This window comes from Rutilus rutilus (genome assembly GCF_951802725.1).
Source record: "Rutilus rutilus genome assembly, chromosome: 23".
Classification (NCBI taxonomy): Eukaryota; Metazoa; Chordata; class Actinopteri; order Cypriniformes; family Leuciscidae; genus Rutilus; species Rutilus rutilus.
The window spans coordinates 5,015,001-5,075,000 of NC_140233.1; the positions used below are offsets into that span (position 1 = coordinate 5,015,001).

The 60,000-nt window shown below is 38.2% G+C and overlaps 5 protein-coding genes across 13 annotated transcripts in view; 2 read left to right on the top strand and 3 right to left on the bottom strand.

Moving 5' to 3' along the window:
• Positions 1-16,038: 16,038 nt before the first annotated feature.
• scamp2 (secretory carrier membrane protein 2) lies at positions 16,039-31,315 on the bottom strand. The gene is made up of 9 exons (XM_084396533.1): positions 31,131-31,315; positions 27,272-27,349; positions 26,969-27,043; positions 25,506-25,620; positions 24,186-24,314; positions 23,473-23,632; positions 18,632-18,733; positions 17,228-17,345; positions 16,039-17,150 (listed from the first exon to the last, which is right to left on the bottom strand). Exons 1-9 carry the CDS (start codon positions 31,185-31,187, stop codon positions 17,004-17,006), a joined length of 981 nt encoding a protein of 326 aa, XP_084252659.1. The 5' UTR covers positions 31,188-31,315; the 3' UTR covers positions 16,039-17,003.
• A 1,417-nt stretch (positions 31,316-32,732) lies between these two features.
• mpi (mannose phosphate isomerase) lies at positions 32,733-40,525 on the top strand. Of its 6 annotated transcripts, none has more exons than XR_014626017.1 (9): positions 32,733-32,797; positions 33,062-33,189; positions 34,321-34,521; positions 35,481-35,622; positions 36,057-36,236; positions 36,512-36,685; positions 37,554-37,762; positions 38,824-39,461; positions 39,529-39,763. XR_014626017.1 is itself a non-coding variant. In XM_084397313.1 (8 exons), the coding sequence occupies exons 1-8, from the start codon at positions 32,782-32,784 to the stop codon at positions 39,040-39,042; spliced, it is 1,269 nt and encodes a 422-aa protein (XP_084253439.1). In that variant the 5' UTR covers positions 32,733-32,781; the 3' UTR covers positions 39,043-40,525. The 6 variants fall into 6 exon arrangements, 2 of the variants coding, with proteins under 2 accessions (XP_084253439.1, XP_084253440.1); XR_014626018.1 differs by having other exon boundaries at positions 39,571-39,762; XR_014626019.1 differs by lacking the exon at positions 32,733-32,797 and adding an exon at positions 32,808-32,946.
• A 2,704-nt stretch (positions 40,526-43,229) lies between these two features.
• Positions 43,230-45,725, bottom strand: plex9.2 (PML-like exon 9.2). The gene is made up of 2 exons (XM_084397914.1): positions 45,627-45,725; positions 43,230-43,974 (listed from the first exon to the last, which is right to left on the bottom strand). Exons 1-2 carry the CDS (start codon positions 45,703-45,705, stop codon positions 43,418-43,420), a joined length of 636 nt encoding a protein of 211 aa, XP_084254040.1. The 5' UTR covers positions 45,706-45,725; the 3' UTR covers positions 43,230-43,417.
• A 425-nt stretch (positions 45,726-46,150) lies between these two features.
• fth1b (ferritin, heavy polypeptide 1b) lies at positions 46,151-50,142 on the top strand. The gene is made up of 5 exons (XM_084397119.1): positions 46,151-46,371; positions 46,750-46,855; positions 47,588-47,734; positions 47,830-47,955; positions 48,913-50,142. Exons 2-5 carry the CDS (start codon positions 46,754-46,756, stop codon positions 49,069-49,071), a joined length of 534 nt encoding a protein of 177 aa, XP_084253245.1. The 5' UTR covers positions 46,151-46,371; positions 46,750-46,753; the 3' UTR covers positions 49,072-50,142.
• Positions 50,143-55,647: 5,505 nt separating this feature from the next.
• Positions 55,648-60,000, bottom strand: part of best1 (bestrophin 1) — a 12,179-nt gene continuing 7,826 nt past the window's right edge. For 3 of the 4 annotated variants that reach the window (XM_084397317.1, XM_084397318.1, XM_084397315.1), the window contains 2 exons: positions 59,229-59,380; positions 55,654-57,722 (listed from right to left, as the gene is read on the bottom strand). In XM_084397317.1, the coding sequence (XP_084253443.1) occupies positions 56,822-57,722; positions 59,229-59,380 (1,053 nt within the window). In that variant the 3' untranslated portion in view covers positions 55,654-56,821. Of the gene's footprint in view, positions 57,723-59,228; positions 59,381-60,000 lie in introns of all 4 variants that reach the window. The other variant, XM_084397316.1, reaches the window with a different exon arrangement.

Here is a 60,000-nt window from a genome sequence, read left to right on the forward strand (position 1 = left end):
TTCTCCTACCACTGCTATGCTGATGACACACAGCTCTTCCTCTCATTTCAACCAGATGATCCCACAGTAGCTGCACGGATCTCAAGCTGTCTGGTGGACATCTCGACATGGATGAAGGAACATCACCTGCAGCTCAACCTGGCAAAGACTGAGTTTTTCGTCCTCCCTGCCAATCCGTCTCTACAGCACGACTTCACTATCCAGCTAGATTCAGCATCAATCACCCCATCAAGGTCGGTCAGAAATCTTGGAGTAATATTGGATGACCAGCTGATCTTCACAGATCACATTTCAAAGACAGCTGGATCATGCAGGTTTGCACTGCACAACATCAGGAAGATCAGGCCTTTCCTAACTGAGCATGCAACACAACTTCTCGTCCAGGCCCTGGTTATCTCTAGGCTTGACTACTGCAATGCTCTTCTGGCTGGACTTCCATCATGTGCAACTAAACCTCTACAATTAATTCAGACCGCTGCAGCTCGTCTTGTCTTCAACGAGCCCAAAAGGGCCCACGTCACTCCTCTGTTCATCTCTCTGCACTGGCTACCACTCGCTGCTCGCATCAAGTTCAAGGCATTGACGCTTGCTTACAGATCTATCACAGGCTCAGCTCCCTCCTACTTTCACTCACTCCTACGAGTCTACATCCCTACCAGAAGCCTACGATCGGTCTGTGAGTGAGTGAGCTAGAGAGAGAGAGAGTGTGTGTGTGTGTGTGTGTGTGTGTGAGTGAGTGAGTGAGCGTGAGTGAGTGAGTGCGTTTGTGTGAGTGAGTGAGCGAGCTAGAGAGAGAGATAGGGCTGTCGCGATAACCGCAATATTGCAGTACCGCGCTATGACAAGCCAACCACAGAGGAATTCAAGTTACCGCAGCAACCGCGATATTCGCGTTTTCTTTTTTCATAAGGCTATACCCTTCTTGTTTTGAACTTCGTGCATGTGTATTGAATGTTAAATAAGTTAATAATGATAAGACCATGGATTTATCATGGTGATTTGTACAGAGGCTACGTGGATTTGCACTTAAGCCTAAACAGACAGTGAATGAGAGAGATCGACTGAGCGCGTGCGATTACCTGCGTCTGTCTTTGAGGTCAAGTCATATTCGTGAAAAGGTTGCCTTGTCCAAGGAAAGTTAAATATTTGTCCTGTCATCCTTTTAACGTTTAAAATAAAGGGTATTTACCATGAATGGCATCAGCGACAGCGCCCGGTCAGGATCCACAGCGCGAGGAACTCGCTGTCACGGGAAACAAAACTCAGTGAGTCACGCATTGAATCAATGCCATTTGTCTCTATTAAGTGAAGCTTCAGCGTTACCCATGACGCATTGCTGGTCAGCTGAGCCTTGAAAAGTGGAGCTCAAAGTTAAAAATAATTTACCTTGTTTCATTACTATATTTTAATGAATCAATCAGCGTTTCTGAACGTGTTGTTGAATGAATGGTTTAATGACTCACTCAAAGACAGTCTGTTGCCGTAACAACTGCGCGCTGTGTGACAGGCTTTCAATGCGGAGAGACGCTGTTTAGTTTCAGTTTATTGGTTACTGAAAATGTACTCGTTTTTGTGCATGCTGACCACATCGTGACACTTATTTATATAGCAACAAATAAATATAAATAAATCAAAATAAATTAATAAATGCGGTAAAACCGCATATCGCGCTATTGAGCCACTCAAAATTACCGCAAGGGAAAATCCTTCACCGCGACAGCCCTAGAGAGAGAGAGAGTGTGTGTGTGTGTGTGTGTGTGTGTGTGTGTGTGTGTGTGTGTGTGTGTGTGTGTGTGTGTGAGTGAGCGAGTGTGTGTGTGTGCGCGAGTGAGTGTGTGTGTGCGCGAGTGAGTGAGAGTGAGTGTGCTTGTGTGTGTGTGTGTGAGTGAGTGAGCGTGAGTGAGTGCGTTTGTGTGAGTGAGTGAGCTAGAGAGAGAGAGAGTATGTGTGTGTGTCTGTGTGAGTGAGTGAGTGAGTGCATTTGTGAGAGTGAGTGAGCTAGAGAGAGAGAGAGAGATTGTGTGTGTGTGTGTGTGTGTGAGTGAGTGAGTAAGTGAGTGTGTCTTAGAAACGCTTAGAAACTTAGAAACGCATCTAAAGGCTGCGAACAGGTACTTGCATTGACTTTGGTTGCTGAACAAGTCCAGATGCAGGAGATTCTTGAGATTCTTGATTTTGTCAGGAGTGCGCTGAAGCGTTCGTTTGGCTTCTTGGGGTGGTCCGCATTGAATCCAAAGAAGTTAACTTGACGATGAAGTTGCCGGAAGAAAACAGGAGAATGTTGTCTCAAAGAGATTGAACAAAGATCTGACCTAATCAGATACTCTTACTCAGTTCACACCCATTTGTTGAGGTGACCAATCTTAGATGACCTGGAGAAAGTCTTTGTTCCATCTTATCCCCATTTGCATGTTCATGCTGGCATGGAGAATTTGTGCAGTCTTTACACAAAAGTATGGTACAAATATTTATGATGCAATTTATCAAAACATGCTGTACACCATTGATTATAAAATCAAAAGGGGATTATTTTGATATTAAGAAAGAGGGGATTTGAAGACATTAAAGCAGTGATACATCATCTTTGGATATCAACATTGGAAGTTACTCTAACATAACTAAAGAATCATAACTAGGCTAATAAAGCATAGGGACATGCATAAAACACAGGAGAAATACTATAAACATTTGGGAAAAGTTTGTGGATAAGAATGGAGTAAATGTCCTTTGTGTATTGGAGTTTGTCTCTATAGTCTTTAACCAAATGGCTAGTGTCTCCTGTGCTGTCTTTGAGGCTTGTAGACACAGTCTCTTGCTGAGATCGTTCAGTGGAGCCGAAGTGATAAAAGCCTTTGAAGAGAAACTGGTTTTAGGGCCGATGACAACAGGGGAGAGGGGGAAGGTTTTCTGATGTCTAGGTCATTCGTTACATATTTCCCCCCTTTCGAACGACGAGGTTCAGGTGGAGACATCGTCGGACGATGGTCAGTTGTATTGTGATGGGCAAGTGAATCAAGATGCTTGGGTCCCTAGTGGTTCCTAATTGACAGTCAGAGTTGCAGTGTTTTCACCAGTCTCACGGGTGTGGTAGTTAGAGACTGTGGCCACTGCAAGGTGTTGGTCCTCGGTCAGTTTCATCCTGTGCACCTGTTCTTGGCCCAGGCAGGATAGAAGTGATGGAGATGGTTTTCGAAGGATGCCATGAACACTGTGTTGTCTGAGCTTCTTTGGTCATCAACGGTGTGATGAAGTGTTGGGTCGTTCTGGATGTGGCGCTGTCACTTGGTGACACAATGGCTGTTTCTGTGTTCAAAGGCTGGTTAGCAGGGATATGGGTGAGGTCTTCAGTCAGAGGGCATTCTAGGTGGTCGTTGGCTTCAGGTCTCATGCCTAGTCATAGGAAGTCTGACTTGTCCCCCTCATCTTCCTGGCAGAGCCTATCCTGGAGGAATTCCTTTAGAATCCCCAAGATCTCTGCTGACTCAGACGTAACCGCATTGCTCTGCTCTGATGAGAGTTGTTTGGACTTGTGTTGTAGGGCATGTTGTGCACCACCTACCATCAGCTCGGAACAATGATCAGAGACAGGGTAGATGGTTGGATGTTTCACCATCTTGTCCGAAGCAGCTTTTTGCTTGGCATAGGCCTTAAGGGCTAAGTCCCTTAGCTGTTGAGTGGACATATTGCGTGGGCAGGCAAGGACCCCTAAATGGTGGCTCACTGCAGGATGCAGATTCCAGAAGAACAGAGTTCTGAAGTTGAAGTCCTCCTCCATTCCAGGCTCGTTCCGTGCTCTGAAGTAGGCCTGTCGAAGTCGTTGGTTCGCCTGTGGTGTTTCCTGTCGGCCCTGTTTGAGTTCCATGGCAGCGATCAGTCCTTGTTCTGACTCTGGGTCCTTGGATGCTGGCTGGTGACATCTCGAGCAATAGGCTTTCACCCCCCTTTCGGACTAGAAGCTCTTGGAAGGCAGGCCTGGGGCCACCGATCAGGGGAAATTCTGTCGACAGTTAGTGTAATGTAGGCCAGACACCTATTATCTTGGATCGTGGATGTCAAGGTGTGGCTACTCTGTGTGGGTGAGCACTGGAACAGTTCTAAACAAAGATTGTTAACAGAGTGGTCGCCTAATGGGTCGCCTAACGACTTTTGGCTACTTAGGTCGTCAATCTATTATTCAGCATTCCATGATGTTTCTCATAGGTTCGGTCTCTACGTGAACTAAAAACAAACAAAACAGAATAAAAATGGTAAACAAACAAAACCAACAATTTAAAAGAGAGAGGGGTAGGGAAGAAAAAAATTAAGCTAAGCTTATTACCACTGCTAGGGTTTAGGACTGGGCCTACAGAATGGGGTGCTGTTGGGTCGTAACGCCTAGGGAGATGGTATGGCTAGGAGAGGAAAGGTGTGAAAAACACTTAAAAGGCCAGGGAATGTCTAATCCTCTTTGGGCTTATAATAAGTGAGTGGGTCTGTGTCTACTTAAAGGTCCCATGACATGAAATTTCCACTTTCTGAGGTTTTGTAACATTAGCATGAGTTCCCCTAGCCTGTATATGGTCCCAAAGTTTCTAGAAATTTTAATCTGTGTAAATCGAGCTTTTGCTATTTTTCTCTGCCTTTGAGAAAATGGAAGCTCAACCGGGCTGATCTTGAATCTCCTCCTTATGACGTTATAAGGAGAAATGTTACCTCCCCTTTCTCTGCTTTGCCCGCCCAGAGAATATTTCTCGCCCATGAGAAAATGAGCTAGGAAGTAGAATGCGCGCGCGATTTTAGTTTGTCCACGAGAGATATCATGGCTTATGAGCGAGCGAAGCATAATAATTGCTCAATAATTGGATGTACAAATGAACATCGAATGGTCAATACAGAGCTGGGCTTGCTGAACGTCGGACAAGTAAGTCAACAAATGATATATAAGTGTGTTGCTTTACTGTTTATGGTTACCTAGCTTGTTACACGTAGAATGTGGCTGTCACATTAGCTATGCAGTTACTTGCGCTAATGTAAAGGTAGACAGTATCAAGTTACACACACTGTAACGCGAGTGTTGTACATTTCTTTGTTATTTGGATAACCGTTTTCCTGTTGGTTATATGGCGCGCGCGATATCCGCATTTCAAGATCGCAGAGCTTGATGTAATTGTAATAAGATAAATTACAGACGTTACAGATCTCTCATGAAAAGGCAACAGTAGGTTCGCGTTAGCTACATGATAATAACTGTAAACCATCCGAATAAAGTACCGTATCCAGTAGGGTTGGGTATCGTTTGAATTTGAACGATTCCGATTCTGATTCCGATTCCTTGTTTCGATTCCGGTTCCTAACGATTCTCGATTCCGATTCTTTTAAGAGGCAGGGTCAAAAAAGTTTAGATCAATTTTAATTCTATGAACTTTTTACTTTTTATGAACTTTACTATGAATTTCTCACAGGGCTGTTTTCAACTACAATATAAATATCAAATCTATTTAAAAAAAATTTTTTAGGACATTTTAAATGAGCTAGCTAACCAACGGTCTTTCTGAAGGAAATAGTCTGACCTTCTCCATCAATTGAAATATAAAAAAAATGTGCATCACAATACGTGTATTGTGATTGTCACTAACATTTTAGTAACTAAACTGAATTTTATTAGGTTTAGTGACAACATGTTACAATGTTTACATGGTACAATTTCTGGTAAGCCACGCTTTTTTATTATTTCAATTCAATTATTGTGATTTGATTTAATATTGACTAATTTGGATAAATATTAGGTACTCAAGATAGGCGTTAATTTTTCTCAAGAAAAAAACAACTCACCTAATGCTGTAAACATTACAGAGAGCCCTATCAGCTGGCAGTATTATTTAAGGTTAAAAATAACTCAAATTAAATATAATGCGTTTTTTATTATAATAACTTTATTTACTGATATAAGTAAAAATATAATAAATATGTAATATAGTAGCAAAACGTTTTAGCAAAATACTCTCTGTAGCTCTTTTTTTCTTGCCAACTATGTGCTATAGCCTATATGTTCATTAAATGACTTTCCTGAAGTAAATATGACATAATTGTTCTCCAGCTATGTTATTGACCTCTTCACGCTGATAAAAAAACACTGATTGATCGATATTATGTATGAGGAAATATACATTTGGTAAGTTGTAGCCTACTGATCTTTCAACAGTGTTCGTGTTTTTTTTACTATTAGCTAGAGATGATCGGTTCACGTGCGCTAGGGATCTGTCACGTCACATTTACAAGTGCCAAAACGGTATTTATTGTTTTAATCTCGTAATAAAATTGACAGAATCTGAGAGCTGAGATTTATTTTGTAGGCTATATCATAAAGTAACTGCTCTGTCTAGTCTGTCGGTCTCCGTGTCCTCTTTGCTTCGCGATTTTATTGTGCGTGAGAAAATGGATGTGTGGCGTGAGAGCGTGTGAAAATTGTCAATTGCGTGTGTCCCACAGTGAATGCGTGAGAGTTGGCAGCTCTGCATGTGTAAATGTGTTTTCATGATTTTTTTTCATGAAAACATCGCGCGCAGTTTTCAAACGGACGAGCAGAGGACGATAGAATACGGTTGCAACTTGCAAGATACCGAAGAATAAGAAAACATCATATAAGTACGTTTTTAAGGTTTAACGTCAGGGTTGTTTGCTCTGAATAAATTTTATGAGACGCTGTGTGAGTTAAGGCAACTCACACAGCGTCTCATAAAATGTATCGGTTCGCAGTTTAGCATAACAATCCATGATCTACGCTTACACCTGTGCTAGTAATACACGCATTTACCATGCCGTGTGTACGTTACTGTTTACAAATGTTTAACTAATGTGGGGAAGTAGGCTACAGCTGTCAGTGTTCAACGAGTTAACTTGGCAGTTTGAAATAGATTAGGTAGTTACTTTAGTTCAGAATAGGGCTAGAAATGATCAAATTGGTAACTTAGACAGCGGTTTCTTCTTCCGGTCGGCGGACTGTGAATCGAAACTAGGAATCGAAATTTAAACTTTTGAACGATTCCGGGAAAATCGCAAAGCTAGTCCCGGTTCCAATCGATACTCGATACTCGATACCCAAGCCTCCAGACATAATATTTTAAACTAACCATTCGGAAACGTCCTGCTGGAGCCGCTGAGTTGCAACTTCTTCATCCGTTGCTTCTCCATCTGGATCAGATTCTGGGTAACTGAAATGCTTGAACGACTGCGTGTCTTCGTGCCATTGCAATATATCCAACGTAAACAAACATGCCTGGTACCATTGCGCAAGGTGTTCAAGGCCACACCCACCCTCCACCTTGCGCCGCCTTTCTCCTACTCATTAGTATTTAAAGCTACAGACACCGAAACGGCCCGTCTGAAGGAAGCTCATTCTGGGACTGGCTTGTAGTGGCTATAATTCTGCACCGAGGCTGAATTTTTGGAAAGAGATTTCAGATACAGTAACAAGGACCACTAAGGACTATATTAAAGCCTACAAAAAGTAGCATGTCATGGGACCTTTAAATGGGCCTGGTGGTGAATTGGGTTGACTCTGGTGAGAACCAGTGGTGACATCAACCGTTTCTTCACCACCCCAGCACTAGGGGGAGTGCTACCTATAAATAAAACACAGTTGGCTGAACAAAAGGGAACTTAACTTAAATTTAAATTCAAACTTTGTTTAAACTAAATTTAAATTCAAACTTTGTTTAAACTAAATTTAAATTCAAACTTTGTTTAAACTAAATTTAAATTCAAACTTTGTTTAAACTAAATTTAAATAAGTGTGTAAAGAAAGGCAGGAAAGGGGTTAAATAATATCAAATAATAAGTGTAAAAAGGTAAGCAAAATGAACAAAATAAAATAATCAAAGGAGAAATAAAACAAAATAAAAGATAAAACAAAAACAGAGGTAGAGAGAGGAAAGCCGACCTAGCTGGGGATGGCCACAAGGTGGCGTAGTTGAGCCCACACAAAAGATGTCGGGAGGTCAAGAGAAGTGTTAGACACTTAAACAGACTGCCCTCTAGCGTTAGTCAGTGGTGTTGTGACCTAGACTAACTTCCGACGTGATTAAATCTGAACGCGTTTAGTGAGATTACTCTCTTCTTAACGGTTGATTTACTTTTTTTATCTCAGCGGATCCTTTTGTGCCAGTTTACTGCGCAAGAGTGTGAGGCAGGATTTTCTTCGCTACCGATACACAATAAAAATATACAAATTTTCACTTGATCAAGGTTTTAAGGACTCCCATTTACATATCAATCAGATACTGGCCTGCAGTGTTTTCTGATTAGATTTGCATAAGGTATGCATTAGTTAGCTAAGCTAATGTTTAACCTTAAGAGAGTGAGATCGCCTTAGTTGAATTGAAACTGGAGCACGCAGTAACTTCAATTTAGCGATACAAAAGATAGACCTTTCAAAAGATGAGAAGAGGAACATCGCTCAAATCAATCTTTTATCACATTGAAAGAAGATTGCTTTATTCTAACAGGCAATCTTGATAATATTAAAATGTGCTGTAAAGAGGTTTTTCTGTAAAGAGAAACTATTTTATTATTATGAACTGCAGTTTATATTTTAACAATTAACAAAGACTAAATGTTAGACAAATAGAAACTGTTAACGTACTGAACTGAAATCGGCTTTGAGATTTTCAGTTTTCACAGAAGTGAGTTTGCTTTGCAACTTGTCTCACTCTCAGCGTGCATCAAATAATAAACACATAAATTGACAATGTGTTTGCTCACAAAACAAAGTTTAAAACATGCCCACATTCTCCACCAATCTGTAATGAGTTACAGTTTAAAATATCTATTTATATTTATAATTAATTTTAACGGATTATAATGAATCAAATATTTTAGTTATTTTTAGAATTGACTGTAGCAGAATTAATAGTACAATTATTTAATCAGTTCATCCAATGAACAGAAAGCATAATCAATTATTAATTCTAGGAAATATATTATCTTCCTGGCCAAGAAAGGATAACCTTTTCCAACTAAAGTAAATAAAGTTCTAGCAGGGTAATAGCATAGGTATCGCTAGATCAAGATGTTTAAGTGACTTCGATATGTGGCAAACACAGGGACAATAAAGCGTCGATATAATGGTTTAATAAATGAAACTAGGGTAGGCTACACACACAACTAAACTAAGCAAAGATTGTATACAAAATCAAGAAAGTTAAGAAAAGTGAAGAAAGAGAGAGAGAAGAAAAGAGAATGGCAAGATTACAATCAGTTAACCACAACCAACGAGAAACATCATAGAATCAGGGTCACCTTGAAGGGCCACAATAACTTAGAAACTAAAGGCTGCGAACAGAATATTTTGATATTAAGAAAGAGGGGATTTGAAGACATTAAAGCAGTGATACATCATCTTTGGATATCAACATTGGAAGTTACTCTAACATAACTAAAGAATCATAACTAGGCTAATAAAGCATAGGGACATGCATAAAACACAGGAGAAATACTATAAACATTTGGGAAACGTTTGTGGGTAAGAATGGAGTAAATGTCCTTTGTGTATTGGAGTTTGTCTCTATAGTCTTTAACCAAATGGCTAGTGTCTCCTGTGCCGTCTTTGAGGCTTGTAGACACAGTCTCTTGCTGAGATCGTTCAGTGGAGCCGAAGTGATTACAGCCTTTGAAGAGAAACTGGTTTTAGGGCCGATGACAACAGGGGAGAGGGGGAAGGTTTTCTGATGTCTAGGTCATTCGTTACATATTTCCCCCCTTTCGAACGACGAGGTTCAGGTGGAGACATCGTCGGACGATGGTCAGTTGTATTGTGATGGGCAAGTGAATCAAGATGCTTGGGTCCCTAGTGGTTCCTAATTGACAGTCAGAGTTGCAGTGTTTTCACCAGTCTCTCACGGGTGTGGTAGTTAGAGACTGTGGCCACTGCAAGGTGTTGGTCCTCGGTCAGTTTCATCCTGTGCACCTGTTCTTGGCCCAGGCAGGACAGAAGTGATGGAGATGGTTTTCGAAGGATGCCATGAACACTGTGTTGTCTGAGCTTCTTTGGTCATCAACGGTGTGATGAAGTGTTGGCTCGTTCTGGATGTGGCGCTGTCACTTGGTGACACAATGGCTGTTTCTGTGTTCAAAGGCTGGTTAGCAGGGATATGGGTGAGGTCTTCAGTCAGAGGGCATTCTAGGTGGTCGTTGGCTTCAGGTCTCATGCCTAGTCATAGGAAGTCTGACTTGTCCCCTTCATCCTCAGCCGAAGTGATAACAGCCTTTGAAGAGAACTGGTTTTAGGGGCACTTTTATCTTATTTCCCCTTACTCAACATGTGCTTTTCAATACATTCCTGTTGTCTCTCGACAACGCTCTTTCATCATGCGCAGAAGGCAGTGCAATACTGCTAATCTGCGTCCCATTCGCTCATCCTCACACACTTTCTCTAACAACTTCTCTTCTACTCACACCAGTCTGGGAGGGGTGGGGGTGCAGGGCTTCTCATTTCTAACAACTGGAAATACTCAACTCTCTCTTTATGCAATAACAACTCGTTTGAATATCATGCTATTACACTTACAACTCCCAGTAAGATCCATATTGTAGTCATATATCGCCCCCGGGTCAGCTGGGAAGCTTTGTAGAGGAGCTGGATATGCTGATGTCCTCTTTCCCTGAGGACGGCTCCCCACTGGTAGTCTTGGGTGATTTCAGCATTCATCTAGAGAGGCCGTATGCGACAGACTTCATCTCTCTCCTAGCCTCTTTCGATCTCAAACGGCTCATCACCACAGGTACTCACACATCAGGCAACCAACTGGACCTGATTTACACACGCAACTGAATCGCAGACAACATTCTGGTGAGACCTCTCCATGTTTCAGATAATTTCCTCATTACTTTCAATCTACAACTCTCTACCCCTGCACCACCAACCCCCCTAACCCTCTCTCCTCCTTCTCTCCGCTAACCAATGAAGAAGTATCTAAACTTCTCTTCTCCAGTCATCCTACCACCTGCCCTCTAGACCCTATCCCCTCATACCTTCTACAAGCCATCTCTCCCACACTTCTAGCACTCACACACATCACCAACTCATCCCTCCATACTGGCATTTCCCCTACAGCATTCAAGCAGGCTCGGGTAACTCCACTGCTTAAAAAACCAACATTAAACACATCACTTGCAGAGAATTACAGACCTATCTCTGTCCTACCATTCATTGCGAAAACACTTGAACGAGTTTTTTTTTCAACCAAGTAACATCCTTCTTGTCTCTGAACAATCATCATCATTACAGCAAACCTATCTTTGCTGTTACTACTGTGTTGTCGCAGTCCTTCGGTCGGAATGAAAATAAATTATGTACCCAGCCGTTGGTGAAATGTCCGTGGGCTTTAAGAGATTTATAGTTTTTAAACTGTTCACTAGTATATGCGCTTATACAATGTCCAAGAATGAGGATGAGGAAAGCAATACGTGGTCAGCACTCCAGCTTATGGATCTATGTTTCACCACATAACGGTACCTGTCATATTTATTGAGTTTATTGCAGTACGCCATTTTCTCAGTTTTCTTGGGCTTCTCCAGTTTTGTGAGTTATTTACTTATCTCTACTCTTGTAATCTCTTTATAGTTAGTAGCTAGCGACACACAACAAACCCACGTGTCTTGACAAAGACCGATTGCTATATTATAAGGTGTGTTGGACATCGGCTGGATGTAACCGATCGGCGAGAGTAGCCGCGTGCCGGCGGGAGGAGCTGCAAATGGAGACGTGAAGTCGGACACTCTCTGCTTCCCGTAGTGACTGCTCATGTGGTGTTAGCATACTTTACCACAGCTGAAGTGAAATAAATGCAATATTTGGCAAATAATACGCAGATGTTTCAGAGACATTTTCATTCAATAGTTTATGTACTGCTTCATACAGCGTCTGTTTGAACAAGAATAAAGTTCAACATAAGCTACTATCAATGAAGTGGAGTCTACGTTTTTTAATCAGTTTTAATTTGATAAACATAACATCACAACTACATGAAAAGAGTGTTTACTGTTATAAAAAAACTGATTTGTGAGCTTTAGAGGAACTAAAGGTGTTCGAATAAACACGAAACACACGTGATCGTTGTCATGTGGTGAATCCGGCTAATCGTGGAACAGCTGTGTCGTCATCAGAGCTTGTGCAGCCGCTCTTGAGAAGCTGCGCTGGCTGAGTTCTCCGGCTACTCTCGAATCGCTCTCGCGGTACTTTGATGGCACACGTCACAGTCACGTGGCGTCGGTGCTGTATCAAGGCTGCGTTCCAGTCCACTTTTAGACACGCACTTGCGAACTTCCCTAAGCACTTCCCCTCGGGGGAATCCCTGCCGCCATTTTGAAGTGCGTTCCACTTCGTGAAGTGGACGAGGGAAGTTTATATGGACTGACCCTCGTTCCTTCGATTTTGACAGGGAGCGAGTCTACTTCATATGTACACTTCAGTTCATATGTCCCACAATGCAGTACGATTGTGACGTCACCACAGATCTCGTCTAATCACCACCACAACAAACAACTCTATGAAATATGATTTAAATTAATAATTTAAAACAACCCAAACACGCCTATATACATTTGGATACTGTATTAAACAAATTCTTAAAGGGGAAAAAATGTAAATAATAAATGAACTCCATAACTGATCCAAATGATCAAGGGCTTACTTAGGACGTTCCAATTCTATGGAAGGCCAAAACGTGTGAAACTGTCGTGTAAACACGTAATTACGTCGTGTTTTACTGACAGTTTCACACGTTCACAAGTCCAACAAGCCTATAATTTGTATACCGCACATGACAGCTTCACACACTCATTTGAAACGGATCTAGACTATGACGTCATCATATGACATGCAATTGAACTCAATAAAAAAATGTACACCACATGTATCTTATGATCATCACATATCTTATGAACGTAATCATTTTTAGGTTGTTTTTTTTTTTTACTTCTCTTTGAGTCTAACAGTAACTGTCAGTGACAGTGATCACTTGGTCACAGTGAAGTTGGACTTTTCAGTAAAAAAACACATTATATTTGAAAAGATACAAGTCAATTACATCACCAAATCGTCTACATGAGCCACTGATGCTTTAATATTTTATTTTATCAACAAGTATACAATGATTTGAGACACAGCTCGTCAGTAATCACACTCGGCTGTGATTGGTTCATCCCGACAGCGCCGAGAACAGTAACGAGTATCACGTGACAGTGGTGATGCTGTAGCTAGTATTTATTGCTCATGCTCCTTTATTTATGAATAATGGCAGTGTTGCGCTGGAAATGTATTTTGGATGATAAAAAAAACTATATATTATATGCAATCTATTTTCCTATGCCTTGACCAAAGCCAAGTAATCCTGTTTTTTGCATAAGGGTTTGCTGGGGAATGGAGAAGGCTATTCCTGCACAACCGGAGGCTGCAGTTCCAGGACCCCAGTGACAGCGCCACCTACCGAACAGTACGGGCTTTAGGGACTGTCAAAAAGAACAGATCCTGTGAACGCAGGTGACATGTCCCTGCAGACCTCGGGAGGATGTAAGTGTTCAGATAAGGAGGAAGAAGTCCTAATACTGCTTTATAATTAAAAAGGTGCCAGTGCATCCAACGCCGAATGGAGAGAGAGAACCACTCGACCCGAGAATACAGCAAACAGTGATGAGTGAGAGATTTTAAGTTTGTGATGAATCTTAAGGCTCCATGAAACACTGTGTCCAAAGCATGAAGACACTGGAAGGTTGAATGCATATATAAAATATCACCATAGTCCAAGACAGACAAAAATGTTGCATTTACAAGTTGTTTTTTAGCTTCAAAAGATAAACAAGACTTGAGTCTAAAGAAAAAAACTAACTTCGATTTCAGTTTTTTCACCAAATCTTGGACATGCAATGTAAAAGACAGTGATTGATCAATGGTAATGCCCAAGTATTTGTAATGTGACACTTCATTAGTGTCACATTACGACACATAACGAGCTCATCACAAAGGGCGTGGTGAGCTGGAACCTGCTTACGTCACGTGCCACCACTTACAGACACTGTCTGTACCACCGCAAACATCCAATAGGAAAATTCAACTGCAGTAGCCACCGTTCAACCTGAAGAGTGCAGCACTCAGCCGTTTTTACACCATATATTGTAGAATTAAAACACTTTATACCCAAATGTCAAAAAAGTTATTCGAATCAATGAGCAGCACTAATTAAGCCCCATTCTTACAGGTCATTAACTAAAAAAAGTTGGTTTAGGGTTTAGTTACCCTTTAAGATGGACGACATGGACACCAATCACGAGAATACTTTTTGTGCGCAAAAACAAACAAAAATAACGACTTTATTCCACTATTCATTTCCTTCTCTCTGGGCCTCGAGTGAGTTCACGTAGTGTTTTTGCGCAGCGCTTCTGTGTTGTACGTCACACGCATCACACACATGACCGGCGTCGGCCAATAGTGAGCCTACGTGGTGACGTGTAACACAGACGCGCTGCGCAAAAACACTACGTGAAAAGACTCGAGGCCCAGATAGAAGGAAATGAATAGTGGAATAAAGTCGTTATTTTTGTTGTTTTTTGCGCACAAAAAGTATTCTCGTCGCTTGATATACTTAAGATTGAGCCACTGTAGTCACTTGGACTATATTAACGATCTCTTTAATACATTTTCTGGGCCAGCAAGTTTCGGTCACCTAGAAGTCTATGGAGGAGTGAGCCAGCGCTCAGATTTCATCAAAAATATCTTAATTTGTGTTCCGAAGATGAACGAAGGTCTTATGGGGTTGGAACAACATGAGGGTGAGTAATTACTGACAGAATTTTCATTTTTGGGTGAACTAACCCTTTAAGTCCTATTGTACCGAATTTTGGTTGTAGTTCCACCAGAGTTCCACTGGGGGCGATCGCCCATGAGTGCAAAGTGAATGGGAGTCTATGGAGCTAGACGGCTAAATTTGTCTCTTTCACCCGATTGCCGTTGAGAAATCTCAGATTTGATTGTAGGTTTTGCAAGTTCAACATGGGTTATAGGCCGAAAGTTGAATGAACGAGTACTTACGTCCTTTCGATTTCTTACAGGTTGAGTTGTTGTTGCCCATAACATGCTAGCATTCTGCTAATGAACGCTGATTGGTCAGTGAAGGACTGATTACGACCAGAGATACCGCTCGATGGCATCGTGGTATCCGAAGCGGGACCAGAAACAAACAAAACAAAAACTCTTCTAGCACGTGTGTTTACCTGTGTCAGCTGTGTTGTCGATGCCTCAAGAGAAAAGAAAGTGCAGAGCGTGAAAGCACCAGAGTGACTGAAGGATTGCCGTAAAGCAGTATCTCTGGTCGTACGATGTGTATGACGTCATTGACATTTTAAAAGACTTTTTAAAGCAAATAAGTGACTCTAAAAAATCTAACACCCAGCAATGTGTAATTTCTTTGCATCTCCTTTCGAATACAACATTCAAATTACTAGACAAAAAATTATATCCTGAGAAAAGTGGATTTTGAGGGGTATAGCGCCATAGAACTCAATTCATTCTGCACTCGTCCTGTGAGCGCCCTCATGTGGAGCCAGAGTGAAACTGCAACCATTTCAGAAGCCGGAAGTTTACTGAGAGTGAAACTTCTCGCCTTATTAGACATTCTCTGCTACAACTGGGGTAATGTTTTTGATCAGTCGCTGAGCAGGACCGCTGCAGACCGGCGCATGCGCACTAGCGCCAGTGCGGTGTTGGGAACTACAGTTTCAGAAGTCAACAGCAAACCCGTTTTCTAGTGCTAGGTTCACATTCTCTACTCATTGTAATCTAGCAGATTGAATGTTATCAAGTTTAGAAGAGAAGCGCTATTTTGTTGTGTAGATCACAAATATCATGATTAAATCGGACAATCTGTTCTCCCTTCTTTCTTTTTTTTGCGACATGCATGTGCATGTGACATGCAGGGTTGGTTAACCAGGAATTCTGCTCAAAATGCAAACGATATAGACCGATTAATCATTTTTGCTTGATACCATATACAAATGACTCGGACAAAATTTGTTAATCAGAAAAAATTTATTTGCTCAAAAAACTTCCATAAACTGTTGAAAAAAAAAAATCTCATCTCATCTTGACAAAATTATATAACCCTTTCTGGTAATATTATCTGGCATTATTTTGAGTTGTTAACATGCATTTCAGGACCATTTTACTGCAAACCCTTTTACACGTTTGTTTCAAAAAGCTAGGACTTTCCGATGCTAAAAAAAAAAAAATCAACCATGTAAAATTTACCAGTACTAGTAAAACTATTTTGATTTGACCGTTTACAATCAGTAGCCTAAAAAGCCTGTACACATGAACAATGGTTATCAAACATTTATGCAGCGTTCAACAAACCTACATCACCTTCAGTCTTACGATTAAGACAATAATAGCAATGTTCTCCGTGTCCGTCAAGATTCCAAGGTCACGATTCTAATGCTTCCATGGAATTCTGGGTGCATGTCATTATTCTTTGGCACTAATAAAGAACGCAGAATAAAATAAAAAAATCTAATTATATTTTAGGAATGATGCTTTTGAAGTCTTCAGTAGAACTATAGAGGAATTGCATAAACCCTCACATGCATGTAAGGCATCATTGCTATGAGAAGGGTTTGAGTTCCTTTCATGATCGTTGTTTTATTGTAATTTAAGGACACTGATCGCTCCTGTATCACTCCGGATGACAGGGGAAACATTAAATTACTTTATATACAGCATAACCGAGGTCAAAAAGGATACAGGAAATGTTCTGCATACATACAAATATACAAACTCACTGATGAACATTTAAACTTCATACCTTCAAAAAAAAAAATAATAATAAACCACATAAAAGTAGTGCCTCTGCAGTCTAAAGACCAAACTGGGACCAAATGAAGATGCAGAACCAAAGCAGGTGATCGAGGGCAACGTTTGTGAGCGTGGCTGGGCTTTGGGTTCTGGATGAGCAGGAAGTGATGCGTGATTCCTGGCTCTAGTTCCTCTGAAACGAGCTCTGGGCGGCACTGGTGGCGGCGGTGGCGGCTGCGCTCTGGAAATTGCGGTTCGTGAGGACGCCCTGGGAGAACTCCTGCTGGGCCTTCTGGAAACTGGCACCAGTGCGACGGTAGTTGGAATGAACCTGGAAAACACCAGACACGTCAAGCCAAACCAAAGAGCCACAGATTTCCACTAAAAACCTCTGAGCTACTTACTCACCATTTTCAGTAAAAAGATGGACAGCGCGGCACTGGCCGTGAAGAAGGCCGCCACCACCATCATAATGATGCCGACCGCTCTATTAGAACTCATCGCCTCTATGGCAGTGATCCAGCCGCTGGAATCAAGAAGAACAGCGAGTAAATAATGTATGGTTGATCCGGCTAAATGATGCTTTGCTACTACAAATATGTCCATACAAATGAATATTTCAGATTTTCTATTGTGAGTAGATTTTTTGGGTTTTTTTTTTTGCATGCAATATATACTATTTGTTTTGTTTAGAATGAATGGAATAAAAAATAAAAATAAACATTTTAATGTTTACATTTAATTAAATTACATTCTGTTATTATAAAATTAAATTTTATATATATATATATATATAATTTTATATATTTTACTAATACTAAATGTATTATATAAAATATGTATATATACATTTTATTAAATTCATATACACAAATATATTTATTAAATAAATTCATAATAAATAAATTAAAACGATAACTATTCTAAAACATGTTAAATATTTCTCATTTTTACAATATATACTGTTTTATTTAGAATGATCTGAATTCTAAAAACTTATATATATTTTATATTATACATTTTTTTTATCTCTAATTGTATTCTATTAAATACATATATATATATACACATTTTATTACATTCATATACATCATCATACATATATATATATTAATAACATTTTAAATATATACAAATTTAAAAAGAAAACGATTCTAAAACAAATGTTATATATTTCTAGCTATATTCTACAATAGCCACATGTCTATTTTTCACATTACATGCACATGAAATACAGATTTCAGCAGTATTTATGAATATTTATGAAAACTAAACAAAATTGAATTTTTAGTTTATAAATCAAACTAGCACAGATATGCAGGAAATCCCCTGTATAACCAATTATACAGTTTAGCCTCATTATTCACAAATATTTAAATGTCAGAATGCTGCAACTGACCAATCAGAATGAAGAGAGTCTCATTTTAACATTATTCTACTGAGAATACTGAGTACTGAGAAATCAAGCACTTTTATTTCAGGGCAAACGCGCTGCTTTAAGAGGAAAGGATAAAGCAAGAAGTTTCAAGAGCAAGAGGACATACTTCAGATAGGAAGCAAGAGTTTTAAAGGAAGTCCAACAGCAGAAAACCGTTAGTTGAGGAAGAGACACTGGTCAAAGAGAAGAAGAGAAAGCTGAGTGTGAGAGAGACATCTGTCACAGAGGAGAACAGACAAACGGTGCAGCTCACAGGCGGTGAGCCTCACTTCTGCGCTCAAATATTCCTTTAACACTCGCAATAGTGGAACAACAACTACTAGTGAATGACTGTAGTCCAGAATGAAGCTGTGAAGAAATGAGTTTACTCATACCTGTTGCCCCAATTGGGAATGCCCACGCTCTGAATCACAGACACCACGATCTGAGCGAAGAAAATGAAGAAGAAGAAGAAGAAATTGAAGGAGCTGTCAGACCTGAAAGAGAAATAAATATACGAATTATCGAAGTGACAGAAATGTGCTGACAAAATCCTATAGGCATCACGTCATCAGGGGCCGGATTCACCAAGATCCTCACCAAACAGCCGCTGTGGCTCGAGGTTTTCCGAAGTTACTAGCCTCAATTTTGACATTGATAACATGGGGAGAAACTGCCATATAGATATTTTTTATATTATCTCATAATTTGACAGCAGGTTTGGTAGGGCTGGGTATCGATTCAGATGTTCCAATTCGATTCGATTTTGATTTGCAAGCTCTAAATTCGATTCGACTCAATGAATATATATTTAAAGGTGCATTGCGCAAGTCTCTGAGTTTTTGCAGAACTATGCCCCCTTCTGGCGACACGCGAAACTGCAACCAGAGTTGTGCACGCGGTTATGTGGAGTTTGCGTTGGGGTTTGGGATGAACTAGAAGCCGGTCTCTTTGAATCCATCTTCTACTTTTGCAAAAGTCGCTTGAGTTGTCTTCGCTGATGCGGATAATGGCGGCGAATACACAAACCTGCCAGACATAGCCAGGTGAGCGTGAACGCGCATGACGTCACGCCCAGTCGATTCCGTCCCGAATCCCTCTTATTTATTTTACTGTACAGGATTATAGAGGCAATCGCAGTGATCATAGAAGGGCTCATTCAGCCCATCAGGCAATTGTTTAAGCATGTATGGGTTAGAAAAATGGGTATTTTTAACATGAAAAGTTGCTTAATGCAAACCTGTATATTAAACTCTTTTTATTTTAGGTACACGTGGGTACATTAAAACAGAATCATATTTACCTGTGCCCTTCCTGTCTAACAGGTAGGACATATGCAGAAATTGAATAAAGTTATCAAACAGTCTGCGCTGCATTAATTATAAATTATACATAGACTAATCCTTATTAAAGTTACAAAAGTTCTTTAGTCAAGAGCAGTGAGTGTTTTTCTCTGTTCTTTGATTAAAGGGACACTTCACCCATTTGCATTAAGCTTTGTATTGTTAGAAACCCAGTCATATATTATAATAAATGTGGATTTTTCATCCATTTTTCCCTGAGATGGGAGAAATAAGGATTTAAGTGTTTTACTTCCTGCTTATTATGACGTAAAAATCATCATTTTGCGTCATAATAAGCAGGAAGTCACATTTCATTGAAAAGTGTAGAGACTACAGACACTCGTTCCTCATCTTTCCCAGGGGGCGGGAACCGCTCACGCTACAGGCCTATTACAGATCAGTGGGTGGGACTTGACTTTCTGAAAACTAAAAGCAATATCCTCCATCTTGTTTGGAAGCTAAGCTAACAGGCGCTGTGGAGACAGATGTAAAGTTATGACAATAGCGGAGGAGAGTGCTCAATATGATATAGAGGAAGAGGATTTCAGAAGTCTGATGCTTGAATCAGGTGTTTGTGGCTACCTTTACAAGCCGCATTATAGCGAAGAGCAGCCGAGGCAGAAGACCTGCCTGCCGCGGACGAGGAGCCCGGACTGGCTCGGGTTAGGGCGGACTGGTGGCGCCGGTGATCTCACTATGCAACTACGAACCGCTACGAACACAGAGATAGAGTCCGACTGTGGCAAAGAATTTCAACAATGACAACTTCTCCTGGATGAAATCTCTGAATCAGACGAGGACACGGACGTTTGTGTTGTGAATCAGACGAGGACACGGACGTTTGTGTTGTGAACTATCCTAGTTTCGCACCGCATCTGACTGAACATCCAGGTAACGTTACAATGCAATAATTCACCACTTCGAAAGAAATACAAATGAAGAGTAATTCACTAATGAGTTCGCCAACTAACTAGACATTTTGTGTGAAATTAATTTCAAGCTCTGGTGGTAGCTAGCCTTGTAGACGGAAGAGTTATTTCTCTTAGGCAGATATGCGCTTTCTGGATTAGTGGGAGTGGCTTGCGCAGCTGTGCAATGTGGTGCATTGTGGGAGTTGGTGTCTTTCATACAAATGCGTCCTGAAGTTACTTTCTTTATTTCCTCGGCCAAGAAGGCACCAAATTCAAAATTAATTTTACATTTCGACTACATATATGACCCACTTTCAATAAAGATCAATGTTCCCATGGGTGAAGTGTCCCTTTAACTTTAGCGACAGATATAATTAGTGGCTGCTGTGTACTGTCCCTTTAAGACCAGCCGCTGCTGACAGGGACGCGGATCTCACACGCGCCTCATTCTCTCACGAGTCACAACTCTTCACGTTCATCATAAGACTACTCTTATGTTATGAAGATACTCGACAAAAAGACATTTTGGCATAATTGTGTGTGTTATTGTTCGTTCAAGCTCGAAAGAGAACTGTTTTCTGGGCTGTCTTGTGCGCACGCACGATATCAGCGCGAGTCTTTCTGTGTGTCACAGTCAGGACATTCACAGGCAGCGAGCTCTTTTTTCGTCTTATCGCACATGAATGGTTTAAATTTGCATGAATTAGATTGGGATCATGTAACACTAGCCAAAGGATGGCAAAAATTAACAGATGCGTTAATAGCGTTAAAGCTACAATATGCAAGAATTTTTTGCCGCTAGAGGGCGCTACATTCCAAACAACAACAACGGCATAGCTTGATGACGATATGAAGGAGCGTGGAATGATGGGAACTGTCGTTTTAAACTCCACCGTGGATGTAAATCAGTCAGACGGGAATCGAAAAATCATGTTCATGGATGAGGCTAAGTTCTATTTTTATAATGACATGCTTTTTGTGGCGAGGGGGGCGTGGTTCAGCGCGGTCTGTAATGGGAGAGAGAAGAGACGAGCAAGTAGGTCAAGTGCAAATGACGAACACCTGTGTCTTATTGCTGTGATCCGCGTGGAGAGACCGCTTTTAAGCCGCGCTGGAACGAGAGAGACTGAAGAGAAAATTGGACGCAGAGAAAGAAAACCGGTGGATCCGAGCTCTCATTTTTGAACTGTTTTGTGCCGTCGCGGTTGCCACGGTGAATGCGCGTTGTGTGCGACTTTTGTTTGTTTTGCTTTATTTTAATAAAGTACGAGTCCCAGTCACGCCGACCCGTCTTCTTCCTTCCTGACTCTTAAACCTCATCACACTTTTATTTCATTAAAATGAATTAACCGCAAGAAAAGTAAGGTGTAATACTATATTGGTTATCATAGATGTTACTGTATGTCGAATTCATTGTTGTGATAACGCTGCGCAGTTTTACGTGTTCTAAACAATTGTTGTAAAAGTACATTCGAACATACCCACATCATTTGCCAAAATACTGATTAATCTTTATGTATAACACATGCTATATTTATTTACATGGCCATAAACACCAGACGTGATAAACAATGTCAATAAACTAAACACAAATCTAAAGCAATAATACTTCCCTTACATAAACATAACTATTACCGAATGCTACATTTGGAAAATATAAAATTAAGCATGCTTTGTCGACAGAACCAGCTGCAATCGGTAAAGAATAATTGTGTTCCATAACGACTGCACGAAACAAGCTAACGTTTGTTGCTTGATAGACGCTACAACTACAACTTCCGCATTTGTCCAGGACTCCACGCAGTACGAGCGGAAACCGAGGGTAACGCGGATATGACGCAATTGACTGGCGACTCCCAGCTCCCCCCTGCTCTAACGCCCCGTTTCCTTGGTTAAAATCGCAATTTTCTCACAATTTAAAAATAGTTGGAAACATTTGGAATATTGTAAGTAATCAACTTAACAAAATATATAACACTGGCCTTGAGATTATGGGATATTTTAATGCAAAATTCTTGCATATTGTACCTTTAACAGTCCAAATTTGTTTATTTCATAAAAAAATAAAATAAAATAAAAACGCAGCATTTTGCGTCATATAATTGCGTAGGCTTGACATCGCGATTGCGATATGATTAATCGTGCAGCACTAGTTTAGGTTATTTTAAAATCTCACTGCATTAGCTATAAAATGGAGTTTGCAAGCCTATGAACTGTGGAGGAAAACTAATACTGGCTTTTGGGTAATAGATAAATAAATAAGGAAAAAAATCAATTCGTGGCGTTTGAGAATCGATTTTGAATCGACCACATTTTAAAAAACGATTAATCGAAAAATCTATTTTTTTGCCCAGCCCTATTTATTAGGCTGCTGTCACTTTAAGAGCTGACGCACTGATCCATTATACTGTTACACATGCATTTTCTTTCTCAACCGTTTACATTAACTTAAGACATAACTGACTGTGTTTACGTGAAAACTCGCCAAGACCGGCATTTTGACATTATGTTGTGTGTATTTGAATGTTTAAGCGCAATAAGCAGCAAAAAAGGACTCAGTTTATTTCAGGTTTTTGGGAATACACAAAATTCTTATCTTTATTCTTAAGTTAGAAAATAAGAAGAAAACAGCAGTTAAAGGGATAGTTCACATAAAAATGAAAATTCTGTCATCATTTAGTCACCCTCAAGTTGTTTCAAACCTGTATGAGTTTCTTTCTTCTGTTGAACACAAAAGAAGATATTTTGAAGAATGTCGGACCCCTTTTTTTTTCCTACTATGGACCCCATCTTCCTTTGTGTTCAGCAGAAGAAAGAAACTCATACAGGTTTGAAAACACTTGAGGGTGAGTAAATGATGACAGAATTTTCATTTTTATGTGAACTATTCCTTTAAGAATCATTTTTTTACAAATATTTGGTGAATCCGGCCCCAGGTTGTGTCATTTGAACACATGAGTGTATATTAAAGGAGAGACTCACCGGAAGGCTTTATAGACGGGCCTGTACCAGCAGAGGAAGGAGCACGGGGCGAACAAGATGAACCAGAGGATGGAGAGGCCGAAGTCAACGCCTGCTCCTGAGTTAGTGGTGAAATACGCCAGACAGGCCAGGACGTTCAGAAACAGCGTCACACACTGCCCTGCACGGACACACACACACACACACACACACACACACACACACACATCAAACAAGAGCAATGCCTGACACAAGCTCAGCTCAATCTGATAGATCAAATTCATCCAGTCCTAAAGCTCAACACTGAAAGTCCAGTTTCCCTTCACAATACAGAAGTTACATGTATTACAGCGAGTTTGAAACGCATTTACTTCCTTCCTTTAAAAATTACGTCAATGGCGGGAACGAGTTAATCTGATGTATTTCTTTGTTTATTGGATATATACAATAGTGAATATGTTTATATCAGTTTATATCAGTTTTGTTATTAACTAAAACTAAATAGTAGTAAAATAGCAAAAAATATATTAGAGTATAATTAATAATAAAGTTATAAAACAGAAATAAAATATAAATATTACCTTGAAAATGAAAATTGAAATGGCAACTAACTGAAATAAAATAATAAATACTTAAAATTGTAAAGCTAAAACTGAAATAAAAGGAAATTAAAGCTAAATAGAAACTAATACACATGACAAAGGCACATAACTGAAATTAAAATGAAAACTCACACATCCACAGGTAATACATCATCTTGCAGAGTCTCTGATGCTCCTGCGGGATCTCCTCAGAGAAGTCCTGGTAGAAGCAAGGCTTGATGGGAAAGAATTTGGGGAGAGGAGGCCAGTTGTTCTGTTTGCCTGAGGAGAAACAGACGCCCATATCACACAAAACTCGCCAAACACTCACAACAAATAAAGGCATAGCTATGTCTGTTGATTTATGCAACTGTGTGCGTTCAGATGTGTGTGCAAACACACTCAGAAGGAAATACTAGTATACTGTGCACTAAACACTGCATACTATTATTTTTAAAAGTAGCATTTTGTAATCAGTGCCAGAGTTATCATTGATAACTTGTAACAAATTAGTGCTGTCAAACCGATTAATCGTGATTAATTGCATTATAAAAGTTTGTGTTTATATAATATATGTTTGCATTATATGTGTGTGTTTGTATATATACAGTATTTGTGTATATATATATATATATATATATATATATATATATACACACACACGATTAATTGATTTGACAGCCCTAGAACAAATAAAACTATAAAACCATAAAAACATTTTCATTACTTAAAATAAAATAGGTGAGTAAAAAAAATTTGTTTAAAATAAATTATTGATTTTAGTTAGTTCACAGTACATTAATTCATGTTAACAAAAATATTAACAAATATATAACAAATATATATTATTAAATGTTGAAATTAACATTAAGTAAATGCTGCATAAGTTTTGTTCATTATTAGTTCATGTTAACTAATGAAACCTTATTTTTAAAGTGCTACCATAAAAACTCAATATTGATTTTATTTCAGCCAAGGCAACATTTCTCATTTTTGTTCAGTTTAAGATGAAGTACTGCAATAACTAAAACTAAATCAACTAAAACTTATATAGACATATTTAACACAAAACAAAAATTAATAAAAATAGCAAAAACGCAAGAAAATTACCAAAAACTTAGAATTAAAATGAAACTGGAAAAACATAAAAATAGAATCTAATTCAAACCATTAACAAAAACTGTAATAGTATATAATATAACACTAATAAGAGCATAACATGCAGTGATAAATCTATTAAACATGCAACATGAGCCCAGATGACACCCAGTTCTCTCACACTTTAGTGTAGTTTTGTATATAAATGTCTTAACTCGTGGCAGTCTGATTAAATCATGTCTCAAGAGCATGAACACTGTGGCTGTAATTACAAGTAGTTTATTCATCACACACTGTGGGATCCTGCACCTCATGCAAACGCGATGGCGGATGATCGTGGTGTACACACTGCAGGATCAGAGAAGTGTGTGTTACCTGTAGTCGCTCCTTGGCTCTGAAGCTCTTGTTCCCGTCGATCGAGCTCGGCTGCTTTCCTCTCCAGCTCCTCCTGCTGTTTGAGCAGATTGACCTGCGCAGCTGCAGCCGTGGCCTGCGCACACCATTCAGTTCAGTTCACCTTTATTTGTATAGCGCTTTTCACAATACACATCATTTCAAAGTGGCTTTACAGAAAGTGCATGAGTCACATTACAATTTAAGAGTGATCTATAACTGTCTAAGTTTTGTATTTCAGAAATGTACATATAGAAATCACAGTTAGCTAAAAATGTATTAATTTAAACAATGTAATAATGTAATGTTGAAACAATGAGTTCATTGAAGTAATGAATACTGGTTTGTTAACAAATGATTATGACTTAGAAAATACAGACAGAGATAGACAGGGAACTCTTACAACCTTTGAAGACACGTGCGTGCGTGTGTGTGTGTGTGAGTGTGTACTATCTTTGTGAGGACCAGTTTGAGTTTTAGACCAGTGGAGTGAGGACAAAGAGAGTAAAGTGAGGACATTTTGGCTGGTCCTGAATTTCTGAGAGCCCTTTAAAGGCCTGTTTGTGGGTCAAGACTTGGTTTTAGGGATAAGGTTATGATGAGGTTAAGGGTCGGTTTAGGGTCAGGGGTCGGGTTAGGCACTTAGTTGTGATGGGTAAGGTTAGGGTAAGCGGCTAGAGATTGCATTGTGTCAATGAATGTCCTCATAAAGATAGAAGTACAAGAAAGTGTGCACGTGTGTGTGTGTGTGTGTGTGTGTGTGTGTGTGTGTGTGTGTGTGTGTGTACAATCTTTGTGAGGACCAGTTTGAGTTTTAGACCAGTGGAGTGAGGACAAAGAGAGTAAAGTGAGGACATTTTGGCCAGTCCTGAATTTCTGAGAGCCCTTTAAAGACCTGTTTGTGGGTCAAGACTTGGTTTTAGGGATAAGGTTATGATGAGGTTAAGGGTCGGTTTAGGGTCAGGGGTCGGGTTAGGCACTTAGTTGTGATGGGTAAGGTTAGGGTAAGCGGCTAGAGATTGCATTGTGTCAATGAATGTCCTCATAAAGATAGATGTACAAGAAAGTGTGCACGTGTGTGTGTGTGTGTGTGTGTGTGTGTGTGTGTGTACAATCTTTGTGAGGACCAGTTTGAGTTTTAGACCAGTGGAGTGAGGACAAAGAGAGAAAAGTGAGGACATTTTGGCCAGTCCTGAATTTCTGAGAGCCCTTTAAAGACCTGTTTGTGGGTCAAGACTTGGTTTTAGGGATAAGGTTATGATGAGGTTAAGGGTCGGTTTAGGGTCAGGGGTCGGGTTAGGCACTTAGTTGTGATGGGTAAGGTTAGGGTAAGCGGCTAGAGATTGCATTGTGTCAATGAATGTCCTCATAAAGATAGATGTACAAGAAAGTGTGCGCGTGCGTGTGTGTGTGTGTGTGTGTGTGTGTGTGTGTGAGACGCTGACCTTTGGCCCGGGATCCACTGACGGCTGCAGGACCGCAGGTTGAGACGGGACGCTGGAGGCCGGGATGGTGCTTCCCTGACACCAAAAAAACATCATTATTGGGTTTTTATTCATGAATAACAAAATGCAAAGCATTGGTGTTTTGTATCAAACTGCTGTTGCAGCTTGAACACATGCACACATTGTTAACCGTGGTAAAACCAGCTTATTGCTTTATTACATTAGAGTTCAGAGCACAATTACACAACTCTGATAAAGACACTGGTCTTACACACCCAGTGGAATAATGTTCGTTAGACTCACCGAGTTGCCATCAGGAAACGGACTGAAACTTTCTATGCCATCGATTGAAGAGTTCGTCACCTGAGTGACAGACGGATCCTGGAAGAGATGGACACAGTATTATTATTAGACAATAATTATAATTAATTATTATAATACTCACTATACCAATCAAATCATCATATTAGAATGATTTCTGAAGGATCATGTGACACTGAAGACTGGAGTAATGGTGCTGAACATTCAGCTTTGATCACAGGAATAAATTACAGTTTACCACATATTCACATAGAAAATAGTTATTTTAAATTGTAATAATATTTCACAATATTACTGTTTTTACAGTGTTTTTCATTAAATAAATGCAGCCTTGGTGACCAACTGTGTGTGTGTGTGTGTGTGTGTGTGTGTGTGTGTGTTTGTATAAATATGTATACATGAAATATTAAATAATAAATATTATATTAAATATTAAATAACTGAATAATATAATTTCACAATAATTTATATTATAAATATTATTAATATTATAATATGATAATGTTTAAATGGCATTAATTCAATTATTTAATAATTAATATATATATATATATATTTTTTATTATTATTATTTCATGGATCCAAAACAAATGAATCCAAATCAAATCTAAATTTATTTATAAAGCACCTTAAAAGCCACAGATTGAACCAAAGTGCTGTTTAAAATTAATGTAAATGCATCCAATCCAAAACTAACTGTCCTTACAAAGGCCTCATTAAACAAATACATCTTATGACGGGTCGTAAACATGTTTAGAGAGAGGTGGAGGATCCGAGACACTGGTAAACCAATCACAGCTCAGAAATCCCGATCTCCTTCCTGACCGAGGACTTCACGGAGCGGCTGGTTTTGCCGTCTTTTGAAACTGAATTGAAACCATGATGCAAGTGCGTCACAAGTTTTATTGAGTCACATGCCTCAATTACAATACAGTGACATCATCATCATCATCATCATCACAGCGAGGTGAACAGGTCACACTCATCCAATCATATTTCAGATATCTCTGTGGCCACAATGAGGAAGTCAAATCCTGATATCAGTTCTCATCCTTCCTTACACTAATTCACTGATACACTCCATCAGTTCACGACTGCAGACCACAGCAGCCACACACACACACACACACACACACACACACACACACGGATCGGACGGAAGCTTTTCATTATACTGAGGCATTTGAGATTCATTTCTGCATTTCTTGAGTGGAGTGTTGTTTGCTCATGTTATCCTCTGCTATAGGCAGATGAGAACAACATCATCTAAATCTGTGTGTGTGTCGACTCATCTAGAAGACTCTCGTTCACTGATTATTAATGTGGATCCCCAGCCAATCATTAATCACATCTGACGCTGCATCAGCCAGTCAGAGCAGGACTTTAAAGGAAGCAACTTAAATATTTACCCAGTGCGGGACACATTAAACACAATAGACATGGAGAACTTCCTTTGTCCTCAGGAGGATCTTAAAAGGCTTGAATCAGGAAAAATCGAATTCATTGTCCTATAAAATCACCTTTCAGAACATAAAACTTCCACCCCATCAAAGTATCTAAGCTACAAAAATTCTTCAGAAAGTTGCACAGAAAAAAAATGACAAAAACACTTTGAAATACAGAGTAAGTGCGTTTTGAGCGCGTCTCTGCCGTCTGTCCTGACAAACACACCTGTCAGAAATTCAGAAATTTTCAGAACAGAAACATTCAGAAATTTTCAGAAAAATTCAAAAATTTTCAGAAAAATTCAGAAATTGTCAGAAATTCAGAAATTTTCAGAAAAATTCAGAAATTGATATTCAGAAAAATATACACTGTATATATTTTTTTATATTAATCCATATTAAAGTTACTCAGAGAAAAGTAAATCACTCACTTATCTTGACTATGTTCTTTGACTAACAGCAATAACTCGGACGACAGCAGGAATATTAGGCTACTGTCACTTTAAGACCTGATGCACGGATCTAATATACTGTTACACGCGAGTTTTCTTTCTAAACTGTTTATGTTCACTTGACCGACTGTGTTTACGAGGATATTTTGACCTCATTTTGTGTGTATTTCTCAGTTCAAGCTCAAGAAGACGTGAAAGAGAACTCAATTCAGTGTTCTCGTGCCGAAATGAGTTTCTCTTTCGTGTCTTCTTACGCTTGAGCGGTTTAAAACTATAAAAGCGCACACAGGATTCGATAAGTGGAATCAATTATTAAGGTCTAAAATCTGAAAAAGAACAAAAACGTCCGTCACTATTCAATCAAACTGTGATGTTTTGACAGTACATCTCATGTGAGTGACAGGTTGACCCGCCGCCGTCATCAGAGAAGAGAAGTTACTGCAAGAATGAGGGGAAGTTATTCTGATTAAAAATTATATTTCAACACAAAAACAATGATGTGCACGGATACATAATTTCTTTATCAATGCTGCACTATTCTATTAAAAATAAAAATAAGTCAGATTTCTCGACAGCCGTTCTCTTCTGGCCATAACAATCAACAGGTAATATGATGCACATTATGAAACATGACATACAATGTGAAAATGGACACTTTCATGGATCAAAACCATCAAACTCAGCAGAAAGTCACTGCATGCATCACTAAACATCTGAATTATGATTCTACTCCAGCAGACAAGCGATCTGTGTTTCCCGTCGAGGGGGAGGAGGTGGAGCGCAGGAATGTTTGCTTTGTGCATAACTCAATATTCTGCTGCATTAAAGAAACAGATGGAAACTATATGAGACGCCAGACAATGAAGACACAACAAAGATGCCAGATGACAAACAGACTGTACAAATATCACTGTAAGCAATCTGTGCGCAGGTGGCACTTAAACTACACTTAATGTCAAATTAATTGAGAGATTACAACATATTTTTACTTTTATAATTGTGCATTTGTCACACAGCAAGACTATTGAATTAACTGCAAAAAAAATAAAAATCAAACATGTTAATAAATGCAACTAAAATATACACATTTTACATTCATATTTTAACCCAACATTTTAATGTGGATTAAAACGGCATGTTATTTGTCAAATATCTTGTCGAAATCCTGACCTGTTAAGTGCATGTAATGCATATAATGCATCATTATTATTTAATGTAGCATATATAATGTCTATTTCTTATTACAGAGCATGCCATATTTTATTTTGTATTTAAAAATTGTGCATTTGAATGCAATCTATATTCACATTACACATAGAAGCTAGAAAATCTAGAATCTCACCATAGATAAAAAGCTCATGATAGCAAACACACCATTGTGAGATCTGACTTTTTTGCAGTGTACAATGCATTATTATCAGTCACGTTTGTTGTTTTCATTCAATAATCAAAATGCATTAATGCAAATCATGTTGTGCAGAAAGCATAATGACAGCCCTGCATGTCTTGATCAGGACTCTTGAGTTTTGTCTGACGCATTACAGCTCGATGATGTGGCGCATTAGTGCTGATGAAGAGAAGAATAGTCGAGCACAGGTGATCAGAGCCTCACTCTCGCTGTGTGACTCACAGAGTTACATTCAGGCGGTTATGATGTTATTACAGCACTTTACAGTGTTGTGACATTAACAGGAGTGGCGCTCTGGCCTTCAGCGTGTCATCCAACCTGCGCGGATACACACACACACACACACCCTTCCCCAGCGACAACTAACAAACTAACAAACTAACACCCGCATCAGAGACCATGACACGTCAACGGCCGGGCCGGGCCGGGCCGAACCGAACCGAACTGACCCAAAACTCCCATCATCATCCTCATCAGCACAAACCCTATGAAACTCCCCTAAACACCCGTTTAAACGCGTCAGAAGCGCGTCTCACCTGGAATGGATTGACATCGACTGTCTCTTCAAACGGGTTTGAGTCAAATCCCGACATTGTGAGGGACTTTATCCGTCTTTAGAGTCCAAACTGAGCGGCACCGGAGAAACACTGCGAACTCTGCTGTTTCCTCTCCGCACTTCCGTAGTGAGTGCGTGACGCGCATGCGCAGCAGATCTGACTGTGACGTCATCATTTTTTTTAACGATTATTACGATTATTGGATGTCTTATTTGGATTTTATAACTCTTGACAAGAATCTAAAAGACAAGTACTTTCTTATAAATCTGTTTATTTTTCTAGCCAAGTGTTTTGTACACAAGTGTACATTTTTGTCTGTCTCTTTTTGTTAATTTTTTGCTAAGACCTGAAATGTTATTTGGGTACTATCTCTTCTTCCAACAATGCCAAAGCTTTAAAGTCTGTTACATTGTGCACAAAGTATAATATTTATGCTTTTTTTAAATGAAAAAAAAAAAAGGAACTCTCTCCCTGGGTCAGTTTATTATTATTTATTTTTATTTTTATTTTTATTTTTTGTCTGTTTATTTTACTTGCTTTTTATTTCACTTGCTTTCACTGGCTTTTTGTCTACTGTTTATAATTATATTATTGTTGGTTAATTCTGTTTTGAGTTGTAACTATGTATTTGCGGTTGTATCTGGTCAATACAATAAAATAAAAAATTATTATTATTAAGATTATTGTGAGGTAAACTTTTATATTCTGCATGAAAAAACTTGATATCCAGAAAACAAAATGTTCTGACTGTCAACCTAAATCTGACTGTCAATCTCTTATTTAATGAACTCGATCTCATAAAAATACTTTTTAAAATAATTATCAATAAAAAAAATAGCACTTAATTACATTATATCGAGATTTTCTCTTTTTTATTAAAAAGACCCGTATTGTATTTCTTACCTTAAAGGTAATTTGTAATATAACTTCAGTTTTGCATTTATTCATTCATTTATTTGTTTATTTGTTTGTTTGTTTGTTTGTTTGTTTAATGTGCAACCATGTCACTATGTTAAGTTTGAATAATTGTTGCGTTGTAATTTTTTCAATGGGATATATATAAAAAAAAATCTTGTAGAATTATTCATATTATTGGGGAAGTTCTATAAACAATAAAAAATAGTCATGCAAATGTTGTTCATTATACATTATACTTCATTCTTTTCATTTTGTGTAAAGACACATTAAATCCTGTGGTTCTACTGGGTGTTTTAAGGTTGAATATGTACATGAGGTTTATATAGTGCTTTGTTGTGTTTTATGGTGTGTTTGTCTATATGTTTATTAAGGTAGAGCACTTTGGTCAACTCGTGTTGCTTTTAAACGTGCTTTAGAAATAAAATGATTGATTGATTGATTGATTTTCATTATACTGAATGATTTTTTTTTTATATATATATATATGAATATCTAATTTTTAGTATAAGAAAAATGTATTATATATTTAACCTCCTTATTTCGTTACCTTAACTTAACCCTTAGATATTCACAGAAATATCCCAGATTACATTTTAAAATAAAATGTACATACATTTTATTTTACAGTATGAATTATATTTATTTACATCTAAAGGCCCGTGATTGGTTGGCGAGCCGTGACGTCACCTACGTGACAGTCAACGTCGCAGACATGGCGGAAGTGAAAGGTCAGTTTAATCTCACTTCACATTTCATTGTTTATTTTACAAAGCGTTCAGTGACAAGCAGCGGGTTCAAACAGGACTGGTTGTTAATCGTTGGTTTGTGTGTCGTTTGGGTGGATTAGTTATTTGTGCGGTTGTTCGGATTTGAGTGTGTAAGCGTTTCTCATCGATGTGATTCACGTCCATTCATCCCATTCATTCATCCATATGACAGCAGATACTTGTGTTTGAAAAGCGTATTTTATATCAGTGTCTCTGTGTCCGCAGTGTTCCCTCTGTGCTGTGTGGTGCAGAACTACGCCTGGGGTAAAGTGGGCCAGGACAGTGAGGTGGCCCGGCTCGTGCTCGGTGGAGACCCTCAGGCTCTCATCGAGGAGACCAAACCCTACGCAGAGGTACAGTGTGGATCAGACCCGAAAAAAAAACTAATTACTGTGTATAAAAATATAGATTAGCTAAATATAAAATGCTTTCAAACTGATAGAAATGTCATGAAAAAAATAAAGAGAATTTTATGTTTATATCTTCCTCTTGGATAACTTTTTGTTATTGCCTGTGTTGCAATGAAAAATAAAAACTCGCTTTTGAGAAAGCCGAAGAGAGCCACGTAGACCTTCTAATTGTGTTATTGATGTTATAATTATACACCCCTGCATTAATTATAATAAGGGATGCACCGATATGAACATTTTGGCCGATACCGATAACCGACTATAATTGTTTCTCAGGTATTTTCAACATTTACTAGTCTGTGATTTTATTGCCGTCTAAAACCAGAACGTCATTGTTTTTCTCCCAACACCAGCTTAGAAATCCACGGCCTACTGTTTATTCACAAACACCAAGGTCATACAGTGATCTGATTGCCATCCTCAATAAGAGATCAATTAAAAATACACTGTTTACATCCTTTTTGACCACTGCCGAGTACCGTACGATAACTGTTATGCATTTTAAAGATCTAGCCTAGCTTTATTACTGAAATCCTGGAAGAACAGTATTATCGTAAGCATTTGAAATAGGCCGCTTTATGTTTTCCTCATGTAAGTAAGAGTCTGTATTTATTTATTTCCACCAATTTCCACATTCTGAGATGAAATACAAGACAGAAAACCACAGTTTAAAATACAGTTTTATTGTGCGGCTGTCGCACACATTGTGCATCAGACTTTAACAAGTGCAAGTGTCTCTGAAAATAGCAGCTCACTTACAGGTCAGCTTGACATTCACTTTATCTGGCAGTCTATTAATAAACCCACAGCATGTGTTCATATCGTCACACAGTCTATTGTTCTATAAATAACCATCTTAAAGGACCCTTCAATTTGACATTCGCAACACAAAAGTTGTTCATTTTTGGTTTCATTACTTCTGCAGCAGTTAAGCACTTCACCCGCTCATCTAAACATATATGTATATATGTGCATCTCATTATACAGATCAGTGACTGCATCTTTAAGAACAGGTAATAATAAGAAACAAAATGAATCTCTAATCATTACATCTTTGTTTTCTGCTCTTTCAAGCTTTGGATGGGTGCTCATCCCAAAGGCGACGCTCTCATCAAAGACAACAGGATATCCCAGAGGACACTTGGACAGTGGATTGCAGATTTCCCAGGTTGCCTGGGGTCAAAGGTCAAGGACACTTTCCACGGGCAGCTCCCTTTCCTTTTCAAAGTGCTGTCCGTCAACACGGCTCTGTCCATCCAGGCGCATCCCAACAGGGTGAGATTGGAGACCGTTTCCCTTATAGAAATGTACTCGGGTACGAACAGAAACCTAGTCCTAAGAAAAAAACCTCAGATGACACAAAAATCATCATTTAGCATCATCAGAGGCTTTTCTGTCCAGAGGCGAGAGACTACAGCCAGTAGGAGGAGCTCATCCCGCATGTGTTCAACCCGCCCATAGGGGGATCTCACGATAAAACACCGTCTTTTCAGTTTCGAGTCGACTAGTAGCCTAGCTGTATCATTTCTCCCGACACTGCCCTCTGTAACCGGTAGGCGTGGCTTGGGAGTGTCCTCATAGGGCAGCGAAGAAAGTGCATTCTGGGAGTTGTAGTCTTTCATCCACATGAGCCAAAAATGCATTTTCTGGCTTTTCTCAGTCTAGAAGGCACCAACTTCTAAAATAATTTCACATTTCTATTACATAAATGACCCAATTTAATACACATTCATCTTTCCAGCGGTGAAATATCCCTTTAAATAAAACATGATTTACCTTGGATACGAGCGAGAGTGAGCCTGCCGTGTATTTGGGCCACAAATGAATGGAAATCCACTGTCTCCTCAAAAGAGTCTGTTTGCAAGCAGCAGAAAGCCACCTTATGCGATATACACACACACACACACACACACACACACACACACACACACACACACACACACACACAGAGTACCTGTGTTGTTCACTCAGCTGCGCATAATAGCACCGAATTAATACAATATATTGTATTATAATATAATACAAAAACACAATATATTGACCCGCGTTCTGTTGTCTATCATGTGCCGTGCGCGTTTGCGATGACGTAAGATGCTCGCAAACACACCAGGGTTCGATAGAATCAAGTTAAGTGTGAAACCAGACCGGCGCCGGGAACAATCGCGCTCGGGCTCGGACCACAGCAAACCAGCCCAGTGTGAAAGCACCCTTCATTTGTCCTTGTCTCTTGACAGGAGTTGGCTGCCAGACTCCATGCACAGTTTCCTGAACATTACCCAGACAACAACCACAAACCGGAGATGGCCATCGCACTCACTCGCTTCGAAGGGCTCTGCGGCTTTCGGCCAATGGAGGAGATCTTGGGCTTCCTCAAAGGTGATATATTTATATATATATTTATATAAATATTTATATATATATTTATATAAATATTTATATATATATTTATATAAATATTTATATATATATTTATATAAATATTTATATATATATTATATAAATATTTATATATATTTATATAAATATTTATATATATATAAATATTTATATATATTATATAATATTATATAAATATATATTTATTTAAGAATATCAATACAATATCAGTAGCATACATAAGTCGCTTTGGATAAAAGTGTCTGCTAAATGATTAAATGTAAATATTAGTTCAAAAACCATGCAAAAAAATAGCATTGCACATTTTTGATTGACCTTTCGCAGTAGAAGTGTCTTGGCTGCTCATATGATTACTGATTTACTAAAGAAGATCTGTGCTTCTGATCTGAGACCAGCTGGTGTGTGTTTTTCAGATGTCCCAGAATTCCGTGCGCTGATTGGGACTGAAGCGGCCGAGGAGCTCCAGAGCGCTGTGGGAGACTCGGACCGAACGTCTCTCGCTCTGAAGAAATGCTTCACCAGGATGATGAACTGTGAGAAGAAGCTGTTTGTGGATCAGCTCAACATGTTGGTCAAGCGGATCTCAGAGGAAGGTGAGAGGAAACCAGCACATTATTAAACATGCTGTTCAAGACCTGTGCTGATCCTGTGCATTTTAGAATTGAGTTTAAAATTCTGCTTTTTGTTTTTAAATCCTTAAATAATCCACTCTATCTACACAATCCCACACATAATCTGAGATCTGGTGAAAAGAGACTTCTCTCTGTCCCCAGATCAGGATTAAAGCATAGAGGAGATCGAGCCTGTTTTTAAATGTGCTGTATAAATCAAACGATCTTGAATCTTGAACGTGTTGTTTTTGTCCCAGAGGCTGCTGGCAAAGACACCTCCAGGAGTAACGGAGAGCTGCTGCTCCGACTCCATTCCCAGTATCCCGGGGACATCGGATGCTTTTCCATTTACTTCCTGAACCGGATGGTGCTGCGGCCGGGGGAAGCCATGTTTCTGGGAGCAAACGAGCCTCATGCCTATCTGTCTGGAGGTCAGGTGTCACCACATTACTCATTAAACATGTTTCTTGGACAAAGTCTGAAAAAACTCAATATTTAAAACATTTAAATAGTATTGTAGTTTCTGCTTAATATTCACAAATCATTCTTTGAGCAGGTTGTGGAGTTGTAATTATAATATAAAAGTTATCATTTTTGTGAAACATATTTATTTAATGGTCATTAATATTCATTTATTCCATACATTCATTTAGTTGTACTTTTTGTGAAATAAATTCAATAATATACACTTCATATTAATTTAATGTTCATTCATATTCAATTATTTGTATATTAATATATATATTCAATGTAGGTTTTGTTGTTGTACTTTTTGTGAAATATATTCATTAATATTCACTTAATAATCCATAATATTAATTTGTTCCATGTAGGTTGTGTAGTTGTAATTTTTGTGAAACATGTTCATTTAATATTCGTTAATTCCATATATTCATTTAGTTGTACTTTTTGTGAAATCAATAATATACACTTAATATTAATTTAATGTTCATTAATATTCATTTATTCAATGTAGGTTGTGTAGTTGTACTTGTTTTTAAATATGTTTATTAACACTCATTAATATTAATTTATTCTATTTAGGATGTGTTGTGATCTTTGTGAATTATATTCATTAATATACATTTATTCCATTTAGGTTGTACTTTTTTTTGTGTGTGAAATATATCATTTAATATTAATTTAATAATCCATAACATGAATTTAATATTCAGTTATTCCATGTAGGTTGTGTCATACTTTTTTGTGAAATATATACATTATTCACTTAATATTTATTAATTTGCATAATATTCAGTCATGTGTATTGGATGTTTAATGGTTCTCTGAATCCTGCAGACTGTGTGGAGTGTATGGCGTGCTCCGATAACACCGTACGTGCCGGATTGACTCCCAAATACATAGACGTGGACACACTGTGCGAGATGTTGAATTACAGCCCGGCTCCGGCCAGTGCCAAAATCTTCCCCTGCGTGCGGGACAACAGCGACCCCTGCGTCTACCTCTACGACCCTCCTGTGCCAGACTTCAGCGTCATGAGAATACAGGTGCGCCATTCATCACGATCCCATAGAGAGCAGTTGTCATGTATAGATATGAAACAGCCTCACTTCATCCATCATTATTTCTGTATTACAGTATTCTATATTATCACAGAAGTACTGGGATAAAAGTTTATAGTTGGGATATAAACATGCTAGCGGTCAAAATAGAGCGAATCACCTTTTGAAAGTAACTTGATTCTTCAAACAGAGATCAATTACATTATTACACCAGTAGGTGGCGACAAGAGACTGCTAATAATGTGTCATTGAATCATTCATTCAAGAGATTCATTCAAAAATGCTGATTCATCCAGTAATGAAACAAGTGAAGTCATGGGCTGCATCCAAAATCACATACTTTCACTAGTATATAGTAGGCGAAAAACATTATGTGTCAAAAGAAGTATGTCCGAAGTCACTGTACTCGTAAAAGAGATGACCTACTACTTCCGGTGAGATTCTGAAGTGTGTATTCGATGGACACTTTATTATCCCATGAGGCCACGGGAGAGGATCTGTGAATGGAGGTGAAGTGACGCAACTGACGCTGCAACAATGACAACATGGTGGATGTAGTATGTCCAGATTACATTCATACACACATACTTACATACTTTTTTTAGTGGTCATAAAGTAATTACCTCTTCAAAATAAGTTCCTACTCAAGAAAGTATGCGATTTTGGACACAGCCTTTATGAAGGGAGTCGTTGAATCGTTCATTCAAGAGATTCATTCAAAAATGCTGATTCATCCAGTAATGAAACAAGAGATGTATTTGTGAGTGAGTCATTGAATCATTCATTCAATATGATTAAAAAAAAATCTAATAAATTTGATAATTTACTAAGCAATGAACATTTTGTCAGAACCTCTAGTAAATTACATGTTATTTTTTTAGTTGTCGGCTCTTTTTCTTTTTTTTTCACAAAAGAATCATAATTTTCAATTTATCCAGAAATGTGCAGCTCTAATATTAAAATTCTAGCAATATTATACTCATAATAATGTTCCTAGTGTCTGTAATTAACATATTTCCACTAATGTCCCTGGTGTTGTTCTCCAGATCCCCGCCTCAGAGCATCAGTACACTGTGAGCGCTCTGGAATCTGCCGGGATCCTGTTGGTCATCGACGGAGACGCCGTCGCCACGTCTGCTGCCGCCCTCTCTGACATGACTCTGAAACGAGGCTCCGTGCTCTTCATTTCGGCCAATGAGAGCGTCTCGTTACAGGTGACATCATCGACGGGCATGACCATGTTCAGAGCCTGCTGCTTACTGTAGGACACTTCATAAACGTCCAGCGTCTGTTCTGTCCTAATAAAAACCCACCGCCGAAACAGCTCAAGTAGAAACCATGTTCCCATGTTTTTGTCTTCATCACGAACTTGCATGACCCCAAATTATGATCATTATGATGACATTTAAGTGTTAAAATTGCTATGCTTGACCCCCCAAAAAAACAACTAAACATACATAATGAATCGGTTTGAATTATGATTGAGGTTCTGCATGCATGTTCTTTTAAAATATGTATATGAATTCCTTTTAGTCAACATGAAACGCTGTTCACAACGGTTTTAATTTAATAATGTGACATATTTACCAGGGAAACAGGATATTCAGCCAGATTTGATTGGATGGTGAAAAGTGGGCGTTCCTATGGAAGCTTGTTTCCGCCACTGAATAATAAATAAATAATAGTAATTGCGACTTTTTATCTCACAATTCTGACTTTTTTTTTCTCACAATTGCGAGATATCAAGTCAGAATTGTGACTTTTTTTCTCCGAATTGCGAGATATGAAGTCAGAATTGTGAGAAATAAAGTCGCAATTGCGTGATATAAAGTCGCAATTCTGAGAAATAAAGTCGCAATTGCGAGATATGTCGCAATTCTGAAAAATAAAGTCGCAATTGGGAGATATAAAGTCATAATTGCAAGATATAAAGTCGCAATTGCGTGTTATAAAGTCAGAATTGTGAGATATAAACTATTCTGAGGTAAAAAAAAAAAAAAAAAAGTCCTTCGAATTGGAAGAAAAGTCCTTTTTTTTCCTTCGAATTGGACTTTATATCTCACAATTGTGAGAAAAGATGTCAGAATTGCGAGATATAAACTCGCAATTATGTCATATAAAGTCTCAATTGCGAGAAAAAAAGTCAGAATTCTGACTTTATATCTCGCAATTGTGACTTTATTTCACGCAATTCTGACTTTATATCTCGCAATTCTGACTTTATTTCTCAGAATTGCGAGATGTAAACTCAATTGTGAGATAAAAAGTCGCAATTATCTTTTAAAATGTTTTATTTTGTGGCGGACACAAGCTTCCATACGTTCCAGAATAAACTCAGACCAGAATGAGTTTAAACCACCAGCATTTAATGAACTATTGTAGGGTTTTAGAAAATATGTTTTACCTGCAACAGTAACCTAAAACAATAGCTGACTGGGCACAAGTGGTGATGTCAGCAAAAATTCAGAGCAAGTTGTTAGATTTTGATGAAAGATCACGAAGACAAATCATTTTTTCTCTTTAGAATATCTTGCACTGCTGAATCATTCATAATAAGACCAGAAACACGTCTTAAAGGGGCTATATGTGCGAATCTGCATGTATTAATCGCTGTTTTATTGCATATGAAAGCCTGTCGATTGATTTTAATGCGAAGGACTCGGGACGCTTTTGCCGGGAAAAACAAAGGATGTGATGGTCACGCGCTCCCGAGAGCCACACTTCCGTTGAATGATTTCTAATGTTCAGGCAGAGCCCGTCTACGGAGAGCCTGTCCACTCCCTATTAAGCCCTATTGTACCGAATTTTGGTTGTAGTACCACCAGAGTTCCACTGGGGGGCGCTTGCCATGAGTGCAAAATGAATGGGAGTCAATGGGGCTAGACGGCTAAATTTGTCTCTTTCACCCGATTGCCGTTGAGAAATCTCAGATTTGATTGTAGGTTTTGCAAGTTCAACATGGGTTTTAGGTCGAAAGTTGAATGAACGAGTACTTATGTCGTTTTGATTTCTTACAGGTTGAGTTGTTGTTGCCCATAACACGCTAGCATTCTGCTAATGACGTCAGCATTCTGACGTCATTGACATTTTGAAAGACTTTTTTAAAGCAAATAAGTGACTCTAAAAAATCTAACACCCAGCAATGTGTAATTTCTTTGCATCTATCTTTCGAATACAACATTCAAATTACTAGACAAAAAATTATATCCTGAGAAAAGTGGATTTTGAGGGGTATACCGCCATAGACCTCCATTCATTCTGCACTCGTCCTGTGAGCGCCCTCATATGGAATCAGAGTGGAACTGCAACCAGTTCAGAAGCCGGAAGTGTAGTGAGAGTGAAACTTCTCGCCATATTAGACATTCTCTGGTTCAGGATAGCGCCAAAAGAGCCATTCTGTACATTAATATCAATGTGTCACGCAAAGAAAACGGATTCATTCAAACTATAGTCTCACTATATCTATATAGTCGATACTACTCTCAGATATATCTTAATCAAATATCGTAACAGTGTAATTTTAATGACCTCATCTGTCGACGTGAAGCTTGTGCTGACATACTCATATCAACATTGAATCACGTTCATCCTCATGGACGTTACGAACACGAGCGATATGTTGCTGACTGCAGTTCACTCAACGGCCACCAGTGGCGCTAAAAACAAGCGTTTCTGAATTCCACACACAGCCTCTTTAAGAAAGTAGAAAGGGTCAGTTGTGATTTCATGTTGACACATATAAGTTAAATGCATGATCAGGGATGCATGATCACTCACTATTGGCTGCAAGATATAAACATTTAATGAAACGAAATTTGCTTTTTTTTTTTGCATAAGGACGTATAACATAAAACCCAGATGGAGGACAGTAACAAATTAACTTTTACATAAAAATCCGGTAACGTGGACTTGAGACCAATTTTAAAGTTTTTTTTAGACTTTTTCATGGTATTACTGCTGAAGAACATCGAGTCCTTGTTGCAGACGTACTCTTCCATGAAGAACTTCCATGGTTTTATGGGTTTATTGATTAAGTACGTTCTTTGCTAAATGAGCGACAGACACAAGTTTGGGGATTTGATTACCAGTGCAACTGATTTTAAAAATAACCCTGCAACCCTTTTTATTCTCCCTTATTAGTTACTGTATGGCTTGATCTGTCGTTCTGTTTTATTGCTGTAGTTAGTTACTATTTGCACTAGAGAGCACAAAGGATGCTGGGAATTACCCGCACCCCGATGTTTGTTTACTGTATTTTTAGTGCCCTCTTCAGATTTGTACGTGTGATAACCAGAAGCCTGACCTCAACTCTTGTTGGCCTCCGGGATTATTTCTATATTTTTGGAGCTGTATTATTCTGAAGTGTTATGGGATCCAAGCATGCGTTCGACGGCTAAAGCGAGAGTCCGAATGAATGAATGTATGACACTTTTCTGAGCTGTAACGGAGCATGTGTCTGATTAGAGGAACTCTGTATGTAATTCTAATCTCTAATAAATAACGGTTCTGTAATCTTTCACCTGCTCATGACCAGTTTTTATGGCCTAAACTTATGCAACAGGTTTTGCAGACAAAGGTCACGTTCCCCATTGATCCTTCAGCCTGGGCTTTAATTACAGGCTTGTTGACGTTGACTTTTATTGGATCATCTTGTTGACTTTTTACACAGACTCATGTTCCTGTTTCCTTTTGGATGAAATTCAAATAGGATACGACAGTAAAATTTCATAAAGCAATGCATTTTGGAGTTCATATCATGACATCATGCTGCACAACTTTGATTTCAACATTGATGATAATCAGAATTGTTTTTAACAGCAAATCATCATATCAGAATGATTTCTGAAGGATCATGTGACACTGAAGACTGGAGTAATGATGCTGAAAATTCAGCTTTGATCACAGGAATAAATTACATTTTAACAATATATTCACATAGAAAAAAGTTTTCATAAAATTTCACAATATTACTATTTTTACTGTATTTTTTATTAAATAAATGCAGCCTTGGTGAGCAGAAGAGACTTCTTTCGAAAATATTTAAAATCTTAATGACATTAAACTTTTGTACGGTAATGTAAATATATATATATATATATATATATATATATATATAAAAACTCAAGACGTGTAACGAAGCTTTTAGAAATGCAAGAATTGTAGCCAAAACTAAATTGTCTAAAGCTATTAAAATTATGCAAATTTGTATTTATTGAAATTGAATCATTAACTTCTCTATATTATACATGATTTTGTTTTATACACTCACATTAACAAAAGTAAATTTTTGAAAGTTTTATTAGAAAACGAATAGAAGAGATACTGATAGTAGAAGAGATCTAGTCCTGATATGCAAATGAAGATCTCTATGGGCCTCTTCACTAAATCAGAGGAAAATAAATAATAATAAACGAATATTAATATTTAAATATAAAATACATAATACAAATGTATAAATATATTTATTTATTAAAAAAACATCAGTACAATTTTAGTTCAAATCATGCAAAAATATTACCAATGTACAAATTTGGACATTTTCTAAGATGTTAATCATCCAAATGTTCCTCTGCTCTTTCTTCTCTTGTGATATCCAGTGCTTTACTGAAGTGATCATATCCAACACATTCAATAATGCTCCTAATGATTGACAGATGCAGCAGCCAATGAGTCCAGAGTGAACATGTGCTGCTGAATCTGATTGGCCGTGGGCTTGAGGGCCCAGTAGAGTCTCTGCAGCGCTCGCACGTCCTCTAGTGCATTATGGGCCGCGTATGAAACTCCCAGGAGGCTCTTAACCAGGTTCTCCTGCTTGAAGCTCTGAAGGCCACTGTCTTTGAGAAGCTGTCGGGCCAACGGAAGAGTGTCCACGAATCCACCCAGGTGCTTCTGGAAGTCTGACCTGAGGCTGAACTCATCCAGAGCTCTGGCCAAAACGGGACAGTCGAACCTGCGGATGTTGTGACCCACCAGGAGCGGCCGACCCAGCATCTGGAGAAAGGTTATGAAGGAGACCAGGGCTTCTCGGAGAGAGCTGGTGAGCACCGGCCTGCGGTGGAGAAACAGACGCTGGCGTCTCACACTGAAGCCTGTGATCCTGGAAGCGCTGGGTTGCATCGGCCGACGAGGAACCATGAAGAGGTTGAGAGTGTGACTCCCACTCACTGCCGCCAGCTGGACCAGATCACACGAGCGGTCTGGATACATTCACAATAAATGCAAAAAGTAACATTATATATACAGTCAAACCAAAGATTATTCAGACACCAAATATAATTTGGGATGCTTTTTTACTAGTGTGTGCAGGACACTTTAGTTCATTGATGTAAGTGAGGAGAGCAAACTCCTGTGAAATATTATACCCAAATATTCTTCATACAGTGACTACCTGTGAAATTTATTTTAAAAAATTGACCAAAAATTCTTCAGACACTTTGAACTGACCATGTGTGTTTTCTTTAATTGCTAATGCTCTTTTTACACACAGACTGAACACAATGAAGCATTGCTTGGTCACTGGTTGAGCTAAACTGGTATTATCTAATTGTGTAGTTAAATTTAACAGCTGACAGATATTCAACATAATTCATGTGTGAGACAGTCTAACAGAAGGACGGACAAAACCAGTCAAATATAAATTCTTGTCATATTTTATTACCATTTTCTAAACTATAGCGAATAAACTGTGATAATGTGAGAAATGTTGCAGGTGTCTGAATAAAGTTTGGTTTTGGTTTGAATACATTTTTGAATAAGTTTGAATAAAATTTATTTGAATAAATTTTTCGGAATACATTTTGGTTTGACTGTACACACAGTACCAGTCAAAAGTTTGGAAACATTACTATTTTTAATGATTTTGAAAGAAGTCTCTTCTGCACATCAAGGCTGCATTTATTTGATAAAAAATACAGAAAAATCTGTAATATTGTGAAATATTATTACAATTTAAAATAATGGTTTTCTATTTTAATATACTTTAAAATATAATTTATTTCTGTGATCAAAGCTGAATTTTCAGCATCATTACTCCAGTCTTCAGTGTCACATGATCATTCAGAAATCATTCTAATATGATATGATATTGTGCTGCTTAATATTTTTTTATAGCCTGTGAGACTTTTTCATTATTCTTTGATGAATAAAACGTTTTTTTTAAAAAAACAGAATTTATTTAAAATAGAAATCTTTTGCAACATTATACACTACAGTTCAAAAGTTCAGTCAGTATTTATTTATTTTTTTAAGAAATTAATACTTTTATTCAGCAAGGATGTGTTAAATTTATTTATTTTTTATTTTTTATGACATTAAAGATTTATATTGTTAGAAAAGATTTATATTGTTAGAAAAGATTTCTATTTTGAATAAATTGTGTATTTATATATCAAGGAATCCTGAAAAAATATCACAGGTTATTAAAAATATTAAGCAGCACGACTGTTTGCATTAATAATGTTGATAATAAATCATCATATTAGAATGATTTCTGAAGGATCATGTGACACTGAAGACTGGAGTAATGATGCTGAATATTCAGCTTTGATCACAGAAAAATTATATTTGAACATATTCACATAGAAAACAATTATGTTTAATTATAATATTTCACAATAATACAGTTTTTTTCTGTATTTTTGATCAAATAAAAGCAGGCTTGATGAGCATAAACGACTTCTTTCATAACATTTAATAGACTAGGATTTGAGAATATGATTCCTAAAAAATGATGTAACGTTAGCCAAGCCATAGGGAACTTTTGTTGTCAAAACTGAGCAGAGACCTCATTCATACAATCGTTTACATATTTCTCATGCTTAATAAGGAATTGGTTTATAAAATCACATACCCAGACCAGTCGTCTCTAAATCAAAGAACACAGTACAAGCTGAATGCTGAGAGCTAGAATCCATTACTTTTAAACTCATCGGAGTTGCTTTTCCGTCCGGTCTACTATTTTGAATGTTTGGATCATGAATATTAATTACGGTACGACGTGACGTTCGTCAGTAGTCCAAACTGATTGGCTTAAAGGCATACGTCAGTAGGCGGTCGCTGGCGAATCGTGGCGAATGAACGAACGCTTATGAGGGCGTGTCCTATGCATAACGATGTTCAGTGATTGGACGCTCTAAACAAAAACGTCACCCAGAAATAATTAATATTCATGTTATAAGCATTCTACATTAAACAGCGACATCAGGTGGACTGGAATAGCTCGTGTATTTTTAAAAGAGTTAATACACGGTTTTTGGTGTATATATCATGTTTTTAAAAGTATTTCGAAATCACACAAGTGTTCTTTTTTTTTAAATGAAACGATTTTGATTAAAAAAAAAAAAAAAAAAAATCAGCACTTTTATTTTGAAAAGTGGCTCTAGTGATTTATTTACGGGCTAGAATAACGCGCGCGCCCGTGCATGTTTATGCCATCTCCCCCATAATTCGTGCACGTCTGATCATTAACCACGCTGCTTCTGGCTCTCGGTTTAGATCTCTGTCTCTTGTGTTTTAAGCTATAAGGGCATATTGAGAAATCACGCGTGTGTTGCCCTACATCTCCGTGTTTTTGGTAAAGGATTCATTGTCTCAGGGTAAGTAACGTTACATCAATTCATATTCAGTAAACATGGCTGTGGTATTCACAGATTATTACTTATTTACATAGTATTGCATCGTGCTATCTATGCTTTGCATTATGTATATGTATGTATATAAAATATTGAATTACATATATATATATATATATGGAATTCAATATTTTATATGCATATATACACATAAACAATACACATTGATATATATATATATATATATATATATATATATATATATATATATAGTAATGTGTATTGTTTATGTGTATATATACATTCGTGTGTGTGTATATATTTATAATGATGATATATTATAATGATGATATATATTTTGCATCACTAATGAAACATTTGTATGTCTTATTTATGTTTCAGAATCATGACTTCTCAGGTGAGGCAGAACTTCCATCAGGAGTGTGAGGCGGCCATCAACAGACAGATTTACCTGGAGCTGTACGCCTCATACGTCTACCTGTCCATGGTGAGAGAGCAGACATTTATTATATGAGTGATCACTTATAACTAGATCTGTATTATTATAATGAATAGTCTTCAGGCCAGGGGTTTCATATTTACATTGCTTATTTACATTTGTATATAACATGCTGTACATACACATATTGTCTATTTTGTATATGTGACCCTGGACCACAAAACCAGTCACAAGGGTCAATTTTTTTTTAAATTGAGATTTATACATCGTCTGAAAGCTGAATAAATAAGCTTTCCATTGATGTATGGTTTGTTAGGATAGGACAATATAAAACTATTTGAAAATCTGGAATCTGAGGGTGCAGAAAAACAGAAATCGCCTTTAAAGTTCTACATTTATGTTCACGATTGTGCTGCATTCACTCACAAAAATAAATATTTTATATATTTACGGTAGGAAATGTACAAAATATCTTCGTGTAACATGATCTTTACTTAATATCCTAATGATTTTCGGCATAAAAGATAAAATCAATAATTTTGACCCATACAATGTATTGTTGGCTATTGCCACAAATATACCCGTGTGACACGTGACTGGTTTTGTGGTCCAGGGTCACATATTATATATATTTCTATCATCTGTCTTGTTGCTGTTATTCTGTCTATGCTGTGGACGCTTCTGTCACCAAGACAAATTCCCTGTTTCTGTAAACATAAATGGCAATAAAGCTCATTCTGATTGTGATATGGGTTCATCGTTGACTCTTCTTCTCTCCAGGGTTATTATTTTGACAGGGATGACAAGTCTTTGCCCAATTTTGCTAAGTTTTTCCACGAGCAGTCTAAGGAGGAGAGAGAACATGCAGAGAAGCTGATGAGTCTGCAGAACCAGAGAGGAGGACGGATCTACCTGCAGGACATCAAGGTACGGGACAGGTCGATCGAGTTAGATGTCCATTAGTTGGAGGAAATGAGCATGTGTGTGTGTGTGTGTGTGTGTGTGTGTGTGTGTGTGTGCAGAAGCCGGATCGGGATGAGTGGGGCAGTGGTCTGGAAGCGCTGGAATGTGCTCTGGCTCTGGAAAAGAGCATAAATCTGTCGTTACTGGAACTCCACAAGGTGGCAACTCAACACAACGATCCACATGTGAGTACACAACAAATAAGGGCATGACATTTTAAAATGACCAATTAACTGGGGTATCTTCAACTAAAACTAAACCATTACAAAACGTTGTTGTTTTAAACTGTATGAAATAAAGTGAAATTAAATTAAATGAAATATGTAAAAAAAAATTGTTAACATTTATTTTATTTCAAATAATAAAAATGGTTTTAACTTTAGTTAACGATAACACCATTAAACACTCATTTTAATTACTTAATAAAATACTTTTAAAAGACATGAACTTATTTTATTTAACTTTCATGCATTTTTAAGTACTAAAATAACTAAAACTGAAATATATAAACAAGAACAATTTTTTTTACAAAAACACACGACAAAAGTACAAATACTTACGCATTATATGAAAACAGAAAATGTAAAAACTCAAAATATGAATAAAAACTATAATTGTATATTAATGATACTAAAATAAGTTATTTATTAATCACATGCCTGGAAAAGTCTGTAAGTCTAATATAAATTATAAACCACTTCAAATGGTTATAAATTTCTCTTTGTTAGAAATGATTAAAAGTGAAAGTAATCACTCCTGAAAATGTTCTTTAGTCATTAAATTGGGGACCTTGATGCTAATGTGTCCAAAAAACATGAATACATACTTTATTGTAAGAGATGTGAGCTTTGTTGATCAGTTTTTGTAATGTGAGTTACCCAGAATGCCAAAAATAGACATCATTTATCCATTCTCCTGTTGGGAGGGTTTGAGCTCAGAATAGGATCAGATCTGTCTGTGTGATCTCAACAACTGACCCTAGATCAGATCGTCCCTGTAAAGAGTTAAACTGTATGTAGAAACCATGAATTAGAATCACCACCTGTAATTACTGCAACTGATTGTTAGTGGGAAAGCAGCTAAAACTGAACAATGGCGTGTCAGTGTTTGTGACTGTGCTCTCCGTCGTTCTCTCACGCCAGGTTTGTGATTTCCTGGAGACGCATTACCTGGACGAGCAGGTGAAGTCCATTAAAGAGCTGTCCGACTGGCTGGGCAGCCTGAGGCGTATGGGAGCTCCTCAGAACGGCATGGCCGAGTATCTGTTCGACAAGCACACTCTGGGGAAGGAAAGCTCTTAGACTGTCAGTCTCTCCTGTATGTGATGTAATCAGTCAGTCAGCCAATCATAGTCATGCTGTAGTTTAGCCCGAACCTTTCATAAGCCATAGCTACAGCCAGGGTTCGAATTACACAATGGCCTTGTTCATTACATACAGTGATATATGAATATACACGATGAACACTGATGTGAACATTTTGGCAGATAACCGATAATCCTTTGTATTGAAAGCCGATAACCGATATTTTGGCCGATTAATCTAAATTTTTATATAATTTTTGAGAGCCTGATTACAAAAACAAAAGTCTCACCATTAAAAGCCATGTCTCAAACACACAATTATGATGTTCTCATTATAATGTTATGTAGCTTATATGACAGACTTGCGCTGCACATGTTGCACTGAACTGTATTTTCCTTTTTTTAAGTGATTTCAATCATATTTCAAGCAATTCAAAACCATCATGTTGATCAGTGCGCATCTGAAGTGTCTCAGCTGAAGGAAATAATACATTATTTATCAGCTTTAATACATCGGACAAGTTTTCTTATCGGGTCGATACCGATAACATTAAAAATGAACATATATGGGCCGATACCGATATCGGTATCCATAATGAACAACATTTCAAATGCAATTGACTGACAGATAAACTGTGTGCTCCTATTTCAGTGTTGTTGTGGGTACTTTCAGCAAACAGTTTGCCTCGTACATTCAGATTAACAGTGTTAAAGAGGGCAAATGTTATCATTCAGCTGAACTGTGTATATGCAATTTAAACGCGTTATGTTCTTCACTCATGCAATAAATGCACATCTCTGAATTCAAGAGCGTATTTAATTCAACTGCTCATGTAAAGATAATGGTACGACCCATTTCTGATTTAAAATCAGTCTGAGTTAGAAACATATCTGCATATTTACTGGTAAAGCTTCATATTACAGGACTACTTTCTTTGACCAACATCTATTCGCACCCTGGCTATAGTCCAAATACCATTTACACGCCACATTTAGTGCTTTTATTATATGCAATATTCTATATGTAATCATTCAAACTAGTTGATCTCAATAAAAATGCCTAAAATGAGTGACGTTGTACGTGTCTTTCTTTTAGACAGAACTGTATGTTTAAGGTATTCACTGGCAGGAAGTAACAAGGAAAAGAAAAAGTGACCACAATAGTTCAAAAAAAGAATGGAGGACATCTGAGAATAATCATGCATAATTAATGAAGGTTAAGAATAGATGCATAATTTATGAAGCGCATCCTGGCTAAGTGAAAGTGAGTCAGCAATAAAAAATACTGATCTAGACCATTTACAACCTAAAATGGAAAGTAGTTATTTTATTTCATTTTAATTTAACTAAAATAGCTAACTTTAGTTAAATTTAGTTTAATTTAACTAAAATAGCTAACACCTTCGAAATAAATTCGAAGGTGTTATTTTCGAATGCGCATGCGTCGCGTCTGAACGCGTTGTTGTCTTTGGAGCTCCATCGATTTGATTTATAAATCTTGATTTTATTCTTTAAACTTACAACAAACATTTTCTACTTTACCTCACTGAGAAGCACTACTGCTCAACCCTCATAGTTACAACGCGGACTGTTGAGCAGACGCGTCTCAAGCCTATTAGTGATCCAACGCTGGATACTCCTATAGGTTACTCCCGTGGATCACGGCTGAACGCGTCTTCTCAACACTCACTTACAAACATTTTTCGCCTATCGTGCGTCTACTCTACACCCGTACCACTAAAAAGACGGATTATATCTAAAACTTCAGTCATAAATTAGTATTAATATTGATAGCATCACTGGTAGCTTCGTTGCTAACTTACTGTCCATCTGTTAAAATGGCGAATATATCAGATGAAAGTAGTCTACCTTTTGGTGCAGGTGAGGACACATTTGAGCTGCACGCACTGCAGTCTGAGCTGGAAGCTGTTGAGAAACAGATCCACGACCTTTTATTGAGACAAGCCGAGCTGATAGACCGGCGGTTAGCTCTTGAAACATCACGCGCCGATGCACACAAATCAGAGATTAACGTTACTAACCCGCTGACTCCGACTTCGTCTACTCCGTGCGTTTCTCAACATAGGTCCCGAGCGCCGAGGTCGCGATCAGCCATGGTCTCGTTCACTCCGGCTCCAACACGCCACCACGAAGCCTGGGTGGTTCCGCAGCGGAAGACGCGAGTCAGGTCTAGACCAAGACTCTCTCCGACCCTCCCGGTTTTCGAGTTATCCACACAAAACCGCTTCTCCCCTCTTCGCGAAACAGAACGCGATGCTGTGATCATCGGCGATTCCATCATTCGGCACGTACGCGCAACGTTAGGTAAAAGTAAGGTGCACAGTCACTGCTTTCCTGGTGCTCGTGTTTCTGAAATCGCTACTCACGTTCCCGAGATTCTGAACGGTGACGAGCGCGTCGGAACTGTTGTCCTCCACGCGGGAGTGAACGACATCAGGATGCGCCAGACAGAGATTCTGAAGAAAGACTTCAGGAATCTGATCGATACGGTACGCAGCACATCGCCTGAAACAACGATCATAGTGTCAGGACCGCTTCCCACGTACCGACTAGGACATGAAAAGTTTAGCAGATTATTTGCGCTAAATGAATGGTTAATGTCATGGTGCAATGAGCAGAAACTGCTCTTTGTAAATAATTGGAATCTGTTTTGGGAGCGTCCTAGGCTTTTCCGTGCCGATGGCTTACACCCAAGCAGATTCGGAGCAGATCTTCTGTCGGATAACATCTCCAAAATGTTAAATACCTTTTGACTAGTAACCAAAAGTCCAAATCATAGTCTCTGCTGCACCAATTTAACTGATATAAATACTAGTGTAGAATATTGCATAGAAACCGTGTCTATTCCTCGTTTAGTGAGATCAAATAATATATCTACTGCAGGATCTAGGAAAAATCTAATTGTTATTAAAACAGAAAATGTTGCTATTAGTAAACAAAAACAATTTCTAAAGCTAGGTCTTCTAAACATTAGATCACTCACACCTAAGGCAGTTATTGTAAATGAAATAGTCACAGATAATAGCTTCGATGTACTTTGCCTAACTGAAACCTGGCTTAAACCAAATGATTATTTCGGTCTAAATGAGTCTGCTCCTCCTGGATACTCCTATAAGCATGAGCCCCGTCTAATTGGTCGTGGCGGTGGTGTTGCGACAATTTATAGAGATATTCTCAATGTTACTCAGAAAGCGGGTTATAAGTTTATTTCGTTTGAAGTACTTGTACTAAATGTTACGCTCTTAGATGTTAGAAAAACATCCCTATTATCTCTAGCCTTGGCTACCGTATATAGACCGCCTGGGCCTTACGCTGATTTCCTAAAAGAGTTTGCAGATTTTCTCTCAGACCTATTAGTCAATGTCGATAAAGCATTAATTGTTGGAGATTTTAACATACACGTAGATAATCCAAATGATGCGTTAGGGGCTGCGTTTACAGATTTATTAAATTCATTTGGGGTCAAGCAAAACGTCACCGGACCAACTCATCGTCTTAATCATACACTCGATTTAATTATATCACATGGAACCGATCCAACCGATATAGATATTATACCGCAAAGTGATGAAGTCACTGACCATTACATGGTAACTTGCATATTACGTACTGCTGTAATATGTCATGCAGCGCCGCGTTATCAACCAGGCAGAACAATCCTTCCATCCACCATAGATAATTTCTCAAATTGCTTATCCGATCTGTCTCAGCTGCTGCCTGAACCCAAACAAACAGATGAACTAGAAGAACTAACTAGCACTATGAGCACTATTCTCTCTAGAACATTGGATGTTGTTGCACCTATTAGATTAAAAAAGGTCAGAGAGAAAATTAAAGCACCGTGGTACAACAATACCACGCATGTTCTAAAGAGAGAAACCCGTATTTTAGAGCGTAAATGGAAACAAACTAATTTAGAGGTCTTTAGAATCGCGTGGAAAGACAGTATGTCACGTTATAAAAAGGCCCTAAAAGCAGCCAGGGCTGAGCACCTCCGCAAACTAATAGAAAATAACCAAAATAATCCAAGGTTTTTATTTAACACCGTGGCTAGACTAACAAATAAACAGACATCACCCGAACAAAATATCCCATTACAGTTTAGTAGTAATGATTTTATGAAGTTCTTCACTGAGAAAATAGAAAACATCAGAACCACAATTGTAAACGTTCAATCTTCAGTTGCGCCTTATAATTCAGCCTTAATTATCACCCCGCAAGAACAATTACAGTGCTTTACAACTATAGAACAAATAGAGTTAAATAAACTTATCACTTCCTCTAAAACAACAACATGTTTATTAGATCCGATACCAACTAAACTACTGAAAGAAGTGTTACCTGTAGTGGAAGAGCCTCTCCTTAATATTATTAACTCGTCTTTATCTTTAGGTCATGTTCCAAGAACATTTAAACTGGCAGTTATAAAACCTCTCATTAAGAAACCACAATTAGATCATAATAACCTAGCAAATTATAGACCCATTTCAAATCTTCCATTTATGTCTAAAATATTAGAAAAAGTGGTGTCCGCTCAATTGTGTTCTTTCTTGCAAGAAAATGATATCTATGAGAAGTTTCAGTCTGGTTTCAGGCCGCACCATAGCACTGAAACTGCGCTCGTTAAAATCACAAATGATTTACTTTTAGCTTCTGACCAAGGCTGTATCTCAATACTAGTTTTACTTGATCTTAGTGCTGCGTTCGATACTATAGATCACACAATACTCTTAGATCGACTACAAAATTATACTGGTGTTCAAGGACAAGCATTAAGCTGGTTTAGATCATACTTATCTGACCGCTACCATTTTGTCTATTTAAATGGAGAAAAATCGATCATAACTCCAGTAAACTATGGAGTGCCGCAGGGATCTGTGTTAGGCCCTCTATTATTCTCAGTATATATGATGCCACTTGGAAATATTATAAGGAAACATGGAATTAGTTTCCATTGTTATGCTGATGACACTCAAATATATATTTCATCACGGCCAGATGAAAACGATAAATTATCCAAATTGACAGAGTGTGTTAAAGATATAAAAGATTGGATGACGCGTAATTTTCTTTTATTAAATCCAGACAAAACAGAGGTACTACTTATCGGTTCAAAAAACCGCCCACAAAACCTCTCGCAATACAACTTTAATATAGTAGGATGTCCTGTTACTTTATCCTCTACAGTAAAAGACCTGGGTGTTATACTCGATTGCAACCTGTCTTTCAAAAATCATATTTCATATGTTACAAAAACCGCCTTTTTCCACCTTAGAAACATTGCTAAGCTACGTAATATGCTATCAGTTTCTGATGCAGAAAAGTTAGTTCATGCATTCATGACCTCGAGACTAGATTACTGTAATGCTTTATTAGCCGGTTGTCCTGCATCCTCAATTAACAAGCTACAGTTAGTCCAAAATGCCGCCGCTAGAGTTCTTACTAGATCAAGAAAATATGATCATATAACACCGATTTTATCATCACTGCATTGGTTACCTATAAAGTTCCGTATTAATTACAAGGTATTGCTACTGACTTATAAAGCCCTAAACGGCTTAGCTCCAGTCTATTTAACGGATCTTCTATCGCCCTATAATCCATCGCGCTCTTTAAGATCACTAAATTCAAGGCTTTTGGTCATACCTAGGATATCCAGAACCACCAAAGGAGGGAGAGCATTTTCACATTTAGCTCCAAAACTCTGGAATAGCCTTCCTGATACTGTTCGTTGCTCAGACTCGCTCTCCCAGTTTAAAACTAGATTAAAGTCGCATCTCTTCAGCCAGGCATTCATATAATATTTTTAATCTTACAGTCCAAATTACAATCCGGCCTCTAGTTAATAAACGCCAGAGGAGAACTGGCCCCCGACTGAGCCTGGGTTCTCCCAAGGTTTTTTTTTCTCCATTGGGTCACCTGATGGAGTTTTAGGACACTATTAGGTCACTTGATGGAGTTTTTCGGTTCCTTGCCACTGTTGCCTTTGGCTTGCTCAGTTGGGGATATTCTGGATATCTAATTTGATTTTATCAATAAATTCCACTAGAAACAAACCTTGTTGTATTATTTTAATTTAATACTGTGAAGCTGCTTTGATACAATCTGTATTGTGAAAAGCGCTATACAAATATACTTGACTTGACTTGACTTGACTAACTCGTTTCTGTTGAGTTTAATTTTAAGTACTAAATAACTAAAACAACTATATTAGATATTTAAAATAAAATAAAAGAAATGAAAATGACTAAAACAACAAAAGTAATACTCATACTAAAATAAATATATATAAAAAAACAATAATAGTATATTCATGATACTTAAAATAACACTTATTTAATAAGTGACTTAATCACAGGCCAAGAAAAGTCATGGAAATTCCTATTGCTAGCCAAACATGTTAAGCAACTGCATGCTAACTATATAAGTTCTGTATTAGTATATATATGTATAACTATATAACTATTCTGCAGTAAAATCAAGCCGGAAGTGAACAAGGCATTGATTTTACCCCTTTTTCACCTCATTCTGAGAATTAAGAATCACACCAAGTCAGTGTAAAGAGCACAAGTTGATACAAAACACTTTAATTCAATTGCAATCCCATGATGCATTGTGTTTGGGAGGTTTGTTCTGCATCAGTGGCTGTTTGAGCATCAAATCAGGACATTTTCTTTAACATAATTTGGTTTTCGATATCAAAAAAGCATGCATTCTGAAACAAAGTGTATGCAAATGAGCAGTGGCGACTACCTACCAATGACAGTGACAGTGGAGATCACATGACCTATTTCTTGAGAGGTACAGGCTGCATCCAAATTCCAAAAATTCTATGAATACTGTGAGTTCAGAAATACTAGTTTTCTGCCTACTATAGTAATTATGATGCAGACAGTAGTCGAATATAGACAAGATGGAGAAGATCAAGTGGTTTTACTGATCTACATGATTTATCTCTGCCCACATACAGCAATATAATAAAAAAATAATGTGTGGAAACCATGTCAGAAATTGAATCAATTGTGCATGTTATGATTCATAATGCACTTTCTCCTCCAGAATGTGAATTTAGCGTAGTGTGGTGTTTTTGGTAGTGTTTATGAGGTTTCTTAAATGTCCAAAAACACATCTCTAAACCGGCCTGTAAGAGCAAATTCACGCTGGTCTAAGCTGGTACTTTCCACCTAACTTAAGCCGGGTGCACACTGTACGATTTTGGCTACGATTTGGCCGTCTGAGACCAATTTTGCTAATTATCCTGAAAGATTCCTCTGATCCTAAGCTAAAATCTGAAGTCTTTGATCGTTAGTTTGACATGTTCACCGACAGCCGATTCATGACCGTTGCGATCTATATCTATATGCGATCTATATAGAAGAATTTCTGGCAGTGTCAGAAGATTTGACTCTCAGTCCTGCAGTGACTTCTCCATCAATTGTCTTCGTTTTTCAAGACTAGCCAAGACCAAAATGAACGTTAGAGATTTCTTTGTAGCCACCATTTCAATCCCGCGTGTAACGCAGCTCACATCACCGAACGCATCATTGATTAATGATGTAAAACTCCGGACGGATTTTCTTGCATGCGTCTTGATAATCTGTACTATAGTCAAGACGCCTGTCTGATGATGTCTGACATTAACAACTGAGATCGAGGATCATGTTCGTAGAGACTGACAAGGAACAATCGTAAAGGACTATAATAAATCGCACAGTGTGCACTCGGCTTTAGAGCTGTTCCCTCGTTCTCAGCGCAACACCCAACAGATCCCCCTCAGCCAATGAGATGCCGGAGTCGTTGGGAGAGTTGTGCTGATTGGCTGTCGGCTGAGTCGCCGTGGGGCTCGTGTTGACGGGATTGGCTGTGCTTGCGGTGGTGCTTCTGCTGATTGGCCAGGGGTTGTTTGCCGTACCGTTGACGTTTGTCGTCGTCACCGAGTTCATGCTCCCAGAGCTGGCGGTGTTGATCGGCCAGGATTGAGGAGTGAAAGAAAACACCCTCTCTGGCGTAGACGGAGAAGGAGACGTGTCTAACGAGAGTCGTAAAGGCAGGGGACGTCGCGATGGCAAGACTTGAATGGGGCGTGCTTTGGTGAACAACTCGGGCACAGGGTCCGGGAATGAGAAAGCTGGTCCTGAGTGTTCACGGTCTTCTCCAACCCAAGGGAAAGCGGAGGAAGGAGGCGCGGGAGTGTCGGGAGGAGCCAGGACTTGTGATCCCACCATTGGTTGCGCTAGTGAGCTGGAGCTGTCGTGAGCTCGTCGTGGTCTCGAGCGAGGAACAGGCGGAGGGATGCAGTGGATGGGCGTCTGAGGACAGCTGTAGAAACCAGGCCGTTCGTAAAGAGGCATTGAGGAGAAGGCGTCCTCGGCCATGTCGGCGTCCCGGGAACGGTTGGGCATCGGAACGCTCTCGGGATGGAGGTAGAGGGGGAAGCGAGAGAAGGGGGCGCGGGGACGCCGACGCAGGAGCGAGACTCGAGACGTGGGAGTCGAGCGAGGGAAATTGGTCGACTGGACGCCCAGAAGACGACTCAAGCTGCCCAGGAACGGAGTGGAGTGATTGGCCTCCTCGTGCTCCTTAATCTGCTCCAGATTGTGCTGGAACTCCATGTCCTCTTTGGGAACACTGAGAGACAGAGAGACAGCTGTGAGCTTGTGGACGTGTTTTTACCCCACAACTGACCTTGAGGATCTACTGTTACAATACAATATTATTCATTTGTGACCCTGGATCACAAAACCAGTCACGAGTCCCACGGGTATATTTGTGGCAATAGCCAACAATACATTGTATGGGTCAAAATGGTTGATTTTTCTTTTATGCCAAAAATCATTAGGATATTAAGTAAAGATCATGTTCCATGAAGATATTTTGTAAATTTCCTACCATAAATATATAAAACATTTATTTTTGTGAGTGAATGCAGCACAATCACGAACATAAATTGACAACTTTAAAGGAGATTTTCTCAATGTTGAAATTTTTGTGCACCCTCATATTCAAATAGTTGTATCTCGGCCAAATATTGTCATATCCTAACAAACCATACATCAATGGAAAGCTATGTATTATTTATAAATATCAATTTCAGAAAATGTACCCATGTGACTGGTTTTGTGGTCCAGGGTCACATATAGCACGTTTAAAAACAACTGATGTTGACCAAAGTGCTGTACAAAAGCCAAGGAAACACACAATAAGATAGAAAATACATAAAACAGTAAAGCAAAATAAAAGAACAATAAGATGGAAAACCTGTGAAGGTAAAATATTGAAAAATAATGATAATCAAGAAATATTGAAAGCAATTGAAAAAAATATAAGTTTTCAAGGTGGATTTAAAAATTGACTAAGTTTGGGTGGATCTGATGTAAGCCGGTAAGCTATTTCATAGCTTAGGGCCGATGACCGCAAAAGCACGATCACCCCTATTTTTAAGTCTAGTTCTCGGAACAGACAGTAGATCTGAGTCCCCCGATCTTAGTGATCTTGACTGGGAGTGCGGATGTAATAGTTCGGATAGGTACTGTGGAGCCTGGTTACGCAAAGACTTATATGACAAACATATAACAAAGCTTTAAAATCAATTCTGTATTTAACCGGTAGCCAATGAAGAGAGATCAAAACCGGTGTAATGTGTTCACTTTTACGCTTCCCTTTGAGGAGCCGTGCAGTGGCATATGTTAGACAAAATATGCTTTGAAATCTTGTCTTTTGACTCATCATCACTGATCAGTGCAACTTGAAAACTTATATATAGTATTGTTATATATTGTATTGATAACTCATCAATTAAATATTTACCATCGTATATTCTGCATAATTGGATGTTTTGAAATAAATACGGACAAAAAACTATACAAGTTTTAGGGCTGGACGATATGATGATATATATAACAATGATTCTTGGTCTTATATTCTTATATCCCGCTAAATATTCTGTTTCACTTAGAAATGTCACATTACAGAAGTAAATGTTTGTTTTTCACTGTGCTTTTAATGGCTATAAAATCAAGATAATTTTTTTTATATATATATTTTGATGCACCAGAAACGTGAATGTGTGCGCTGTAGTTTTATATTGGTAGGTTTAAGGTTTAAGTGTGTGTGTGTGTGAGGATGTCCCTTCACCTGATGTCCAAAGCGGATCCCATGAACGAGGGTTTGCGGTGTTCTGCGCTGGCAGCGGTGTACGGCGGCTGTGGTTCAGATTCATCCCAGTATTTATCTCTCTCAATCAGAGGAACCAGATCATACATCTCATCCACTGACAGCAGAGACACCTGGGAGAAACACAACCATTTATGTTCATATAAGCACAGGTGCTTACAAAGAGGAGAAATATTTTGGACACTTATTGCTCACTAAACTAAACATTGTTCAAAATGTAAAAGTCATTTAAGTCTACACTTAAAATTAGTTTTAGCTTGAAAAATGACTCCATTCTCATGAAATATCAAAGTTTTATTCTACAAAAGGATAGTCTTACCTCATGGCCGCCATATATTGTTAATTATTATAACACCATATTATATTATCAGACACTTTCAGTTGCCAAATATATAAATAATGGGTGACGAATGCATCAGCAAACAGAGTATTTCTACAATGGCATCAGTAACCGAAGACGTTTGTGCAATGCTCCATCTCTGCCAATAGATGTCAATATAAATTCAATCCATGATGCATAATCAAAAACATTTTTAGTGCACCTTTAAAAAATAGGGTCAGTAATACACAAATGTTAGTGGAGAAAATTTAACAGAGGCTGCATCCTAAATCGCATTCTTCCCTACTATATAGTAAGCAAAACACAGTGTGAGACAAAATAAGTATCAATGCACTGATAAAAAAAGAGGGCAAAAAGTACCCAGATCACCCACTTTTTCTGGAAAGATTCTGA

Bases quoted from the DNA above. Each gene is read 5' to 3' on its own strand.
- scamp2 (XM_084396533.1), bottom strand. From the start codon at position 31,187: ATGTCGGGATTTGACTCAAACCCGTTTGAAGAGACAGTCGATGTCAAT. The intron at 25,621-26,968 runs GTCAGCGTCTCA...TGGTGTGCGCAG, and splicing joins CAGTGGATCCCGGGCCAAAG to GCCACGGCTGCAGCTGCGCA. The intron at 23,633-24,185 runs GTGAGTTTTCAT...GTGTCCGTGCAG, and splicing joins GATGTATTACCTGTGGATGT to GGCAGTGTGTGACGCTGTTT.
- mpi (XM_084397313.1), top strand. The intron at 36,237-36,511 runs GTGAGAGGAAAC...TTTTTGTCCCAG, and splicing joins CAAGCGGATCTCAGAGGAAG to AGGCTGCTGGCAAAGACACC. The intron at 37,763-38,823 runs GTGCGCCATTCA...GTTGTTCTCCAG, and splicing joins TCAGCGTCATGAGAATACAG to ATCCCCGCCTCAGAGCATCA.
- plex9.2 (XM_084397914.1), bottom strand. From the start codon at position 45,705: ATGAGTTTAAAAGTAATGGATTCTAGCTCTCAGCATTCAGCTTGTACT. The intron at 43,975-45,626 runs GTATGTGATTTT...GAATGTATCCAG, and splicing joins TTTAGAGACGACTGGTCTGG to ACCGCTCGTGTGATCTGGTC.
- fth1b (XM_084397119.1), top strand. From the start codon at position 46,754: ATGACTTCTCAGGTGAGGCAGAACTTCCATCAGGAGTGTGAGGCGGCC. The intron at 46,856-47,587 runs GTGAGAGAGCAG...TCTTCTCTCCAG, and splicing joins CATACGTCTACCTGTCCATG to GGTTATTATTTTGACAGGGA. The intron at 47,956-48,912 runs GTGAGTACACAA...CTCTCACGCCAG, and splicing joins CTCAACACAACGATCCACAT to GTTTGTGATTTCCTGGAGAC.